At 40.1% G+C, this 72,089-nt stretch overlaps 2 protein-coding genes across 6 annotated transcripts in view; both read right to left on the reverse strand.

Annotated features, from left to right (window-relative positions):
- Nucleotides 1–4,833: 4,833 nt before the first annotated feature.
- On the reverse strand, nt 4,834–41,756 carry gcgrb (glucagon receptor b). Of its 4 annotated transcripts, XM_030065420.1 has the most exons (14): nt 41,475–41,756; nt 15,794–15,941; nt 15,185–15,281; nt 14,194–14,301; nt 13,310–13,398; nt 12,882–12,988; nt 11,822–11,987; nt 10,500–10,659; nt 9,618–9,678; nt 9,208–9,277; nt 7,127–7,215; nt 6,614–6,758; nt 5,960–6,001; nt 4,834–5,570 (listed from the first exon to the last, which is right to left on the reverse strand). In XM_030065420.1, exons 2-14 carry the CDS (start codon nt 15,845–15,847, stop codon nt 5,142–5,144), a joined length of 1,617 nt encoding a protein of 538 aa, XP_029921280.1. In that variant the 5' UTR covers nt 15,848–15,941; nt 41,475–41,756; the 3' UTR covers nt 4,834–5,141. The 4 variants fall into 4 exon arrangements, with proteins under 4 accessions (XP_029921280.1, XP_029921262.1, XP_029921272.1 ...); XM_030065402.1 differs by lacking the exon at nt 41,475–41,756 and having other exon boundaries at nt 12,882–12,985; nt 15,794–16,208; XM_030065412.1 differs by lacking the exon at nt 41,475–41,756 and having other exon boundaries at nt 11,834–11,987; nt 15,794–16,208.
- A 23,582-nt stretch (nt 41,757–65,338) lies between these two features.
- The window catches only part of slc25a10b (solute carrier family 25 member 10b), an 18,706-nt gene continuing 11,955 nt past the window's right edge, over nt 65,339–72,089 (reverse strand). The window contains exons 11-12 of one of the 2 annotated variants that reach the window (XR_003928838.1): nt 68,619–68,975; nt 65,339–67,068 (exon numbers count right to left, since the gene is read on the reverse strand). Coding sequence is in view for 1 of the 2 variants with exons in the window: in XM_030061996.1 (XP_029917856.1) it covers nt 68,874–68,975 (102 nt within the window). In the remaining variant the exon portion in view is untranslated. Of the gene's footprint in view, nt 67,069–68,034; nt 68,976–72,089 lie in introns of those variants that run through there. The other variant, XM_030061996.1, reaches the window with a different exon arrangement.

Here is a 72,089-nt window from a genome sequence, read left to right on the forward strand (position 1 = left end):
GTTTATGCACCGCTCCCAAAATAGTTCCTCCTGGCTTTGTGTGGTGTGCATATTCGAATTCCTGTCCTTTTTTAACACGAAAGAAGTCAGGAGCTACGACTACAAACACTCTCTCTCTCTCTCTCTCTCTCTCTCTCTCTCTCTCTCTCTCTCTCTCTCTCTCTCTCTCTCACACACACACACACACACACACACAGGTTAACACTGTCCTCATCAAAAGTTCATGATATCAAATTTAATTCCAGCTGCTGAGGGTCTGGGAGTCATTGTGGGAAATCGCATTTAACCTACAGAGGAGAAGCATTCGGAATTAATGGAATAATAATAGAGCCATTATTGTTTAAAGATGGCATTCAGCTATGATGATCTTTCAGATCTGATGTTCACCTTCCATGGTTTCATACCACGTACTGTACCAAATATCAAAGCCTTTTGTTCAGTAGTTTTTGTTCATGCATCTTCATGCAAAAGTGAGTGTTTTTTTTTTTTTTTTTTCATTTCATTTTAGTCATTTTAGCCCTTGGTAATTTTGAATAATTCTCTTTTAAAATTGTCCTGAAATGGATGTTACATTCCTACCTGTTCTTTCTCTATCCACCATGAAGTGAGTCATAAAACATACCTGCCATCGACATAATGAGAATTTCTTTTGTACAGTTTCTACAGTTTGTGAGTTTGTACAGTGTCATGCAGACAATGTACATTTCTGACATAATATTGTACTGCAGTTGTATCTAAAACTAACAGACTTAAAATGCTGATGATGCTGATGATAATGTTGATGATAATGCTGCTGCTGCTGATGGTGATGATGATGCTGATGATGATGATGATGGTGATGATGATGGTGTTGGTGATGATGATGATGATGATGATGATGATGGTGATGATGGTAGTGGCTGGCATGCAATGACAATTGCCCAGGGGTGCCGAAGAATCTGCTTTTTCCATATTATAATTTTTCCTCTCACTTGATAAACTTAATAAATTCCCTGTTATAAACTTCATTTTATTACATGTAGAATTGTACAATAAAGTTCATAAGTGAATAAAACAGAGATACTCAGATTTAGTGTTAGTGTTTAGCTGTGTGTGAGATGAATTGAAAAAAGTTTGGGAACCACTGATGTACATTTGAACATAATATTATGCTGCAGTTGTGTCTAAAAGTAACAGATTGAAAATGAAATACAAAAAGAAACCACGTTGAAATATCAAATCATATCTTCCCAAAATAGTTTTTTCTCCCCCTTTAGTCTCTGAAGTATTCGTTTTCATTTTCTAAAAATTGAGGAATATTATCTGAATTTCTGAATTACATTGCTCACTTTACCCAAATGGCTAGTGCTGGTATTGAGCAATTTAAAAATCCAATTTCAAAGGCAGCTTTCACTATTTTATTTGTCAATGAACACTTTTTTCCCCTCAGTAATAGGTGATCACAACGCTGAAGTGAGGAGGCATTTCCAGAATAATTCATTTTAAAAATATGCCCAATGCACTGCAATGGTATGAGAATGAGATGGGATAAATAGATGCAGTTCTAGGGGTAAAGGTGTGTGGCCCTATGGTTACTAAAGTTACTTGCGATTATGACAGCAAAAAAAAATGTTTCTGCACAAATAATAGAAAGAGGTGAGAGTCTGTTTTCACAAAGACACTGAAAACATTCAAGTGGCCCAACATGCTCACTACTGACCAGGGCAGGCTAGTGAAGAGAGGTCAGTCTGCTTTGAGTAGCCTATAAATATAATGGAAATGTTGCAGTATAAATTGCTCATATACACTCCTGATCAAAATTTTAAGACCAGTTGAGAAATTGCAAGAATTTACATTTTGCACTGTTGGGTCTTCAGAAGGTTCTAAGTAGAGCTTCAAAATGCAAAAAGAAGAAATGGGAGTGAGACAAAAAAAAAAAAAAAAAAAAAAAAAATTGAGTAAGCAATTTATTGCAAACAACCACTAAAATGAAATAGGCTGCTCATCAGCTGATCAAAAGTTTAAGACCACAGCCTTTAAAAGCCCAAATCTTCGCCAAAATGTGGATTCAGTGTCATTTTCTGTCAGGTATCCACACTGTCAGCAAAGATTTGGGCTTTTAAAGGCTGTGGTCTTAAACTTTTGATCAGCTGATGAACAGCCTATTTCAGTTTAGTGGTTGTTTGCAATAAATTGCTTACTCAATTTTTTTTTTTTTTTGTCTCACTCCCATTTCTTCTTTTTGCATTTTGAAGCTCTACTTAGAACCTTCTGAAGATCCAACAGTGCAAAATGTCAATTCTTGCAATTTCTCAACTGGAGTGTATCTGAATCTTATAATACACAACAATACTAAAACCATATCCAGGTATGTCTAATTCCTATTCCCTCCCCCTTTTTAGGATCAGTCTGCCGGTCCTGCTCTGCTGGGTTTATCCAGACATGAATCTGAGCAGGAGTGTGTTTCTCAGATTTTCTTGATCAGTCTCTCTATCTCTCTCACACACACATGCATATGCAAGCACAGACACACACTCCTTGCATGTGTGCATGACCAATATATTATTCATCCGCTGAGAATTGATTACCCTCTCACAACAACATGCTCATGATTCATTATCATTGCATGGTGCAGCAATCTTCAAATGACACATGAGCGCTGACTGTTAATAGTGAGATTGATTGGCTTGTTGTCAAACATGATGCTGAATACCCCTGTAATAATATGCATACACACACACACACACACACTCACTCACACAGATATGAGGCAATTAGATGTAACAGTAAATTTTCTCAAAAGGGACTGGTCAGCACTGTCAATTATGTGGAAAAAGTCTAAATGTATCAAAAATTTCAAGCATATGTCATCTGCTGATCAATACATCGCCTACATAACTGAGGAGAGATGACAACTAGGTTAGGAGTCAGTGTCTTGTTCCCAAGCGGTGACACATTATATACTGACACTTTTGTATGCTGACAGAATTAGGTTTAATTGGATCCACACAGACATGATAAGACACAACAATTTGGCAATTATATAAAACTTTTTGCTCTCTCTTGTGATATGGCAACATTATAAATAATGAAACAGGATTTCATAGATAGGATGAGATGTTCCACGAGACCATTTTTTCCCTCAGGATAATTAGGATTGTTCACTTTTAATCTTTTGAATCATCTAGACATCAAACAAAAGCACAAAACAACATTACCCCCACCCGCCTTTGACTTAATAATATGCATGTTTTTTTTTTTTTCCAATATTTACAATGTTCAATCCATTCTTCCTTACACTCCAAAGGCTGCATAAGACTGCTCTCCATTCTTGATCAGAAAATCCATTATGAATAGAAGGGATTATATGGAAAATATGAAAATGACTCAGATCTAATTGGAATATATCATAATTTGGAAACAGTCTATTGGACAATGCAAGATCTTAGTTTTTTTTTCTGAATCTTATATCTCAATCTTGCTGAATTGTTTTTAATTTGCATCAAATATTTTCATGTAAAAATGATTTGTGGATTCTCTGAATCCAGGTAGCACCCCCTGCTGCTTTTCTTTTTCATATAGCAATAGTGTTAACTCTCTGAACCAAAATAGCATACATCAAATGACAAGCGTAGTTCTATGCAGCGCTATTTTCCAGGCACAGCAGACACTTAGCAGTGGAAGTGAAGCCCTGATCCAATTATAAGAAAAAAAGAGCAAAAAGCAAAATGGGTTCCTCCATTATTAATGTCATGCTTCTTTTCAACAAAAAATATCCCCACTAATGTTGTATTATGAATTACACCATCTTGTCTTTATGAGTTACAACTCCTCTGGCTTATAAAAGAGCTTATATACTTTTGTACTTTGTATACACTGAGTATAAAACAAACCTGTCTTTAGTGTTGGCCTCCATTCTTTCAGAATAACAATTCAGGGTAACTTAAGTGCTGCAGGGACAATGATTACAGCAGATTTTTGTTTGCACAAAGTGTGACAATGGTGGTTCTGTTCTGCAATTAATAAATTTTAAGAAAAAAACACCAAAGAAGACATTTGCTGATATTGTGTTCATTCAATACACTTTCACAAGTCTACATGAGGGCAGAGAACTTTACTCTCCTCACTGGATAAAACAAGGTGATTCTCACCTATACAGTATATCACTATTGTCCACATACATTCATATTGGCATGTCCCTTTGTAAAGGACAGATGGTGATAGTGCAGAAAAACAGGGAGGAAAGGGTTGTACAGGGAAGAATGGATTCAACTCCTGCAGTGCCCAGTTGAGGTAAAACCTAGCATGATACATTGTTATGTTCCTGTCTGGCTTTGGTCATTTAAAATCAGAATAGCTTAAACATTATAAACACAGTGTGTCCATGTCCATTGGGTATGTGGTCTTTCTGAAGGTCACAACACCAATCCTACACAGCTTCCAATACACAAGTACGGCTGTGGAACCTTGTGTGGGAATGCCTTCACATTGCAAACATTGTGTGATAAGAGTCAGTGATCTCCAGTGAGTTGTCCGATCCTGGCCTCCTCCTCGTCTCCGCAGACAGGAGAGGGATTATCCTTGTTTTCAGAAAGCATGTGAATGATGGGAACTTTAGTCATAGTTTCCTATATTCCACAGTATTGTTTGTTGCAAGGTACAGTGACTGGCAGGTAATATGCAAACCACAGCTGAACCTCCACTGTAGCGCACAGACACACAACAGCAAGCATGGCTCACGACTGCAAGAGCTATACAGATGGAAATCCCTGTGCAAGATCAGCGTCAGAATGGTAGGCATCCATGCACACACATGCACTCATACATACACACACACACACACACACACACACACACAAACACACATACACAGAAACACCACTAGAATTTCAATGTAATTTATTTAATCGTTCCTGATGGCTGAAGTCGACAAGTGCTTCTCGCTCAAGGTCCCAAAACCGATATCTTTTGCAGCTGGGCAGTTTAAAACATTATTGTTGCCGAGTTAAAAATGCCGCTCAGTAGGTTGCGCCTCCTCACTGTCTTCCCGCTTCGACTCACCAGCCACTTTGGCGCATGATAAACATCATTCTGACGTAATGCTAATTACAATCAGAGTTTATGTGGTGGAGGCTCAATGCAGGTCGTCCTTTGGCCTCGACTCACACATTAGTCTTCTCTCCTTCCAGAGGGCATGCATGACACTGCACCCTCTCCTCCAGACAGATGTCCTCTGTGGTAGCGCTAGCGTGACTGACAGCGCCCTGGTGTGGCAAAGAAGGGAAATGCAAGGTGTGTCTGCTCTTTGCAGCCTTGCCCTTCCCCGTCCCATTGCTGTAGGAGACGACTAGTTGCTGGTTCTCTTCCAGCACTGCGGAGGGGGAAAGGCCTGAGTCAACTTTGATGCGCAGTGTCTCTTGGGAGTCACCACTGGGGTCGCTGGCATTGTCGTCATGGAGATCGGGCAGATTGCCGGTGGCGATGCTGCCGCTCTTGGCTGTGGGTGGGTGGCTGTGGGTGTGGCGGTACTCCTCGTCAATGTCCTTACCCAGCTTCCACCTCTTCCACTTCTTCAGCATCTCTGACTGGACCTGCAGGGTCGATAGACAGAGAGCGAGTGAGAGAGACAGAGAGAGGGAGAGAGTAATGTGGAGGCATATGAAGATGTGGATGAAAATTAAATAAGACACAGAGCACTGCATTAGATGGACTTCTCTTGCCAAAGACTTCATTTAAAGGTTTAGTGATTGGCAAACGGATGATGTTGTGTCTGTCCCACCTCACAGACAAAAGAGTGGAGTCGAACTTGAACAAAGCTTTTACAGATACAAAAGAACAGGACACAGACTGGGAAAAAGAACATGCTGCTTATGAAAAATGCGTTATTATCTTCTCCACAAAGGGAAAGGAAGGAACTGCAGCAAAGATGAGCCGAGATGAAATGAAGGCCCTACTTGACATGAAAGCATATCTGTCTCACCTCTTTGTTAACGAAGCAGTACAGGATGGCAACCAGCAGCCCCTGAAGAGCAAGACACACTTCCATCATTTCATTCATGCCACGTCAGATTGTGCAGGAGTTTTTATACATTAAATCTGTCTCAAGAACTTGTAGTGCATTCAACACTTAAGATTCAGGACTTTACTGCCATTATGAGTGTTGAGTGAATTTTCCTCACTTTCAGGCAGGAGATGTTATCACTGTACATATTCTGACACACACACACGCACGCACACACACACACGCACACACACACACGCACACATACACACACACACACACACACACACACACACACACACACACAAATACATTGTGCATCAGGTAATAAACTGTGAATTGCTCATCCATTAATCAATTTATACATCAGTTCATGCATTCCTCCCAATAGAAAAGAGCTGAAACATTTTATTTTAAGATAACAACTAACACAATTGATAGTGCAATTGCTATTCAGTCCTTGTAATATTTATGTACTGGCATCTGATGATATTAACTACCGCACCGATGTAATAAACTGACTGTTAATGCTCTAAATCTTCAGTCATATCAAATCAGTGGATTCAGAACTCAGAAACGGAGAAAGAAAAAAGAGATAAAAAAGAGATAAAAAGCACTGACCGACTGACTGACCTGGAAGGAGTTGAAGAGGAGGTCACAGAAGAGGCGTATGAGGCGCAGCATGGAGCCTTTTGGGACCGACTCGTCGATGACAAAGGTGAAGAGGATGGCGTGAATCCCCAGCAGCGGGATGAGAGTCAGTGTGGACTTGGCTAGTCTGCACAGGAAGAGAAAAATAGAGAAGAAGGTAAAGGTTTCTAAATTTATCTTCAACAAAAATACTGTTAGGCTATCTATACACATGCATAAAAATAACTTGAACATAATCCTCAGAGGAGGGGATGGGAGGGGGAAGTAGTAATGGAAAATTCAAGGATAACTTCCAACATTTTAAGTTTTCATTTCAGCCATTTAACCAATTTTCTCTTCCAAAGAGATGAACAGGGCTTCCAGCTAAAGAATAAGCACAAATCCTTGAACAACCAAAATGACACTTAACAGAAAGAAGAAGGATCAAAACTGCAGTAGTCAGACAATAGCTTTTTTTTTTTTTTTTTTTAATAAACTGCAACTGCTTTTTCTCACCTGAACTTGTAGTCAGTGTATCTCATCTGATGAGCCTTGAGTTTAGACATCAGGATTTTGATAATCCGGATGAAGATGAAGAAATTAATCTGAATGAGGGAGGGGAAATTAGGGGAGTTTACAGAAAGTGAAAGCAATATATTATGTACTACAGAGTATCAGTGAGATAACAAGAAAAAAGGAGAGAGAGAGAGAGAGAGAGAGAGAGAGAGAGAGACTGACTCACCAGATAAGCAAACAATATAGGGGAATGGAGAGAGAAAGACAACCAAAAAGGGGCAAAGCTGGATTATCATCTTTTAACTTTTTATCTAGTTTTTGCTTTCTCGTCTTTCTGTGTTTCGTGGGAACTGACCTGGCCACACACACACTCACTCACACACACACACACACATCTTATGATCCACTGCAGAACCCGCTCAGATGACAGAGAGCATTAATTATTACAGCACTCCAGTTATTAGCTTTCCAAGTTTGGTAACATCTGCATGTTGTCTTTACAAAGCGCGCGCGTGTGTGTGTGTGTGTGTGTGTGTGTGTGTGAGTGAGTGCATGTGTGTGCGTATGTGCATGTGTGTGTGTGTGTGTTTGTGTGTAGAAAATCTGCTTATTTTGTTGTGAATGTAAACGATAGCTTACCAAGCTGTGGGATCATGTTATAGGCTTATGTAAGGTTTTATGCCAGTTATAGAACAATATGGAACAATCTTATTTTAGATTGAAATGGCATTTATAAAACAATATTTTTCTCTCTTTACCCAACCGGTTGAGTCAGATGGCCACAAAGAACTCCAAAAATGGACTTGGCAAAAATATTGGCATCCTCAACTTAATATCTGGTAGCACACCCTTTGGAAAAAATGAGTGAAATCACTCGCCTCCTATAACCATGAATGGGTTTATGAGTTTAGGTCTCTAGTGGAAGTTTGGACCACTCTTCTTTTGCCACCTGCTCTCAGATTTGAAGGGTGCCTTCTCCCAGCAGCTGTTTTGAGATCTCTCCACAGGTGTTTCATAGGATTTACATCTGGACATATTGCTGGCCACTTCAGAGCTCTCCAGCACTTTGTCTTAAATTATTTCCGGGTGCTTTTTGAAGTATGCTTTGGGTCGTTGTCCGGCTGGAAGACCCATGACCTGTGACGGAGACCCAGCTTTAAGACACTAGGCCCTACATTGCGCTCCAAAATTCTTTGATACTCTTGAGATTTCATGATGCCCTGCACACAGTGAAGGCATCCGGTGCCAGAAAGCAGCAAAGCAACCCCAAAATATCTGTGAACCTCCACCATGTTTGACCATAGGGACCGTGTTCTTTTCTTTGAAGGCCTCATTTGGTTTTCTGTAAACTCAACAATCATGTGCTTTACGAAAAAGCTCTATTTGGGTCTCATCTGTCCACAGGACATTCTTCCAGAAGGATGTTGGCTTCGTCAGGTAAGTTTTGGCAAACGCTTGGTCCCATTTCAGACAGATGCGAGGTGCAAGCTGACACTGTTGAATCCTGTGTATGCAGATCAGCTTGAATTTGTTTGGAAGCTGATCGAGGTTCTTTATCCACCTTTCAAACAATCTTTTGCTGCAATCTTTCACAAATTTTTCTCTTCCGTCCACGTCCAGGGAGGTCAGCTACAGTGCCATGGGCTGTAAACTTCTCGATGATGTTGCACAGAGTGGACACAGGAACATTAACATCTCTGGACATGGACTTGTAGCCTTGAGATTGTCCATGCTTTTCAGCAATTTTGGCTCTCAAATTCTCGGGCAATTCTTTGCTCTTCTTTCGTCCCCCCATGCTCAGTGTGGTACACACAGGCACACAACTCAAAGGTTGACTCCTAATTACTTTGTTTACAGTATATTATCCAGACAGGTTATATTTATTGTATAACAGAAAGTGTATTGTATATACTGTTTGTACTTGTTGTGTTGTGTGTGATGAATAAATAAAAATACTAGTACTACTACTACTACTACTACTGTGTGTGTGTGTGTGTGTGTGTGTGTGTGTGTGTGTGTGTGTGTGTGCATCTGCAGAGAGAGAGAGAGAGAGAGAGAGAGAGAGAGAGAGACTGACTCACCAGATAAGCAAACAATATAGGGGAACGGATGATCCACCAGTATCCCATGTTAGTATTCCTCTCCCAACACCTACACACACACACACACACACACACACACACACAGTAGCAGTTCAGTATAATTTATTTAATCATTCCTTTTCACTCAAGGTCCCAAAACCAATAACTTTTGCAGCTGGGCAGTTTGGGCACGAGAATTTAACTGTCTGTGATTTATTGCCCTTATCACTGATTCTTATCCTTTCAGCTGAATAGCCCAGTGCTTTCACCAAAGACTCATCAAATTTCCATTAACTTATATCTGAATGTGGCTTTAAAGAAATTAAATGGGAAAGGCCATGAAATTCAGACTATGGCCATTTTCCCTTCAGGAGGCATAAATATGAGCTATAGCAAGAGATCAAACTTACTCCTCGTTCTCGTAAAGATATTTCACTGTAACCCATGGCAACACGAATATCAGTGGTGCACCTGAGAATGAGAGAGTGAAAATATGACACTGACATTTGATGAGTCTACAAACAAAGTAAACCTTTCCAACACGTACAGTTACAGGAATGGCTTTTGGGAGATTGGTCAACTTACCTATTAACTTTTGGTTTCTTTGAGAACATTGAGACCCAAAACTGTGTTTCCCTGGTAAATCATTCTCTTGGTGCACCATACTCCTTCTTTCACTCAGACCATGTTCTGAATAATGGCTATCACCATGATAGCAGGCGACAGCCATTATCCAAAACAATTAGTCTAACTTTTTAGTCACAGACAGCCTTGATATACTAGAAAGGTTTGTAGTGGTTTTTATCATATGGCCTGTACATTTCCATATTTAAGAAATATGGAAATGTATCTTTCACTCAGTATAGCTGCAGTAGCCAGGCTGTAGTGGTCAGTGTGCAGCTTCAAACAGAATGTTGATTGTGAAGAATATTTTGTGTAAAATTTGTCTCCTAAAATGCTATGCCGGACATCATTTAAAATCATTATTCCACAAATTTAAAAAAAAAAAAAAAAAAAAGATATATAATTAGCAGTCTTGAAAAGCTCATGCTGAAAAGCCATTCTAATTTAACAATTCCATCACACCAAGATAACCCAGGATTTTTTTTTAATGAGACAATGCTCATCACCTACTGTCACTCAGCATAGTGAAAAGACAAAGAGACAACCTACTGAGGAAAACAGATGATTTTGATGTGTCTGTGCTCTAATTAGCAGTGTATGCCTATAATGATGCTTGTATAATACTTGGCCATTGTCAGTCACTGTGCAATAGTTAATGTGACAGTTACCCCAGCCGATGGCCAAGTAAATGTAGAAGTACTTCTTCTCGCTGAATACGGTGATAACTAGCAGGCTGTGCAGGTAGATGCCCTCCACCAGCAGCCAGTAATTGTTGGCCATTACACTGTACTGCATCATCACCACGGCGCCACGACACCAAATCACAGCCTGAGATGAAACACAGGAGGAGGCGGATAGAGGAGCAATCAAAGAGAGTAACACACTATCCAATCATACAAAAGTCTGTGATACAGGTCTGTCTTCTCCTCTGACACACACAGACACACACACACAAACGCACACACAAAGAGAGATATGTGCATTCATACACACCCCCACACACAAGGTTAATTAAGGGTCAGATACAGCATGTCAGCTCGCACACACTGAGCCAAAGTTCAACTCGTTGCCCTTTGACCTTTTTCCTCATCTCTGCCCTGCTGTCAACCTCACAGTCAGCAGCAAACCAGTGCCAGCTTATTAGTTCCCAAGTGCTAAGATTTGTTCACACACACACACACACACACACACACACACACACACAGACATACATATATACTTTTCTTTTCACTTCCCTTGACCACTCATTTTTGATCACAGTACAACGGGAGTGCGTGTGCTGCCATTCTCCTCTAAGCAAACGTGACTGTGATTGACACAGGAAATGTTGGGATGTTCTCTGTTAGATGATAGTGATGTCAATCACAGTCAGCTCACACAGGTACAGCACAGTAAGTTCCGTGGTTCTTCTGGTGACAAGGAGTGTTAGCTGTGAGTCACCTTCTAGTCACAACCAAGGATATAACATAGAAAAGATCCATTGTGTGTGAAACTGAACAACAGAAGCTTGTGGAAGACATCCTATCATTTAAAACAACAGCTAGCTTTTCGATTGCACTTGATATTTTTTGCTGGAAATGTATCAAATAATCATTAAACAATAATCAAATAATTAAATAAATATTAAAAACATGCTTGTATTTTTGACAGAAATAAATGATACTACACTCTTCTTCTGTTTGACATCATTGGGACATAATTTATGGTTGTGTGATGCAAAAGATTAAAGTGTCAAGCCTTGAACACAGCCATTGGTGAAACAGAGGGAAACATGACAAAAATAACCCCTGCTTGAACAAGTTAGAACTGTTACTTTATATATTTTGAATTTAAATATCATATCCATCCATGTATAAATAGTTGTGGACTCAAGCTTCAGCTCAACTGCAATTAAGCATGGTAAATTAATTGGTTAATATTTTTAATTGGTTCACAAGCCTGATATATGCTGTATATGTAACTCTGTGTGTGTGTGTTTGTGTGCTCTGACCGGCATGTTAACCCATGTTTCTGTGTGGTGGTCAGCGCTGCTCCGGGGGTCCAGGGCGAGGGCCAGCATGTCCAGCAGGGCGTCTTTCACCAGAATCGACACGGCTCTCAGGATGAAGGATGCAAACAGGTTCATGTGGATGTTGTTCCTCATGCAGTGGAGCTTCCTGCAGGAGGAGGAGGAGGAGGAGAAGGAGAAGGAGGAGAAGGAGGAGAAGGAGGAGAAGGAGGAGGAGGAGGGGAGCATCAGGGACTCGGTGTCTCTATACTACCTGCATTAACTGGAGCCACACTACATCACTGCAGTATAGCGCCTCTATTGTCCTGTGTTATTGTGGTGTATTTACTGAATGTACCAAGGACATGACTGGAAAGGAGTGTATTATCCCTGTGAAAAAAGCTTATGATGACGATCCCTTTCTTTCTTTCTTTCCCATATTCCTCTATCTTTTTTCTTTCCTCTTCTCCTTCCTTCTTTCCTTGCTTCCTACCTCCTTCCACCCTTCTTTCCTTCTTTCCCTCCCCCCTTCTCTCTTCATGCCTTCCTTCCATCTTTCTTTCCTTCTTTCCTCCTACCTCCTTGATTCATACCCTCCCCCTTCCTTTCTTCCTTCCCTCTTTTCTTGTTGGTTCCCTCCCTTCCTTTCTTCCTTTCTTCTTTCCTTGTTGCTCCCACTCTCTACCCCCTTCCTTTCTTCCTTTGCCCCCCTTCCCTCCTCCTTCCCCTCCTTCCTCCATGCGTTCCTGCTTTTCTGCTTTCCTTCCTTCCTTCCTTCCTTCCCTCTCTCCCCTCTTCCTTCCTCTTCTTTTGTCCTCATGCCTTCCTTCCATCCTTTTTTCCTTCTTTCCTCCTACTTCCTTGCTTCATACCCTCCGTTCTTCCTTTCTTCCTCCCTTCTTTTCTTGTTAGTTCTCTCCCTTACTTTTTCCTTCCTTCTTTCCTTGTTCCTCCCACACTCCACCCCCCGTCCTTTCTTCCTTTGCCCCCCTCCTTCCTCCCTCCCCACCATCCTTCATGCTTTCCTTCCTTCCCCCCTCCTTCCTTCCTGTGCATGTTCTACCTGAAGCTGATGAGTATTCCCAGGGCCAGGATGAGAGCTCCCAGGGAGAGTGAGTAGCCCACGGTGTACATGGCCCGGAACTGACTGAGGATGCGGCCATACTGCTGCTGCAGGGACAGCACGAGAGAGAGAAAGACAATTTATTTCTTGCTGTTTCTTAGGTAAGACTGCAGACAAATACATAAATCACACCTGTCTGAAACTGTGCAAATAATTTCAAAGATCATTTAAACAGATGGTAGATTCTGATATGTTTGACACAATTCTGATAATCTCTATGGCTAATTTATTGTGGGTTGTGTAGTGTAGATCGGCAGAGCTCCCGTCACAAAATTGAAAAGAAATTTCTACTTATGCTTAACCCACACATGCAAGCGCACGCAGAGTCTTATACACACCCATGCACACACAGTGTACACACACCTCACCTGGCCAGGGTCATCCTCACATTCGCTGGTATTCTTCTGTGCCCAGCGGCCATCTGTACCACAGAACCTGTACACCACACCCTGCTGGACTGTGCACATCAGCACAAACACACATACAAAGATGTGCACATATAATACAACACAGACACACAAGACGCACAAACTGTAAAATTTCATATCAAGACTTCATATCAGAGTTGAACAGGTGTGGACAGGTCACTGGTCCATCACAGGGCTAACACCAACATGCTCACATTCACACTTGTGGGCATTTTAGAGTCTCCTACTCAACCTGGCTTGCATGTATGTAAGGTTTGACAGAAAACTGCACGTAGAAAGAGATCAAACCCTGGTCCTTCTCTCTGCAAAGTGACAGTGCTAAATACTGAGGCACCATGCCTGCACAGTAGGCAAATGACTCTAAAGTGTTAATATTCACTATTAATTAATGATATGGCAGGTGCTTTATTCCTGGAGATGCAAAATGGGATCTTGACATCGCTTCTTGTGTGGCAGTAGAGTAACAGCTCACTAATCTTTGACCTTCACACCCTATTAATCCCACACACTTCAGTGAACGTTGTGTGCACAGAGGGTGATTACCGTACTGTAAATGCTATTCATAAATTTTACTCAACAGTGCGTTCATTCTGCAGATTGCAAGGTGTTTTCAAGCCACTGAGCAGCAAGGACATATGATGGAGTATGATGCTTCATTGCTTCATTTTTCTATTCACTGACTCTCACTCCATAGGATGGTAGCTTTCAGTAAAAACAGGGTTTTCTTTTTCTCTGCAATACCTCCAGCTCTCTCTCTCTCTCTCTCTCGCTCTCTCTCTCTCTCTCTCTCTCTCTCTCTCTCTCTCTCGCTCTCTCAGACAGACCTTTACGGTACCATGGTAGGAACCACGGGCAGGAGACATTGACAGTGGTTCCTGGGAGTCCATCAGGCCAGCAGGCATACTGGTCAAAGGTCCGGTTGCACACCAGCCCTGCAGGGAAAAATCCTGTGTTCAGGGCTTAGGCCAGACTTGGTTCATTCTATCACAGGCACCCTATTTAGATGCTGAACATGTGGCTTCCTATTGCTGATCTCATATTTACCCCTTTTCCACCACTGGGTTTGTCCCAGGAGCACAGGAACCCTTACCCCCCTGTTTCCACTGGAGGAACCAGTTCTATTTTCTGGGGCTTGAGTTCCTGGCTCCCAAAGCAGTCCCTACAACCACAGTAGCACTCTCCTGCTTGGCTACAAGTACCATTTAAAAAAAAAAAAAAAAAAAAAAAAAGCTGCCACAGACAAATTTTAAAGAGATCTTTCTGTCAAAAGATCTTTTAACTATAGTAATTTAGAGAGAAAAAAAAACACAATCTTCACAACCGTTTGGGACTGCAAATCATGTCACACCTTGTCCTAACTGCATCCGTGTGACAGGGCAGTGCGTTGTGATGGCTGAAGCTGTCTGCACTGCAGTGTCAAGTCGGTGCATCAAGTCAAAATGTATACAAACCATGGTTTCCTGTTGCCAGCTCTTCCTTTTCTAGCATTTCTAACCTCATTTTTCACCTTTCGTCCCTTCTCCAAAAACCAAATGCAACATCACAGCGACACAGTGGTAACTAATCATGAACATAATGGCTTCAACATCGTCCATGTTTACTGTTTTGCTAGTGTCAGCCACACTCAGAATGAATAGACATCTGTCCATTATTTGCATATAATTTGCATTTCTCCAGGCATGGTGGAAACACAAACACACAAAAGCCTGGTGTAATCGCTTTGCTCTCAGAGCCCTCTTCCAGGAGCAAGACCCTGGAACCTTAACCCTTGAGTTTTTCAGTGGAAAAGGGGCATTTGAGAAGAGGAAGGATCACCAGCGGCGGGGGGTGTGGTGCTGAGGTGGTCCAGGCACTGGTTCTTGTAGCTGCCCCACTGTTCCTTCACAAGCTCCAGGGAGTTAGTCGAGGAGACCTGGAGAAAGACAGAACTCCTTGGCTTCAGTCTCTGGCTTGAGTGAATGGGAAAACTCATAACACATAGCACACCCATTTATTTAATTAACGTCACCACCACCACCTCCCACTTCTCACAATCGACACCCTCATCATAATTACCATCATTTTCACCACCATTATCATCATCATCATCATCATCATCATCATCATTATCATCATCATGCATATTTATGAACACAAATATAAACAAATAATGTTTTTGATTTATAGATAGCAATTAACGATACAGCAGTATTTAAGAGAGAGGTTATTGGATGAAAGATGTGGAGAGAATAATGTCAATAGACAATCCTCCTCTTATTGTCATGGTATAATAAGCCAGGTGGCAGGTCCTAAATGGTCATTAGAACTAATCATGAGTCAGCTGGCATTTGGTTGGGAAATGAGAGACATAGGTAACTGTTTATTGCCTACCAATCAGTGTCTGTGCGCGACAGATAGAGACAGAGAGAGGAAGCCTTACTGTACCTGTGTGTAGCCGCAGAGCATGAGCAAGGCCAAGAGGAGAAACACCTGGGACATCCCACTGATGCTGGGAGGATGGGGGTCGGTGGGGATGGGAGTGCAGAAGGGGTCCAACTCATGAGGGGGACTTGGCCCTATCTCACCCTGTGGCCTACGTGCAATATGGAGATGCTTGTTAGTGGAGAAACAGACGGTGGGTGTGGTGGGCTTAAAGAGAGTCAAGAAAAAAGAAAAAAAAAAGCTGACAATATGTTTTAAGTTTGTCCGGTTGGTTCTGAATGATTTCATAAACTGAAGAGTTGGAGAGAAAGTTTTCTCTCTTGTTTGGGGTAGTGCAGGGGAAACTCAAAAAGTTTCTAAAATGTGGTTACTGTTTATATACTGCATATGGTTACAAACATCTTGGCTGCCATGTTTTTAACTGTTTTGTTGTGAGTGAGTTTTGATTTTGAAAATCAAACAAATGAAGATCAGGAAAAATAAAAGGTTGAAACGTAAAAGTGAAGACAATGAAAACAGAGGAAAATCATTAAAAATGAAAGCAAAGCCAGAGACACCAATACGTCCTCAGCATAAACTGAAATATGTTTTGATGGGATTTACAGAGCATATGTGTTTTCTTGCTGTGTTGGGGATTTATGAGCCCAAGCAAAGAAAAAAAAAATCTGTCATGAGATGGACTGATGGATCTGCATTATTTATTTTCATTTACTTTTGTTTATCCTCACCAAAAGGCTTCTTGTCAGTGAAGTGGGTGCTGTAAATATCTCTGGGTTTGAGAACTACTGCCATGCAGGACAATTTTTCCTTCATTTGTTTATTTAAACACTGCAGGTATGGGGTATTCAAATGTTGTCATTTCTAAAAACAAACTACGGACATAAATGATGCAGACTCGTAGTCACCATGCAAAATACAACCACAATATGAGTCCTTCTCTGTGTTCATGAGGGTTGGCGTGGTGTAGGAAAAGCAGATGGGAACTGCAGCACTGTAGCATTGGTCTTAGTAAACCAGATAAGGGAGTGTCAGAGCTGGATAAAGAGGAATTGGGTCTGGGAAGAGAATATAATGATGCCTTTGGGGAGAAAGAGTAAGCAGTTTAGTGAAAAGTGATGTTGACATAGACAGGAACTTAGGAGATTTCCTCACAGTAACAAGAGTCTCACTTCCCAAGCACCACAGGTGTGTGCTTGCCTATGTGTCTGCATCTTCCCTCACACGGAGTACCTCATTGGAGTCTGTCGTAAAAATTCCTGATGAGAAATTCCCTTGAGTACCTACATTTGTGTGTATGTGGGTGCCTGTGTGTGTGATAGCAGCTGTCATTCACTGACTATGTCAGCAGATGTTGTGAGTAGAAATATCGCGTGCCCTTGTATGCTGTGTGTGTTTGTGTGTGTTTTCATGGCAAATGCACTTCCTGGAGTGTCAGCTGATATCAATCATCTTCGGCAGCGAAGTCGGAGAACGGAACGAAATCTGAAACGTTTCTGCAAAAAACACCTTGACCATGGAAACATTTTTGGCTAAAACGTTTCAAATTCCATTCTGTTCCAGTATCTTCTGCTGAGGAGCATCTCCAGTTGTGTGTATGTGGGGTGTGTGTGTGTGTGTGTGTGTGTGTGTGTGTGTGTGTTGTGTGCAATTACCGGAGATGTAAGCCAAACACTGATAGGCTGATGTGTTATCAAGGAAATGAATCACCCCGTTTCATCTGACTGCAGTGCAAACCGTAGCGAGGTGAACTGCTCCTGTTACAATAATTGTCTTACTCTTACAACGCCAACAGACATTTTATCTTGTGGTGTTACAGTAATAATGCTTCCTCTTTATGATCAAACCAGCTCTTATCTACTGAGCTGCAGGCAGAGGAGAGAGAGAGAGAGAGGGAGAGAGAGAGAGAATCACAGGTTTGGACAGATTTCCATGTAATCTGCTTCATGTTTAGTACACACTCAGAGAGATGAACCTGTGCTGCTGTTATGATAATAAACAATGCTGAGTTCATTGGTAAAAGATATAAATATCAATCTCATGTTGAGCTTTAAAGGGTATTTAGTTAGGCTGTATTTCTGACTTCTCTACCATATGTTAGTATCGAGAAACTTACCTCTTGAAAAATGTCAGGCTCCAGTTGAACTACATCAGGCAGATGTCTACATTCCAGTTTTTGAAATTGATGAGAACTATTTTGATTTTTTGACTGACCTCATGCAGGCTACATACAATACAATGGATATGGAGCACGGAGCAAAGAGCGGGAAGCAAAAGAGACACAACAGCAAGACTAATGGCTTAAAGACTTCATGTTATGAATCCAAATTGGACATTTATGGGAGTGTTTCAGTGTAACTTTGCGGCCCCATATACTGTAGTTTAACTGGAGTCCCATTTTTTTGTAGTGAGCATCTCAACCAGTTCTCAAAAACAATACCATGCTCCAAACTAACAGAGTCAGTTTCCTGTAGAGTTATCAATAGAAATGTGTTTCTTTTCACACTATGCAATCATTCTGGAGGAAAATGCCACTAGAAATTCATCAGACTTTACCTCAAAAACATAAGAAATTTTGTCCTAAAACTGAAAAAAAAAAACAACAAAAAACAAAAATATGAGATGTGTCTTCAGATGTCTCCTAACCTCAACACAAACTCATGACAAGCTAAACTTTAATGCAGCTGTCAGTATGAGAGAATGGGAGTCATGTTTTTACATAGTGGATATCTCACAGTCAGTGACATTCATGTTTCACCTCTCTTTGATCTGAGCCTGTTTAATGTAGTGTGCCCGTGCATGTGTGTGTGTGTGTGTGTGTGTGTGCACGCGCACGTGCATGCACGTGCAACTAGGCTGCCTGCGTCTCTGTGTCTGTTGTTATTTAACCACGGTATTGACCAGAGGACAGGGCGTAATCACAGTAGTATCTCAAACTGATAGTCTTATTGATTTTATGCAGACACTGATACATAGACAGACACGCACACACACACACACACACACACACACACACTGTGTGCCAGCATGCAGTGGAATGAGGATACTCTATTGTATTTTCAGAAGTGGAAGAAGGCAGGATAATGAAAGGGAAGATATTCATGGCAGTGAGAGTCCAGGTACATTTGGCAATAGATCACAAATTGAATCCTCTTTCAGACATGCCGTCCAACTTCAGTTTTGGTTGTAAGTTAAAGAATAAGGATGCGAACAAAAAAGCTTCTCATTGTCTAACAGCCACCATCTTTTTTTTTTTTTTTTTTTAAACATGGAATCCGATGGGAAGTGGCTGCTTTGTGGCTGCACAGCGACCACTACTTCACAGTGCCAGTCCTTTTAGAATCTGAAAACTGAAAGTGGAATTTTTCCAGAAAAAGATTCCAACCACTTTTTTTCTTATCAACCAGCCACTCACTGCAAAGACTGTCATAGGAGAGCCGACATGACACCGTCACTGTAAACAAACAAGGTGGAGATGGAGAAGAAAATGCCAATAGAGAGACTTTATTCATTAGTGAGTGAATACCAACTTGTACAATATCCAATAAAAGCCACCTGCTACATGAAAACACAAAGAGGCAAACTGGGAGACTTTTGGTAATCTCCAGTAAGAATTTCACAATATAACTACCTAGAAATGCCAGTTAATGATAATTAAGCCTTCAGTGTCTCCCTCTAAAGCCTGTGTTGCCAACTTAGCAACTTCATTGCTGGATTTAAGCTCTCAGACCCCCTTGGCGACTTTATTCTTCAAAAGCAACTAGCGACAAATCTAGTGACGTTTTCTGATTTTTGGCAGAATATCTGCTCCCACATTAATGCAATTTAGCGATAATGTGATATTAGAACACCTAACAATACATTTGTTAATAATGCAGTTCAACCTGGTGTGCAAATTAGATGATGTCATCTAGCAACTTATGGCACAGCCAATAGTGACTTTCCTCACACAGGAACTGTCAGCCTGGAAACCTCCTCCCTTTTTTTTATTCTTTAAAAAAAAAAAAATCCTTTATTCACACATTAATGGTATTTTTTTTTAAGAAACTACAGTACGGCTGGCAATATCACTGTTGCAAATAGCCAGTGCTGGATTTACTTAACACTCAGTATTGAAGCTCCCTAATTCCTTACTGGTAGCATGATGAATTCAGACCTATATGTGTGTTTCTATGTGTGTGTGTGTGTGTGTGTGTGTGTGTAAACATTATGCATCCTGAGGGAGATGATTTGCTTAAACAGACAGTGATTAAACACTGATATCCTTTAATGTCCCCGCCCTTTGGCCTTTTCCTCTCTCTCTCTGGATAAAGGCAATGAAGATACAATACAGGCTAAAATAATTACTTCCTCTAACTGGCTTACTGCTTAATACATGGAGCATTCATAAGAGAGGCCATAGCAGCCTCTGGGTGGCCTTGATTTTCATATCTGTGAATGTTTAACCATAAATGTGCCACATATTGCATAAGAAATGCTTTCTCTGTTTCTCAGCTGAGTTCAGTTCAATTCAATTTAAAGGTGCTTCATTGGCATAAAAAGTAAAAATGTCATATTGTCAAAGCAAGGTTCATGAACATACTTTTGGAACAATAAATAAATTAAGGAATAACATCAGTATGAAAAAAGTGAAAAATATCTCATCAGAACTACAGGCGTTAACCAGTTGTTTCTTCTTGCTGTTCCTTTATAGACTTTATCAGTGTTGCAAAACATGATATCATGCCTCTCTCCCCTTGCATGTTTTCAATATAATGCACAATATTTGTGCCCGTCCTGGAGAAAGAGAGCCAGACCAAGAGAAAGAGAGCGGGAAATAGAGAGAGGCAGTGAGGGCAGGTCATTAGAAGATCTCCAGCTACTTATCACCCTACAGCCACATCGATCTCAACTGATCAAATGAGCAGTCATGAAGTCTTTCAAGGAAACACTCCATCCCCCCACTGTCATTAAGGTTAAATAGCTGAATTCATTGTAGTTGCTTCACTAATGGTGTTTGTGCATTTGCACTTGTTAGTAACATTGCTTGTACCTCCTCCCCCTCACCCAACCCTTCATTAAGCTGTTTTAATCAATAAACCTTCTCTCACTCTCTATGTGATGTGAGCATTAATTAGGTGGAGTATAACAGTATGTGGGTGGTAACGGAGAGATGTGTGTGGCATTAGCTCCAGCAGTGTGTGGTGGAGCTACTGCCATCAAGAAACAGAGCCGTAATTATGCTGTCTCTGCCTCAGTGAGCCACTCAGCCCCACATGGAGACAGGAATCGAACTGCTGCTGTCCCTTAGCTCTCTTTCTTTCTTTCTTTCTTTCTTTCTTTCTTTCTTTCTTTCTTTCTTTCTTTCTTTCTTTCTTTCTTTCTTTCCATGCCAATCACGTCCATTTGCTGTCCTCTCCTTGCAGTGACAGGGGTTTACATAGATCAGGTGTGCTTAGGTAGTAGCTTACGATCAAAATGACGTGTGTGTGTGTGTGTGTGTGTGTGTGTGTGTATGAGTGCACGCATGTCCACGTGCATGTGTAGGCATGTTTGCCTGTTATGATTAACTCAGCTGGGTGCTTTGGGCGACCCAGAACCTGCTCCCGCTGCAGACGATACGCTTCATAAACCAAGTAACGGCCATCTTTCTTTCTCCTTGTTTCATATTTTTCCCATTGCAGGTCTTGCTCTCTCTCTCTCTCTCTCTCTGATGATACACTTCCTGTCTCTCTACATTTCTCATCAGATACTCTTCTTGTGATCCCTAACATCACCCTTCTCTACTACTGTCTAACTGTCTGGTCACACAAAGCTTCCTGCTGATGTCTTGTCAGCACAAAAAAAAAATCCCATCATCTAACCCTTAATAATCCTAGTCTGTTCACTTCTCTTTATTATTTCCTTTGCCAGACTTATTTCTGCGTCATTTGCGTCTCACAGGATGATGGGGCACTGAGGAACTGAAACGCACAGGTTTCTATCATGTCACCTGTATGCATGTCAGATCAACAGGTTTAAACCCCTACCCTGGCTAATCAAAACACTGTAATATAGTTTACACATGAAACAGCGGCCTCCTAAACACGTAGCCTTCAGTTCTTTACCCTGTAAACACATTCGTCGTTGGTACTTTAGCCCCTCATCTGAGCCTGAGAACTCCCTGACCTGCACTGCCGTGTGTGACAGCCTATAAGCTTCCATAGTATATTGCCCATTAGTAGGACAAAGTTCTTTATCCGTCACTGCATGCTGACAACATTACAGCAGAATCAGCTCCGTTCTGCAAGTTTTACATATGACACTGAAGCAGGGGAGATAGTTTGACACCCAGCACTGAAGCAAATATCATTTTCAAATCACTTCCACTTAGCCAAATGGGAGACATCTGGGTTGGAGAGAAGTTGGGTTATGGCTGTGACACTGACAGATGGTATGAGCAGCTTTCCGTTGATGACAGTACTCACTAGAAAGTGGCATTTCTGTTCGGTAATGTCCTGTGTGTTCTGGTCCCGGTAAGGTGACTGTGTTGGATTGGAGGGCATGTGTCCAGCGATGTCCAGATGAGAGCCATAAAAGTTGTGTGCCTATGTGTGTGTGTGTGTGTGTGTGTGTGTGTGTGTGAATGAGAGAGAGAGAGAGAGAAAGGGAGAGAGAAAGAGAACACATGGGGAGAAGGCTTGGCCAGTACATACCATTCTCACTCTCCCATGGAAAATGCCAAGACCCGGACCCTAAATCCTCAGCCAGCCTCTGCTCCCTGGACTACTCCATAAAAATTCTTGACTTACACCTCAGCGTGTATGCTACCAACTATATATTCTCCTTCTCTGGTTCCATTCATGCACTCTCTCCTATAGAAACAACCTAGAGTGACTACATACACACAGACACACACACTGATAATACAAACAAACAAAAAAACACTACAAATGTTAAAAAATGTGTACCAAAAGTGGCACTCATGCTCACCAAGACTGGCCAGAATTTAGATCTGTAAGTAGAAATGTCACAAGAGAATGTGTTGTGAGTGTGTATCATATCCAAACTAACCCACCAACAGCCCTGTCATGCTTACACTAAGGGCGCATAGGCTAAACACTTTGTGATACACACCGTCAAACTTATGACAGCCACCAACATAGGGGACAGAAACTGCATGGTCACTGGATGGAGGATGAAGGATGATATTCACTGACACACACTGGCTTTAATGGAAAATTGGAAAGTATCTGATAAAAAAAGGAAGCAATTGCATCTAAAGAAAAAAGGAGAAATCTATACAATCCTAAGCACCTGAGCATTTATTTTACTGTTTAGTAGAGGTGACTGATAATTCAATATTATCATTTATTGTCCATCAGTAGAATCACATGGTGATATTGAGATATTGTGACACTGAACTCATGATGATGAACAAAATGTTAAAAACTGACCAAATTAGTGCAGGCATGACAAAAAAGAAATACTTGAAATTTTTAGAGTTGTGTTTGAAACCTGTTTTCACCATTCAGTTAAATGGGAAGGCCATTAATTTTTTTTAATCATGTCATTTTGCATAAAAAAAAAATCACTATAAATACCATAATATTGTTTTCAATCATATAAGTTTAATGTCCATGTGTTGTCTGTGCTTGTTTGTGTGTGTTCACATGCATGTGACTGCGTGTGTGTACAAGTGTTGCACGGAAGCAGGGATAAACACAATAATGGCACCCGCATAACATTCATGTCAAAACACAGAGGACATGATGGGAAAGTAGAACAAAGACACTGTCTGGGTCTGGCCCACAGACGGAGACTGAGGCATGATGGGTAACATTTGGAAAAGGTGGACAGTTTCATGGTTCATTATTACTACAGTGGAATCTGTAACTACAGCCATAATGAACACATTTTGCTTGAAAGGTTCATATCACAGGTTCTTGCTCATTCTGGGAAACAATATTTTAAAGGCAGAGACTCAGTTTGTGCCTTCTCAGTTTTGATTTTGAGAACTGATCATGGTTTCTCTGAGTTCTGCAAAGATAAGAGATGCGAAAACTTCTATTAGATACAAGAATCAGTGAATTTGAGGCTGCTTTATGACGCTTCAGCAGCTACAAGTTTAAAAAAAAAAATCAATATACTTCAGTCATAAACCTCAGTCTGCAATCTACATCCTTGAATCAACCACCACAAAATGCACTGGACCGTAAAATACAATAAACAGCCTTACATGGCTCAGGCTTTATAAGGGAATGCTTGTGATAAAACTGGGCGTCATAACCAGCACTTCCATTCCTCAACAACTGATAAAACCCAAAGGCTAATAAAAATTCAAAATTTGGTAAAAGCCAAACATTGTGGTTTCTAAACCCATTTTAACAACCTTCTCTGTGCTTCAGAGCTCCATATCTCATCCTTCGCAACCATGGCTATTATTACCAGGGAGATTTTGACAAACTGTGTCAAAACAGATGGTGTGAGAGAAATTAAAACAACTCTTGATTATCATGCATTTAAAACACATGAATTTAAAAACTCTATTTATAACCCCATTTAACCTAATAACCTTGTTAGACATTACTATTTACCTTAGTAACAGTTACCATGACATAGATGGCATGAGATCCCACCATGTAACCAGATGTCTCAGGCTTAAACTCCTCAATTAGTGATTTTATATGCATATCAATGTTCAGAAACCATTTAATATACTAAAGTGTTATGTTTAAAATTGTATATGTTTGATCCTAGAAAAAGTTTATATCACAACATTCTGAGGCATATTAACACCTTATCCCTTGGCTTTGCTTTGCAGTTTGAGTTTGATTTATTTTCATTATTACCTACATGTTATCGTGATGATTCTTATTTTCCGGGGTATTTGGTTTCAGAATATGAAGATAGACATCTTAAACTTTCAGAGCTACTCTCTGAATCACATTTCACTGATGGAATTTGCAGTGTTCTAGCACTGGATGTGAGAGCGAGCTACGGTGTAATGAGACCTGAACCATTTGAAACCATCACTGGGGAACCTGCTACTTCTTCTCACTTCCATGAACATGTGGCAACATCAGCCACAAAGGCTATTATCCAGCACATCACTGCCCAGAGCACCACTCTGTGTCAGGTGTTAGTAGTCTGACTCACTCAATATAGACTGTGGGTATGAGCCTGCCATTGGGTGACTATTTCAGTCAGCATCCTCCTCCACTTCCACTATCTACATGTTACCGTTTTCAAAATCCCTGTTGCTATGTGAAGCAGTAACAACACCAACCTCTGAGCTAGTGTGTATGTACAAATGTACTGATCCACTCCACTTCACACAGGCTTCTCTGATATCAGTTTAATGTCATTCTGCAAGAGCTACATACAGCATTTTTGCACTGTTTATGGTTTTAAAGAGTCCACTGAGCTCCAAGTTCCCCATGAGCACTGTTTTTCAAGGGCGCCATCACTGCGTCCAGTGCTTAGAGCCACCGATGAAGACTGATTGGTTGACAGAAATACATACAGACCAGTGTTATTTTCCTAATAGCAGAATAATAGTGAGTTGAGCTAGACCTTTCTTTAGCACTGACACAACACTAAGATAGGTCTGGCTATGTGATCTTTGGCTGTATCTGGGAAGTTAGACACAGATTACATAGCACTATCACAGCAAAATCATACGTCATGATAATGTGCCTTTAAGAAAATATAAATTAATATCTTTCTGCCCTGCTGGGAAGCAAGAGCCTACAGGCCTACATCACCGTGTTAGTTGGTTTGTTAGTGGTTTGGTGCAGAGGGGTATACCTCCAAATCTATTTTATGGACCGCCATCAAATATAGTGACAACATTCATGCTGCCGAGAGGAAGAAACCTGGCAATTTGGGTGACCCTATGACCTTCCCTCTAGTACCACCAGCATGCCCAGTAGGGCTTGTGCATTAACTAACATGCTTGTTTACATACATAATCCCTTGACTTGACAGGGAGTTTTCTCTTAAGAACTGATATATAGCTCATGATGGTGATTTCATTTGCAGTGCACATCCACCAGTGACAGCTGATTTCCTGTAGCTGTATCGGTGACAGACTTGCAAGGAACACTTTGTTTTCAACATATTTTTGAATGGAAGAATCTAATTTACCAGCTTCTTTTTATGAAAGTTGCACTTTTGTGAACATTCATTACAGCAGAGCTGTTGGTTTCCATTTAAATAAGTTTGTCCCTGTTGTGCACAGTTGATCTTTAAAGTGCAAAACTGCTGATCCAAGCATTCTACTCTGGTTCAGATTGAATAAATCCACTCAATATGTTGAGGTTCATTTGCACTGTTTGCAATTAATCCTGAGCTCATTAAAATTGTTAAAGCAAACAGCTTTTTCTCTTCTCATTTCTCTTTTTCATTTCAGTAAGTAAGAAAATATAAAAGTGTGAAAGAGTAGAGAATTTGGGTCTATTTTTTGTCAGATGAACTATGTTTGAGATATTGTAAAGGAATTAGATTATTCTGTTAATTATAGATTTATAGATTTAAAAAGTGGTATATACATGTTTGTGAGTGCTGACAGCTTGATATGCAATTTTGAACTTTTTGGGTCAGTGCTTATTACATAAATGAGAATTTCTGAGCTGAGGTCTCCTGTTTGTGTTGAGAAATTCAGGTTAGTGCCAGTTGTTTAAAGATTCTCCTGCACTGGTGCAAAGTATCTTGTCAGATTTTATGCCACGGCTGAATACCACGTAGTCTAGATTCAATGATTCTGGAAATGGAAACAGATAAATATTTTGTCCGTGTCTTTCTGCCTAAGTGGTTCCTCAGTTCACCCTTTGGCCAGATTGTGCGACGTACAGTATGTCAAGGCTCTTGGTGCTGTCATCGCGAGGCGTTCAGGGCAATGTTGTCATCAAAGAGAGTCAGGAGGAGCATCTGCTGCAGCCAACTGTTCACATTCATCCCATATCTTTCATTTCATTTCATTTCATTTCATATTTATTTGATAAGGACAGATACAGTACACAAAGAGAATTTCAGTACACAAACAGAATTTTCCAACGCAATGCATCATAGCATTTACAGCTACTGCTAATTTCCAACTCCCATCCCTCGAAAGGCCTTTAAATTGATAGATCGTTTCCATTTCTCTCTTTCTCTCATTTTTCTCATAGTCTACATGAACATTTCATAAACCACATGATGCAGCCACACTCACATATCTGTGCAGACGCATCATTTTCCTACAACAAACACGTGTGACTGTGCATGCAACATGTCAGTTATAAAATACTTGTAGTAAAACACACTGTACACACAAAGTGTGTATATCTGTCAAAAAGAAATAATGGAGAACATGGCTTTAACAGCACTCAAAGAAAATTTAGGCAAAAAAGATTGGAAGATTGGAAGTCCTGAAGTCCTGAAACCGTTTACGACATGTGTTGTATTGCAGTTTACAAAGGAGTGAATACACTGTAGTATGTTCTGGGTCTTCATTCATTTGTTAACTGCAACACAACACGTTATATACAGGCTGGAGTGTGAATGTGGTTATTTTCATGTAGGTTGAACCCAATGTGGGCTGAGGGACAGGGTGTCAGAGCATTTTTATACCATCAGGACTTCCAGTGACAAATACCCCGTGGCCTAACACCACAGACAGGCTGGCCAGCCCCAGTTCACTGTAGTCACAGCCATTGAGGCCTAGTCTTCAGAGTGTGGGGGGTGGGTCGTCTTAAATATCTCTTATAACGGGAAACCTTTTGGATTTTCCAACTTAATGCTATGGTGTTTCCAGGTCTCCAGATATTGATTTTTCTCCTTTCTTATAATTTGATTTGTTTTGTTTGTCTTTGGGGGACATGAGCTCATGAGTTTACATTTACATTTTTTTCCCATTTTCATGAGTTATGTGTTTTTCTTTTTCACTAACTGTCTTTCATAGATTGTAGAGTATATTTTGGGATATGTGGATTTTTAGGTTTGTTTTTTTTTTTCCTTTCCATTTGAGTCATCTGCTTTATTATGGTAATGAGTATATGTTGTTATTTCTCCTACACTATATATGTCTTGTTTGTTTCTCATTACTGGTCACCCTGATGAAGGCCTGTGAAATAAAAAAACAAAAACAAACAAAAAAATGAAAAACAAAACAGTTAAACTGAGGCTGAACTCCTGAGTTTTCTGAACAGTATCCCATGTTCCACATGGGCTCTTTGTGACTGATTTTGTGGCAGAGCACCGAGCTAGAAAGTGCACCCCCCGTTCACTACCTCGCTTTCAGGATCTGTGCAGCGGCTTATAAGTCAGTGTGTTGAAATACAATTAAGAGTGTGACAGCACACACACGTCATTTAGTTTCATATTCAGCGTGGAAATTGTCCGGTCCAAAATCTGCCAGTGGGATGAGATCATCCCACTTGTTTCCAATGCAGTTTCTCACATCTCAGAATTTTTCCTGGGAACAAGTAAAAATATTGTTAAGACAAGATAGAATAAGGCAGAAAAAAGTATCAAGAAAATGACACTTGATTCAAGAAAATTCTGGAGAAAAAAAAATTTATCAGCCCACTGGCAGATTTTTTTTTCACTTATTTTTAAAAAAAGAAGACTTTAACACTGAATATGAAACTAAATGATTCATTGAAATGGATATTTCTGCAGTCCACACACACACACACACACACACTCACACACACACACACACACACACACACACACACACACACACACACTGAGACGCAGAGAGATGAGGGTACATGCAGGGGGATTTGAAGCAGAGCAGAACTGCACCTTTCTCCACTACATGACAACTCAAAGGGACGGCCAGGTGGGTTACAGAAGCTGCTCAGAGGCTGTGATGTCAGCTCTGTGGTGAGGTTCAGGCCTGTCAAGTAAACCTACGCTCACACTGCACATTTTCATCTATACAAATGGAGTGAGAGTGGAGAACAGTCTCTCTCTCTCTCTCTCTCTCTCTCTCTCTCTCTCTCTCTCTCTCTCTCTCTCTCTCTCTGGTGTCAACGAGTATCTGAATTTGCAGTGCAATTCCCAATCCCTTTCCTTACACAGCCATGGTCTATGTCACCTGAACGTGTACAATCCTGACATTCCCTCCTTAATCCCCCCTGTCTTCCCCCTTCTGCACTGTCTCCCTTGTTGTTCACGTTTCCCATCGTCCATTAGGGCCAAGCCTGCTCTGGAGAGAGTCAGCCACTGTGACAAACCTGCTGCTACACACAAATATTTACACTGAACAGGCCTACAGTGTGTGTGTGTGTGTGTGTGTGCGTGTCAAGACACAGCAGAAGTATTGCCTTGTCAACAACACCAATCAGACTGGATCAAGCAACAGTCCTCGCACCTGAAAAATCACAAAAATGTTATCAAATGTGTGTGTGTGTGTGTGTGTGTGTGTGTGACAACAGAGAGCCAAAGGGAGGAGGAGATGGGGGTGTTACTGATGTAGAATCATAATTGGCAAATCAAAGGAATAGTACACACTTTGTCTCTCAGACACAGGGAAAGAAGATGAGAAAACCTAAAGCAAAAAAGAAAAATGTGTTTGGGTCTTACGGGAACCTGATGGCATCCTGTGAGTAATGTCAATCAGAGCAGCGGAGCCTAATATCAGTGTGAAAAACACCGCTGAGAAAAGCGGCTTCATTAAGATCTCAACACGAAAGTTTGCCTCGGGTCGTTTCTGTGACAAGCAGCAAGAATAAATCACTATGGAGTGAAGGAGGAAATTGATTGTAGTGAGACGCAGGCGGTAGATGTACGTAAATGAGACATGATTTCTGAATATCACACATAAACACGTACATAAACCAATAAAATCAAGGGATTAAAATAGCTCAAATTGGAAAGACTGATAATAATGGGTTTTATTTATATGGCACACTCCAAAATAGAGTGAAATATTAAGGTGGAATTTCACCTTGTGTGATATTATTGAGATTAATGAGGATGAAGGGCCTTTGCTCCTTTGTCCTCTGAACAGTATAATTCTGCTGTTAGCTCCAATACATCTTTTTATTCTGGTATCCATGACTAAATAAATCAAAACTAAACAGTTTGGAAGGGTTTCATAGGCCTAGGGCCATTTATTTTGCCCATAGAGGAAAATAAGATTTTTCAATGCAAGAGCAAACGTGAAGTGTAAAATATCTGAGGAGGAATATTTACCTGAAAAGAGTGACAAGGTTTGAGTCTCTTAAACAGCAGAGAAGTAAGGTCAGTTTAGTCAGCATACCAAGGCAATACACAGCCACACACACACACACACACACACACACACACACACATGCAAACACAGAGGGAGTTATCTATTAACATCAGTTGTACGAGTGTATGAGGCCAGACAAACAGACACAACAAAAAGTCCTGTTTCTAAGAATCCTGGGCAACAGGAGACCCTCAGCCCACAGACCAGATTTCTTTTATTCTTTGCCTGGAAAGATTCTATATCAGTCGACCTGTTTTGTACCGTTTTGCACCGCTGGAAACATGTAATGCATCTACGAGCCAACTGCATGCATGTGACTCTGGGGAATACTCAATTCTTGCCACTGCTGCAGACGGTCACTACGAGAAGGTTTGATAATGTCACTCCCTGCTGAAAGCTTGATTTATTTACTAGCATCAAACATGCAATTTAAAGGACCACATCAGTGCTTTTGAATGTTTGGCCTATTTACTACAGTTTACACACATTTAACATTGCAGCAAACCATTTTGCAAATCATGCGAACATACTGAAGATTTCACAACATATAATAAAAATCCCTTAATTTTTGAAATTTGAATTTTTGGTTCAAACAGCCAACTTATAATGTTCTGCTTCTGTGACTAACAAAGGCATCACCATTCATAAACCTCAGAATTGATAATTCACTGTAAAGATTTTCCCCAGGGACTATTTTCCAGCAGAGAGACTGTTTCACTCCGCCCAGTTTCAAGTCATTAAAACACAACAGTGCTGCTGCCTTTAGGAAAAATAATGTTTATTATGTAATAATAAAGTCGTCCACATTATTTCTGGAATACTAGTGTGAGGAAAGTTTGAAGTCTCTGAAAGTTCACTTTCATATTTTAAGTGAAACCATTGGGAAACCAATGATTGGATAAAAGGTAGGGAAAATGATATCGGAGTTATAAAATATGACTGCTTGCTCGGGGAGAAGACTAGCAGAAATGTAGATACATTTTGTAGATTTTAAACTAAACATTCCAAAATCACTAAAATAGTCTGTTAACACCTGCTGCAGCCAAAAAGTTAGGAAAACATCACTTTGATTTGGGAAACATCAAACTTTGTTTGAACCTTGTTTCATGAACCTTGTTTGAAAACTTGTTTCTTGAACTTCAACTTGTTTCCTTCTGGCTGTAAATTACCCCTCACTTGATTCTCAGTGATGTCTGATCACAGTCACATCCCATCAAATACTGAGGAGTTAACTGTTGTTGTGGATCAATGACTGGTTCATTACCACAGGAAAAACTATCAATCTATCAATCTGTATAGCTGCCTTTACCCACTAAAGAGGAAAGACACATGAGAAAGAGAGAGAGTGAGACAGAGAGAGAGATTAAACCCGACGGACGACCTGGGTTAATTGAGGAGCTCACAGAGAAATGTCACAGGCCTGTTTGTGATCTACATCAAGCCTTCAGGTAGCCTGGGAACCAGATGGATCTGTGCGCTGGTGTTATTTGCTCTTGCAGGCCGGTCTGGTCCCCCTCCCGGTCAGACAGATTCCCAGCTGACCTGGCCCAGGTAAGGCCAGTCACAACCATTTATCAGATTTTGGGTGAGTTTGATATGATGACTGACAGAGGAGCATTCTTGCTCAGTGCTACATCACACATTTCACTGATCTGATTGGTTGTATGGCTATCAAATTGCATCCAGTGGCATTTTGGTCTGGGACCGTTGATAACAATCCTTAGAATTGAACTGACAGGTTCCAGACTAATTTACATTTATGAATTAGTCTGGTGATGTCTGGCTAGCCTTCAGGCACAGTAATCCGGGCTTGGCAGGCACTGATGCTGATTGTTATGGTAATCAGTCTGGGATTACTCTTAAAAACGTGACTGAGGGGGCAAATTGATGTTGGTAAATCATAGGAGACTTAAAGTTTGGTTTTTGTTCATGATTGAATGAGATGGAAATCAATATCCTCTTTGCTCCAAGTGACGCTGTCAACCAGGATCCGTCCATCCGTAGTGGTTTTTGGGTCACCAGGGGTCAAGGGTGAATGGTTCAACCTCCTGAGAAGGGATTACAGGGTGGTGTTATAAGGCAGCGATAGATGGTGTCTCAGACCTCTTCCTCTGTTGAGAGATGGTTTCTCTATCTTGACATAGATTGCTTCCTGCACTCCTCTTTCGAACCATCTGTCCTCTTGATCCAAGATGCAGATGTTGTGGTCCTCAAACAAGTGTACCTTTTCTTTCAGGTGCAGGTCGACTGCTGAGTCCTGACCGGAGGAGTTGGACCTCCTGTGTTGAGTCACACATTTGTTTTGTTGAACCAAACAAATTGATGTTGTATCTGAATTCACATAAATCTGGACGTGGGCGGAGCATAAACTGTTTGTGGTGTAGACTAAAACACTGCAAATCCATTTAATTCTATCTAATGGATTTCACTATTGCTGAGGTATTAAAACTTATTAAACTGTTACAGTGACCTGTTAAAATTAATGACATAAAAAACTTTTTTGGAGCTGTATTCAACAACCTAAAGTGAATGTAGCCACATGCAGAGATTTAGGGCCATGAACATCAACAGCCAAGACATAGACAAACAAGAAAAACCTCCACCATTTCCTCTCATTCTGAGCAATTCCATGGAAGTCAATTTTTAACATCTTCATTTCAACCCCCAGTGCCCTTCCTCTGGGACATTTGTGGACTGGGGAAACATTTCTTGCCCTATTGGCTGGCTGTCCAGTCCACACTTATCTCCAAGGCTTCAAGGCAACATGCCTCAACATCTAGCGGGCGGATCATCCACTCTAATCCCTAAACACCAGTGCTCCACAGGGACTTGTGCTCAGTCCACCACTGCACAGCCTCTTTACACACGACTGTCCCCCTCACCTATTCTTCTAATACCATCATTAAATTTACAAATAATATCACAGTGCTTGGGCAGATTCATAGAATGATGATGAATCTGCGTATAGGAGGGAAGTACAAAAGCTGGCAACATGGTGTAACAGTCACAACCCGGCTCTGAATATCAAGAGGAACAAGGAAGTGATTGTGGACTTTCACAAGTCAGGACAACACAGCCACACCTCGCTCAACCTAAATGGCAGGGGAGCAGGTCACCACCTTTAAGTACCTTGGCCTGACAGTAACTGGGAATCTGTCATGGAGCAACAACACCACCTCTGATGAATGTGAAATTTCAGAACTACATCCACACACCCACAAAGAGAACTCCTAACACACTCGCATGCATTTTATTCATCTTGTCAATTTTGGTAGCTCTACAGCATTTCCTCTAGCACCACCCTGTCCACACCCCCATCATGCACCACACCAGTGGCAAAACCCGTGCAGGTTTATTATTACTAAGTGCTAATGAAATTAGTTGTTGTGTGTTATGTTTTCTTACTTTTTTTTTTTTTTGGAAACTTTTTGATTTTTACCACAACTTTGTGATATGAATGAAAATAAAGCTAAATAAATACAGACAAAAGCTTCCTGAGAGGAATGGCCTTCATCTTTAACTACTGTGCCTCCTCTCATATTTGGTGGTATTTGGTGAGGATCAGTTGTGTGAAGCGATGCAGAGATGCAGCATCCCTGCTGTACTGAGTGGACTCTCTCTGGTCAAAACAGCTGCTGTGTCTCGGCAGAGCAGCAGACCCACTGGGACAAGAAAACTGGGCTCAGCAACGCAAAATTGCAAAATCATTAGACTATTCCCACAGCAAACCATATGAAAAACCAACAAGCAAAAACAAGCAACTCTCTTTGTCTGTGTTGGGTCCTTTGTGTGTGTGTGTGTGTGTGTGTGTGAGAGAGAGAGAGAGAGAGAGAGAGAGAGAGAGAGAGAGAGAGAGAGACCCTTGATTGACACTTGGCTGTGTGTGGCTGTCTTGCTGACTATCTCCACGCACATTGGAGCCATTTCCATGACAACAGCATACGCAAAGAAGCTGAGGAGTGACTTTTGTGGCTTGTTGACAAATGCAGTAACAAATAAGGTTCAGAAATAAAAACAAATATCATCCAAAACTATGCAGAAGGAAAAATGGATGATTATTATTATTGTTTTTTTTTTCTAACTTTGCTATTATACTCCACCACAGTGGATTTGAATATTCAAGACGTGTCTGAAGTGCAGACTTTCAGCTTTAATGTGAGGGCTTGAACAAAAACATGGCATTAGCTGTCAGCCAGTTTTATACATTGTCACCCCATTTTCAGAGGCTCAAAAGTAATTGGACAAACTATACAAAACGTACATAACTGTAATTATAAGGATTATATTCAGTGTTTGGAGGAAAATCCTTCGCAGACTATGGCTGCCTGAACAACATCACCAAATTCTGAGTTTCCTCCCTTGAGACGCACTGCCAAGCCCGCTGACTGTGGTACTCCCTACATCCCTATGGAAACCCAAAGCTGACCACAGATCAGCAGCTGCAGTGAGGACGGCTTTCTTTCACCAACATTCTTTGTTAAATAAGATTTTACAGTTGAAGTATTTAGCAGACATCCTGATAATCCTTCTTGAAGATGTAGTTGTTTTGCTCTGAGCTCTCACACAATTAATGCTGAGATTTAAACATGTGTTAACCACTTATTGCACACTGTGCCACCATGTCACCCTGTCGCAAACTTCTTACTCCTCATCCTCAAATGGACACCAAATATAGTCCACTTCCTCTCCTTTATTCTGCCTCTTCCTGTTTCCAATTCCCTGTTCCTATTTGGCCACGGGTGACAGAGAGCCTCAAAACCTAAAATATTTCCTTCTTTTCTGATATTTTAAAGAGGAATATACAGCATTATTGCAATCCCAAGGCCACACAGAGGATGTTCTTTCTAATGAAGTGGAGTTGATGACTGAAACTCTGCCATCTTGATGCTTAGGGAAAAAGTGTGACATCTGATTTCCGATTGTACTGTATCCATAGAAACTGAATGGAACTGAATTCAATTTCTATGACTGTATCTCATAACCTACACTATACTTCTGTTACACCTCTTTTTCAACATTTGCCTTTATATCCTGCATCCATTATAAACAGCGACTTCAGTCAAATGCAGTTTATGTTGTTGTCTATGTTGTTATGTTGTTTATGTTTGAAGTTCATATTAACAGTTGGGAGTGAGAGCTTTTAATATTCTAACGATTTACTTTCCAATCTGCTGCGCACTCTTTTACACACAACTCTCTATCTTTTTCTCCCATTTGCCTGCTACATCTACTGATCACACTCCCTATTCAGGTAGATCACATGTCCTTCCCACTTCATTTGCATTTCACATCCCCATTCTTCTCCCAAAGAGGTTCCATCATCACCTTCCTACTCTCCTCCCTGAAAGAAGTTGACTCAGTTGACGCTCTCTTATTCTAGTCTCAAGATGACAATAAAAAAAACAAAAAAAACAAAAAAAAAAAACCACCCCACACTGTCAGTGTTAACCTCCTGGAGGGGTTGAACATTGTTCTGATGTGCCAGAATATTGGTATTTAAACAACACTTCTCTTGTTGACTTCTAAATCCATCAATTTGAAGTAGAATAGTGTTAAAAAATCCAAGTATGAACGATTTGGGCTGTTTGGGTTATTAATTTCTTGGTACAACCAAAGTCGCAGAACTAATCCTGCTGTAACGTCTTTGCAGGAAGTGTTTCAGATCTTATTCCTGACTTGGTACATCCCTGATTGTTTTCCCAGCTCACTTGCAAATGAAACTGGATACCATTCAGAGTCTGCTAAAAGTGAGCTCAGTGACGGCTCTTTAATTGACTGTAAATTCAACATTTATTTGTTGCTGTTAACATCAGTTTGCTATGGTGGGGGTGGATAGGCTGTCTGCTGTGACATGATGAAGTTTACACCACGGGGAACCGTAGTCAGAATAACATTCGGCTGTCCCGCAGAGAATGGGGAAAATGGTTGTCACCACAACAGGAGTCATGACGACAGACAGGTGGCATGACTGAAACATTAGCACAGAGACAGGGAAAGACATGGAAGGGTAAGTGATATCCCTCAGGGTGAATGTTCACCTGTGTAATTGTAAATGCAGTCCGATGCAAACACTCCGGTCCCTGACACACACATACTGTACTTACACTCATGCATCCTCACAAGCACAGTGGACAGAATGCATAGAGGGGTCAGATTGTCTCATTTATTAAGCATCAAATACAGCAGAGTTAAAACTTGCCATTCACTCACTCTCACTTTTCCTCCCTCCACCCTGCACCCCTCCCCGGCTGTGTAGATTATGTTACATATTAGATCTTCATGTATAATGGATCAGCTGGAAGGCAGCTTATCACTCGCTTTACTCTGCTCTGCTCCCTGCACATCTTGCTGCACTTCGCAAATCTATGAGGGACATCCCAAAATTCAACACTCATCTCATTGTTTTAGCAGCTAAATTTGAAATATAACTAAATGATATTTGGTTTATAGTTGGTGGGATAGCAAAACTTGATATCCACCACCAAAATTTATCAGCATTTTACTGGTGGGATGGAAATTTTCATTTTCAAAGAAAGAATGCATTGATTTATTTCAGGGATTTAGTTTAGGCTTTCTCAAGACATACCATCTACACAGTGACACAGTGCTTAAGAGTAAGATCCATAATACATTGCAGTTGTGTTGGAATAAAAAGAAAAAGAAAAAGAAAAACAAGCATTTTTGATGTTGCTAAAAAGCATTCATTGCATGTTAGTAGTAAATATGTCAGATATGGGTCAAGTCTATACAAATGCACAAATGTCCCATGGAGTCCTAGCCTATAACCATCCATGTACAAATACACACACACACACAAAGACACACACAAAAATTTATATAATTATATTAATTCTCTCTCTCTCTCTCTCTCTCTCTCTCTCTCTCTCTCAACACTTTGGATGGTAATTTCCTGACTTTCTCACAGAAAGTCAAACCTTTCTTTCTTTTCTCTCACCCATGCACACATTTTTAATTCTTGAGCTTATCAGACACAGTCATCTTTGAGTGCAGGGAATGCTAACACAACATGTGCATACCACAGCACTGCAGTTTGACGCAAAGGCAGAGCAGAGAGTGCTAGAATTGGGTTTATTTAAGTTAAAATGTTGAGATACCTCACATGATGTGGGGTAACTGAGTCAAAGCACTTGTCATAGAAAAGCTTAAAAAAGCCACTGGCTTCTTGAAAGAACAGGTTACGCATTGAGCATTGCCCTTCATCAGGGGTCAAGGGTCAGAGCTGGGACTCTAAGAGCCTACTCACATTAGCCCATTCGTACCGTGCCCAAGCCATAATCCGGATTATTTGACTAGTGTGAGCTCTCCGCTCCGTGCTGAAGCACAGCGTACTCCCCTGCTCTGGCGCGGTTTGAGGGGGTGTACTTCAGTATGGTACAGGCGCTCATGCACGGTCATGCAAGCAGTGCGCAAATGTGGATATGACGTAAATCATGTGACCGTCCCTCCCGCGTTTCCTCCTGCCTCCGCAAAATCGTTTTATGCACGCAGCGCAAGTGACTGCGAATCACCGCCTCGCGCAATCAATAATCAACCATGTTGTCTGTGCCGTTGTCCATTGTGTTGCTGCAACCGTGTAAAAACAAAAGTCGATTTATGGTGACGTCGAGCCATGCGTGTGCCGTATTTCAACGTGATGACATGCGTACCAGAGGCAATCGCGCTTAAGTACGGTTGGGGTTCGGGTAATGTGAGTGCAGGCCAGCAGGGGACTGGGGATGGGGGGCATTCGTGCTTCAGCACGATACAGAGCAACTGGGCCAAACGTGAGTGTGTCCTGAGAAAAGATGAGCAGATCTCACAAACACACATACTCTACACTATATGGCATGTGTTGGCACAGAAGGAGCTCAATTTTATGCTTCAAGAAAGAAAGTGAAAAAATGTAGAGAGATTAGGAATGAGGCGATATGAGTGAGAGCATTGTGGAGAAGAGCAGGACGGCAGGAGGATGTGATGAGGATACAGAGATGGTTACTGTCGAATGTGAGGGACTGGCAATAGGAGGAGATGAAGAGACGGGAGCAAAGGAGAGAAACAGATTCAGCAGCACATAAAGGTGTGAGTTTAGCTGCCACCTTTGTTAGAGAGGGGTGCAAGAGGGATGGCCAAAGTAAAGTGGTACCAGGGAGAGATAAGGGACTGAAATACTGCAGGATGACAGAGAGAGAACGACTTCATTGATGAGAGTGATGGAGCGATCCATGGTTTTCAATTTCACGCTCAGCCAGAAAGCCACTGAAAAGATCTGATTCAGATACTCTTATCAATTATATATCATGCCCAGCAACTTTTAACTACTTGCAAGTACAGACACACTTGGTGACAAACACTGTCTTTGGCAACAGTGGGCATTGGCATTCAGGTGATACACCAAACAAACAAACAAACAAACAAACATACAAACAAACAAAAAAACCCCGCAACTTCACTCTCATGCAGTGCTTTTCTTTAAACAAGTGAAAATAAAAATCCTCCAGTAAGGTGAGATAATTCCACTTATTTCCAAAGCAGTTTCACTTGTTTTGGGATTTTTTTTTTTTTTCTGGGAACAAGTTTAAAAAGCATTATTTAAAACAGAAACAGAAATTACATGTAGTCATTAGGAGCAAACTGATTGAGAAAGTCGTGAAAAATTGGAATGACAGAATAAAGCACCTATGAGACACGATGAAAAGTATATCTCTCGGAGGAGTCGGAGGATTATGGATAAATAAGTCAAAACAAGGCAGAAAAAGGCACAGCAGCGTACTTGTATTAAGAAAATTACATCCTCTGGAAACAAGTTGATTAACACTAGAAACAAGGAGGTCTATCTCATCCTATTGGCAGAGTTTTTCACTTATTCTAATAAAAACAAGATTTTAACACTGAATATGACATCAAATGACTTGATAAGATGGAAAAATTTGCTGCACAGCTACAGAATTGGTTCTGGTTATTTTGCTTCAACAAATGCCATGTGCACAACACTCTCTCTCACACACACACACACACACACACACACACACACACACACAACCTCTGACTACCTGGGCTCAACGTGTTCATGCACTCACACAGTAAATCACTATGGCCTCATCAGATGTGTGCGTTTTTCCTGGTGTGCGCTGTGTGTCACCAATCACAGCGCTGAAGAAACCCGAGAACGTGTTCTGCTCTCCTCTGGGCTGCTGGAATGAGAGTGTGATGATGGAAGCTGGAGGATTGTGGCCACACGGAGTAAAACATCTGCAAGGCATCAAGTCTCACGCCTGCTCTGCTCCATGGTCATTTCCTGGAGCGATTAGCCACTGGGGCGTCTCACGTTGATGACATCAGCAACTGAATTAATGCGATTTTCCCTGACAGATAAAATGTCTCTGTTTAACCAGGCAAAGGCAATCTGCTCCTAATGTGCTGTGCTGTGTGTGTATGTGTGTGTGTGTGTGTGTGTGTGTGTGTGTGTGTGTGTGTGTGTGTGTGTGTGTGTGAACATGGCATGCGTCACAAACCAGTCTGGGTCAATGTTGATTAAATAAACGACTGTGTATGGGCCAGACCTGCTTCTCTCAACACACATGTGCATGTATAAGCACAAACACTCTCTCTCTCTCACACACACATGCACAAACAGACACAGACACAGACACAGACACACACACACACACACACACACACACACACACACGCACACACACACACACACTCTCACACACAGACTAATTTATTTGAAAGGAAAGCTAATCGTGTTTCATGATGACTGACAATTAACATTAATTGACCCTAACAACTGTGTGTGCAGGTCCATGCATCTATATATATGTGTGTGTGTGTGTGTGTGTGTGTGTGTGTGTGTGCGCGCGTGTGATAGAGCTGAAAATGTGAATGTGTGAGAGACTTAATGTATAAACACTTAATCCCTGCGTCACTCCAGCCTAATGAATAAATAACAGTGAGATCAAATAGATTACCCTACAAAAGAAAAAAAAAAACATGAAATATGCAAGGAATCAACACATTCATACACACTTTGATCACACACTTCTAACCCTCCAGAAAACACACAAACCTAGTATGACATCATCAATACTTTTCTCTTTTTCTCACTTTCATATCTACAGGAAAAATGTGTGCATTCACGCAAGAATGTGTGTGTGTGTGTGTGTGTGTGTGTGTGTGTGTGTGTGTGTGTGTGCGTGTGTTTGTGTTTGTGTTTGTGTAGGCTTTACAAAAACCTTTCAAATTCCCATGGCAACAATCTCTTTTTGGCTATTTACTGGCTGGAAAGTTTTAGGCAGAGAGGGGTGACGAGTGACAGAAGAAGGGCACAGTATAGGGCCGATGGCTCTGAATCAGTATGTGTCCTCTGTGAAGGTTCTTTATGTACGCAAGCCCATCCTGACCAGACAAATCAAATCTCTGGCCATCACACCATTACAAAAGACTGGTCTGATGTCTGGGGATACGACTGCACCCTGAGGCAGGGCAACTTAGCCGATTGCTTTTCGCAAAGTACATGGAAAAGAGAAAGGATGGAGGCAGAGGGAGGGAGGGAGGGAGGGAGAGAGAGAGAGAGGCACCCAGAAACAGATGTAGCCTACCATATCCAACCCTTTTCATGAGACCGCTTTTCAAATTCAAATTCAAAGTCAAATTCTCCTGAGTCTCTCTTATTCAGCCTTCAGTAAACAAGCAAACAGCCGCTCATGGATTCAGTGAGGACAAAGACTGAGGCTCTGCACTCTGCCTTATGTCTTCCTCTCCCTCTTATCTCATCCAGTGTCTGAACTTAGTTTGCATCACCAGAGCAAAATGCAGCTGCTTTTGTGTTCTTGCACATCCACACCCATTACTCTCAAACTTACAGATAAGCGGCCCAGCCAGGCGATATGCATGCATCTGATCACTTACAAACACACCGGATTTGGGTAAACAGCTGAATAAAGCAGATCAAGATATGGGAGACCAGTTCACTGTAAAGATAGTGGCTAACGCAGTTTTTAAACTGAGTTGGCTGATTCCTCCACCGTGATAAGAGGAGCAGCGCTCTGATAACGGGGAGCTGCACTGGCAACACGCACTGTCTGCAGTCTCATACACGAACGAAACAAAAGTCGCAAAAGGCGCTGAGAGGGTTTAAGCAACAGACACAAGTGAGTTCTGTTTGACCATGGGCTTATGGAAGAGCCAAGAACACATCCAGACTCTGTAATATATCAATGTGTTTTTCCACGCACATGATGGGGTCAGTATTTCATTTGGAAGCTCCAAAAAGCTGCATAAAGTTAAGTCTGCACGCTGAGATGTGACTAAAACTGTGTTCATGTCAGAGTTGCTTAGAGACCACAAACACCGAAAAGAAAAGAAAAGAAAAAAAGAGTTAACTCATATTTGAATGTTGCACCCAGCTTCCAGCCCTAACAATTTGGGCAGCATTAAAAAGACAAAGAAGAGATAAGTTGATTAGAATAAACAGGTACATACAATTAACAGAGTCTTTACCTAAGCGTCCGGACCTCCTCTGGCGCCCCTGACACCCCCACACCGCCCGCTGCTCATCTCCCGGCCCGGCCCATCGCTGCAGGTACAATCCACAGATCACAAGGGAAGACACAACCTGGTTTAACAATCGAAAAAACTCCGAGGACAAAAAGTCATAAAGTATTTGGGAAAAAAAAAAAAAAAGTAAAACGTGACTGTTCGATATTTGACTTTCCCCCAGTCTCCAAAGTCAAACTGGATGTTTGTTTCTCTTCTTTAGAATTTCGATTTCCCCCCAGATTAAATCTCGCCTCTGTTGCAGAATGGACTCAAGTGCGTCGCACTGGACAGGCTGAATGATCAACTCAGTGCGCTCCGAGCTGCCAACCACTGTCAAGACAACCAGAATGAACACCACGGTTTCCGGTCAGCTATTAAAAAAATAAAAGTCTCACCGGTGACCTTGCAAAATATTTTGTAGGTTATCCTTAAGTAAAAATAATAAGTAATATTAAGTGTTTTTTTTTTTTTTGTTTGTTTTTTTTTTTACTCAGAAATAATATAGTAAAGAATGCATGAAAAATATTGAACAAACATTTCTGTATATACATAGCATATATAAAGAGATGACAATAAGAAGACAGCCAATATGAAAATATATTATGTAAAATATATTCAAAACTGTGCTCATGCACACAAGAGTGAACACATCTAAGAGAGTGATGCATGTACAGAACGGGTCAGCAGAACAGTGTAGAGGGGCAATGCAAGAACTGCATATCCGATCAAATATTTGAAGGTACAACTGTAGATAAGGTACAGAGCCTGTAAATTTGGATATGAACAAGTCTGAAGAAGAAAACAAAAAGTTTCAGAGAGCTGTAGCGATTCATAGGAATGTGCAGATGAACAATCCGGACACGGTGGAGGCAGTTAACTCGTACTGTACTAGAATACAGACATGTTAAACATAGGCCGGCATATAGTTCCTATAGACAGTGCAGTATCTGTGTAGAGTGGAACAGTAAATTCTGATTGGTGTCAGCATAAATAGTGCTTAAAAGGCTTTTTGTTGTATGTTGGAGAGATGATGTCCGGGTTGAATCACATTACTTTACTATTCCCTGAAGGGAATTTGTGCAAGTTCTTGTAAAATTCATGAAAAGCAGAGTACAGTATAAAACGTAGTGTACAAATACATTAAATAGAATAAATTCAGGAAGACAAGGACAAGGAGGCAGAGCCAAAGTCAAAGATCAGGAGTCAGGACACCATCAGCAACTGTTAACAAGGTGCAAATACCAGTGTGACTTACTCCAGACCATAATGTATGTAGTAGGTGTTGTCCTGGATGGAGTTCACTGTAAGGTCATTGTCCTTTTTTGGAGCTGTCATGACCTGGATGGTGCCTGATCTCAGTGTGGCAGAGAAACCTGAGGGATAACAGTGTAATTCTCCCCGAGGTGATCCTGTGCAGCAGCTTTACGCTGTCAGGAAACCATGTGACTCTCAGCATATCTCACCGCAAGATGGGCTGCATAGTGCCAAGGTTATTGTCAGTAACAAAAACTAACAAAACAATGAAAACTTGATGTGAAAAAACATTTTCATTGACTGAAATGAGAATGAGGCTTTCCAAAAGAATAAAAAACACAACAAATGCTTTTCATTTTTGTTGTTGTTAATATGTCAGTGAATACATTTTTTTTTAAAATTGTATGATGTTTGGTTGAGTTTTTATTTTGGTTGATATTTTTTGAGTCTTACCCCCCACATTACAAAAAAGTGTAAAACTAACACTGAAATCAATAAATACAAATTAAAAGTAAGCATTTAAAAAAAAAAAAAAAAAAACTAAACTAAACAAACAAACAAACAAACCCACTTTAAGAACAAACTAAAACTAAACTGAAATTGAAAACGAAAAGTCAAAACAAAATAAAAATAAAAACGAATGAAAAATGCATAACTATGATAACCTTTGCTAGTGCTGCTGAATAATTCAAACTGCATTTTGTTTTTTTTTATTCTCCAGGTGCATGAATGAACCCAGAGGAGCAGGAATATTTCGTGCACGCCCACTGGGACCTGACCAGCACTTCTTTTCAGGATTCAGCCCATTCAGACAACTGGCCGTCCAGCTGCCCGGTGGCATGAGGCCAAACAAATTTTATGGCAACAAGGATTATCCACATTATAGAAACTTGCCAGGATAAAGTGTAATCGTTTTACTTTTTAATTTCCCCTGAAGATTCATCCCGAATTTAATTTGATGTTTCAGTTGATTATTTCGATATTAATTGATTTTTAAGTGAGTTATGTCATGCTGTTATGTTGAAGGTAGAGCTGTCTAACTTCCGCTGTAATTCCACCAGACTCTGGTGCACTTGATCAGCTGGGTGTCCCGCGCGTCAAACTGTAACCTCACTGAATATTTCCACCCTGACTCACTGGCTGCAAGTGCACTGCAGGGCTTCCTCCCCATACACAGCTGACCAACAACACACACAGCGGTATTTATCTGTCCTCATCACTAATTTATTGATTAACCGACTCCACGGAGGCACTGATTCGTTAACTTATTCGCTCATAGATTCATTTAAACCTTTATTTACAGCCTTCTCGAAGGAATCATTGAGATTGCACTCATTTTCAATTATGTAGACTTGCAAAGAAAGAAAGAAAGAAAGAAAGAAAGAAAGAAAGAAAGAAAGAAAAAGATAAACAGAAAAAGAAAAATCAGTTTAAAAATTATCTGAAATGGGTGCACACTGAAGCAGAGACGTTTTTAAAATTTCCATTAGAGTTCAGCATGTGTTGACGATCATTCCAAGTATAAGCCATAAGTCATTTGAGCGGGTTAGATAGGAACCAAAGCTCCACTGTGGCATAATTGAGATGTAAGGTGTAAGGGCTTCATAAATGAATAAATACCCATATACACAGTGTCCACTTTATCCAATGCAGTTCAATGCAGCAGCTCTGCCATAAATTCTAAATTTTAGGAAAGTCTATAATGTTCAGTTTTGTTGACGTGGAGAATGTGTAAATTTAATTATATGTTTAATTATATGACTGTCAATGGGACAGCTGACAGTCTCCTCAGAGTTTCTTGCTCTCGTACACATCGTACATCGTACACATTCTGTGCCTTTCCAGCTGCCATTTATGTTTACATTTCATGTTTTGGTAGTCTCTATCTCTGTATTCTCTGCACCTAGAAAATGAATGTATTCATGTTATACCGGCTTTATTACCTCCCACCTGTATTTATAGATGTATTTTTAATACACAACCAAATACATTGTGCTGTGTTGTTGCCAGCCACTGGAAGAGGTAGAACTTGTCAGCATGAGAGCCAATACCTTCATCACTTGGTTGGGTCAGGATTCTGGTTAGGGTGTTTGTTATGCAGAGTAGAGAGACTATTCTGTTCATGAGACCTGTGAATTTGTTAACCTCACACAGTACAAACTTTTCTTCAGGCTGCAATCAATATGGTTGAAAGCTCCATATGGATGCAGGACCGGGGTTTGCCTTTTGGACTCATATTCAGCAGGTAAAACACAGCAGAACCCTGATAGGTGCATCAGTTAAAAGGCACACACACTTCCTTCACACACCAGCTGACAATGTGGCATGTTAGCTCAATGTTTCTTAGTTAAAGCTTGATGATACCTCCAGTTTCAGCCCCCCTGCGCCCACCCCACAATTTTGAAAATATAATGAGTCAGAGGCGTAAGGCAGGGACAGACTACCAAATCAATTTAAGATCCTTTAAATAAAGAACAACCGTGTTACAAGTATTTAATAACAACTATTTAATTAAAGGATGAAGGATGGAAATGACAGTAAACATTAACAATATCTATATCTATATCTATATCTATATATCTATCTATATCTATCTATCTATAAATATATATCTATATCTATCTATCTATCTATCTATCTATATCTATATCTATATCTATATCTATATATATATATATATATATACACACATATATAGATATAGATATAGATATAGATATAGATATATCTATATACACTATATTACCAAAAGTATTCGCTCACCTGCCTTTACTCATACTATGAACTGAAGTGCCATCCCATTCCTAACCCATAGAGTTCAATATGATGTCGGTCCACCTTTTGCAGCTATTACAGCTTCAACTCTTCTGGGAAGACTGTCCACAAGGTTGAGGAGAGTGTTTATAGGAATTTTTGACCATTCTTCCAAAAGCGCATTGGTGAGGTCACACACTGATGTTGGTCGAGAAGGCCTGGCTCTCAGTCTCCGCTCTAATTCATCTCAAAGGTGTTCTATCGGGTTCAGGTCAGGACTCTGTGCAGGCCAGTCAAGTTCATCCACACCAGACTCTGTCATCCATGTCTTTATGGACCTTGCTTTGTGCACTGGTGCACAGTCATGTTGGAAGAGAAAGGGGCCCGCTCCAAACTGTTCCCACAAGGTTGGGAGCATGGAATTGTCCAAAATGTTTTGGTATCCTGAAGCATTCAAAGTTCCTTTCACTGGAACTAAGGGGCCAAGCCCAGCTCCTGAAAAACAACCCCACACCATAATTCCTCCTCCACCAAATTTCACAGTCGGCACAATGCAGTCTGAAATGTACCGTTCTCCTGGCAACCTCCAAACCCAGACTCGTCCATCAGATTGCCAGATGGAAAAGCGTGATTCATCACTCCAGAGAACGCGTCTCCACTGCTCTAGAGGCCAGTGGCAGCGTGCTTTACACCATTGCATCCGATGCTTTGCATTGCACTTGGCGATGTGTGGCTTGGCTGCAGCTGCTCGGCCATGGAAACCCATTCCATGAAGCTCTCTGCGTACTGTACTTGGGCTAATCTGAAGGTCACATGAAGTTTGTAGCTCTGTAGCAATTGACTGTGCAGAAAGTCGGCGACCTCTTTGCACTATGCGCTTCAGCATCCGCTGACCCCTCTCCGTCACTTTACGTGGCCTACCACTTTGTGGCTGAGTTGCTGTTGTTCCCAAACGCTTCCATTTTGTTATAATAGAGCAGACAGTTGACTGTGCAATATTTAGGAGCGAGGAAATTTCACGACTGGATTTGTTGCACAGATGGCATCCTATGACAGTTCCACGCTGGAATTCACTGAGCTCCTGAGAGCGGCCCATTCTTTCACAAATGTCTTGTTTCACAGTCTGCATGCCTGAGTGCTTGATTTTATACACCTGTGGCCAGGCCAAGTGATTAGGACACCTGATTCTGATCATTTGAATGGGTGAGCGAATACTTTTGGTAATATAGTGCATATATAGATATATATATATATGTATGTATGTATAGATATAGATATAGATATATATAAATCCACTATTATTGTTGCAAATTGCAATTGCAACAATTGCTGGCTGCAACTTTGCCCTCCACTGCAAGAGCAGCCACACTGGTGACACACAATCATCAATATTACATAATCAATATACATTAAAATATACATAAAGGAGTGGGGAAAGACAACTGGACATGACAAAAGGCACTCCACTTAGATAATTACAAACTGTGGACATGTTAGGTTTCCCCTGTGACCTCTCTGTTGTGTAAACAGTTAGCCTACTCTCACTCTCTCTACTCTTTTTTTGACCAGATTTTAATAAACAATACAAACTGAAGCGGGGTGATAAATCCAGTCTTTAGCTGAAATCAAATTAAAGTGCTTTCAGTAACACTGTAATCATCATTCAGGAAACTGTATGAATTCTGCATGAATGATATCTGTGAAAGTTTTTTTTCACACACACAGGCCCTTTTGCAGACACTCAACGCCCAGTTAATAAAGCTTGTGGATTTTTCCAGCTAATTCTGAATTCCCCTTTTTTTTTTTGCCAGGACCAGAGATGTAGATGAGTCGCAGTTAATATGACTGGCCCACCACTGTCAAATAAATCTGATTGTAGATTAGACACCAAAGGGCCTTCTAATACGTTATTTTCTCTTTGCCCTCTAAAACTCTCTTCTTTCTTCTCTCCCTCATCTTGCTGGAGTTCTTTATGAAAAATGCAATTCAATATGCTTGTGGCCTCTGACCCGGAGCTCAACATGGACTGCAGCTCCAGTAAAGGTGCATGCTCTCACTAATACATACGGCATGGAAACACACACACACACACACACACACACACACACACACACACACAGTCTGGTTGCCTGAGTCAATTAGTTGAGTAACTGTTTGTTAGAGTCGTTATAATCAGTCATTCAAGTCATGTGGGGGACACACTGTGATTTTAACTGCGATGTCAGTTTTAGTCTGGGAGGCCACAGACATTTACAAGTTGAAAGCAAGTCCAAGCCAGTAGAGCACGATTGCACTGATGTGTAGACCGAAGATTGTCTTGTAATTTTCCTCCAGCATTAGCCAGCTGAGGCTATTTTATGATTAAACAAAGACTTCTTTTAGCCCCCTCTCTCTTCTTTCTCCCTCTTTCTCTCTCACACACAGATGTGCTCGCGGCTGTTGTAATAACATGAGGAGGCCGAGTATTTTAAATGTTGGGTACATAACTTTTCAGTTTACACTCAAGTTATCTTTCAGGCACCGACATGTTGCTTGTTCTATCCATTTATTTATGTAATGGATGCATCTGAAATATTTTTTCTTCTTTCCCTGCAGTATATTCAAATGTGTATGCTTCCAAGATACACTTTTTTGACATGAGAGCAACCATCTTCACATGTGCTATTAAGACGAGAATACATTTTTATATATATCTTAAATTTACACAGTATATTGAATTAACTGTTCAAAAGCTTCATATTTGTACAATACTTCTGTAGACAGACAATCTAGACAGTAACTTTGAATTAACTTTGCGGTTAAAGTAATTTTCCCATATTATTTTGTAGTGTAAAACATTTGCTACTTAGTTATTCTCATTAAAGTTATTTATCACCATATAACCTTGTTTAATAGCATTTTTTTTTACCTTGTTTTATCTGTGAGCAGATTCATTGCCCTGACAAATCTTCAGTAGCTTGTGATGTTCTCAGCACATAAAGATGCATCTGGCCAGTGAACCTGTGACTGGTACAGATGGAGGCTGCAGATCTTCATTACATTTGTGCTCCACTCTGTGTGACTGTCTGCTCCATTCTGCAACAGAACATCGGCCTGTCTTCCACTCTGCTGCTCTTCCTTTATTTTTAATCTCTATGTGCAAATGACCAAATCTCCTTACCCTTCATCTCTGAGTGTGTGTGTGTGTGTGTTTAGGTGGGTGTGTGGGATGGTGGGTGGCAGAACAAAGAATCTTGCATGAGTTGAATTTTTGATCCCCTCACTCTCCTCCACAGGAAGTGTCAACTTTGTGAATTATTTCTAAGATATCAAATAACCTGTCATTTAAAAGGAAGTAAAAACTGCCTGTGGTGGGTGGCAGCAGATTTCCATCCACAAGCCACCCGGAGGGAAGGAGCTACAGTTTAGGACCACCATAATATATTACAGAGCAACCGGCTGGAGGCAGCACAGGCAACGCTGTTTAGTGAAACTCAGTTTATTATGTGAAAAAAGCTTCCAGTCAGCCTATTTCCAAAGACACAAAAGCACTGGCTCATTTCACCAAAAAAAAAAAAAAAAAAAAATGGAACAACCGAGACTAGATGTTGTACCATGTTAGCGATCTATCTGTGGAATCATTATGCCTGTCCCATACTTAGCAATTTCAGCCCATTCCCTCTGCTGTTTCAGCATTTTCTCCTTGGACATTAATCCAACTAAATTTCCTAAAAGATGTTTTTGGTACAGTTTGCCCACACATTTTTACATATCATAAGTAGCTCACAGTCCTGTGATTCCACCCCCAACCTCTTTAAACATGTCATGGCATAGCCTCTCTTAATGAAACCAAAACTCAGTCTCCTGAACTTAAAAAAAATAAATCTATTTACAAATGACACTTCTTGTCCAAGGTCTTAGAAGCTTATGTCAAACATAAAGTCCAGAGTGATTACAGTGCAGAGACTTGGCTGTCCAGGATGACTAATGAGCTCCTCATAGCAGCTGACAGAGGTAACTCCTCAGTCCTAATTCTTTGACCTTCATGCTACATTTCATCTGTACTTTTCATTTGTTTTGATATTGCTGATCAAAGCACTCTGATCAATCATTTTGAGAACTGGGTTGAGCTCACTCTTAATCTCTTTAAATCATATCTTAATGATAGAAATCTGTTGTGATTTGTGTTGTTTCCTCTGTCCTTGTGCATGTCAATTACGGTGTTCCCCAAGGCTCAGTCCTAAGCCCCTCATCGTTCTCAATCTACATGCTCTTTCTGGATGATATCTATCATAAATACAGCCTAAATGTAATGTAATGTAAGCAGCCTAAACTGCCTTGATGATTGCTAGTCAGATAGTAATATACATGTGTTGTTTTAGAGAGAGGACGGTCATACTAAATTTTACCTCTACATTTTATATTTTGAACTGTCAGCATATAAGGCCCAATACTTATGATTCTAATTTTCCTAAGGTTAAAAATCTAAAGTATGTGAATGTCACTGAATGTTTTGCAGTGTCTTACTGGGGTTTGACGCTATATACACATTGATACAGCGTTAAGGCTCATTGAGATGTAGCACCAAATTACATTTTGGAACGTTTGCCCATGTAGGAGCCTGAAGGCAGTCTGTGATCCTCAGGTGATGGTCTAGCTGTCCCTACATTCAGGAACAAACATAAAAATTATCAGGCTTTCACAGTCACAGCCCTGAAGCTTCAGGACAGCCTGCCTCAAGGAAGTGAAATCTGTTTCTTTTTAAATCCTGCTTAAAACCATCTTTTCCAACTATGTTTAATTTCATGCTCCTGTTAAGTTTTTACTGCCATTATTACTCTTCTGCCAGTTTTTGGCTCTACTTTGAATAATCTGTGCTTGAATTATTTTTGGGTTTTATTTGATTATTTAGTTTTCCTCTCCAAGGATTTTGCCTAATATTCCTTGTCTCTTTTTGGGGTGTAGTCGGGGGTATTTTGCAACCATTTTGATAAAATGTTACATTGGAAAAAAAAAAAAAAAAAACAAACTCTGTGCTTGAGGCAGAGCAGATAAATCAACTCATATTTATCTACACTGCATTGTGTGTGTGTGTGTGTGTGTGTGTGTGTGTGTGTGTGTGTGTGTGTGTGTGTGTGTGTGTGTGTGAGTGAGTGAGTGAGTGAGTGAGTGAGTGAGTTTGTGATGGCACATGCATACGTCTGCAAAAATGTATGCATGTGTGGATGCCTTTTTCATTGTAACTCAGCTTTGTATTTTTGATCAGTCAGGAAAAAAGTCAGACAGTACGCTGGACGACTGTGACTGGAGGCAGGGACTGGGTCCACGAGGGAAAATTTTCCCTCATAATCAATAAGCCTGGTGCCTGGTGTACAGCTGCCTCCTGGTTACTGCATGTGTAGACTCACTCTCTGCCTGCTGTCTGTACCCATGACTGAGTATGTCTGCTCTGAGCACGTGGATGATGTTTCACAAGCCTGTGTGTGTGTGTGTATGTGTGTGTGTGTGTGTGTGTGTCTTTCCTCTTTCTCCGACACCAGTGCTGTGATTCATCCCAGCAGGTTGGACCTAGGTGCTACCCTGGCTTCTGTGCAGGTACAGGTGCACCCCCCTTGTTTCATGTATCATTATTGTCCATGTGAGCATTGATTTGATTCTGGACTTTGTTGCCTGTCCTGGTGGGGTATCCTTCCTCTACATTTTTTTCCTAATAAGGTTTTTGAGGGAGTTCTTGCTTGTAGGCACTAAGGCTGGTGGACTCAGGCAGGCATGGCTTAGAACTTGATAATTTGTGTGCGTTGTGCTCTTGCCTCCTTGTGTTTGTGTTAGATCTTTCTGTTCTATAATTTAATTGCTGATTAGTTAGATATAGGTAGGCTCATTCATGAAAAAAATCCTTTGAGACATGCTTGTGATTGCAGGGCTTCATAAATAGTTGACTTGAAAAGGAATTTGTAAGAAGAATCATGCCTTATAGGCTATATCTGAACGCCTCCGCAGGGAGAATTACATGATGTTTTCAAAGCCTTTGGGTTGTGCAGTTGCCAGTAACAGCTGCGTGTTTAATCGAGTTCCAATGAATTTGGCTTGTCTTGCTTGTAAACTGATTGAAGCCAAGGCTAAACAAAACTCAGTGGGATTCACCATATGCAGATCATGCAAACGGCTCTGTGTCTGTCCTTCTTTTCAGAGGACATATTTCCTGCTCCTCTCCACAAAAACATGGTTTAATACTGTATCGCTCCCGTCTGTCGCTTTAAGGACCTATGAGAGAGTGGGACAACAATGTGGACCCCCTCCGCAACTCAATCAGACACACACACACACACACTCTCTCTCTCTCTCTCTCTCTCTTTCTCTCTCTCTCTCTCTCTCTCTCACACACACACACACTTTTTCTTGCACAGACTATCAAAAAAAAAAAAAAAAAAAATCACCATGGGGATGGATCACACAGAGAAATAGTGAGAAGTATAAAGACAGTGGAGAAAGATACAAGTGATGGAACGATGTCTGTGCCAACATATAAGGTTAGCGATGGAGGCCCCAACAGACACAAATCACTTAAATTACATGTTACGAGGTAAGCCCAGTGGACGTCAGGTAGTATTTATAGGCCAGACCTCAATGTCCTTTCACACATAACGACAGACACGTATGCACAGCCATATACGCACACCCACAATGAGAAATACACTCCTTTTCCTTCCTACCAATCCTTCAAATGCCTCCTCATTCACTCACCCCCACCTATGCACACACACTGTAATTCATTCCCCCCACTCCCCTTGCACACACATACACACACATCACATGGTCAGTGTGTGAGAGGACAGCTAATTACAGCACACAGGAATGTGCTAATGTGTCTATGAGCCCGTGGTATTTATTTTGCTTTTGTGACAGGACGACCATCAGTGTGCAAGTCTGGGTCAAGAGGGACCGGGCCCTAAACCACAAAGCCAGATAATTACTTTGACACTTCTGATCAGAGAAAGAGGTGTACACAAACACACATGCACACACACTTCGACCCTCCAACCTGCCTACGCACCCGTGCACACACACACACACACACACACGCACAATATCAGTATCCCAGCTCCCCCCACTTGTCCCAAAGTCCTGCAGGCAGAGGGTGAGTTATAACAGTCACATATTACTCAGAGTAGAAATGTAATCATGGTGCAAATATGTGCATACTCTGTGCGCGTGTTTTTATTTGTGCTTGTGTGTGTGTGTGTGGCACCAAAACAGATTTTTCTGCCTGTGGTAGATTAAATTTATGACACTGCTGGCACATGAATTCTCGCTAGCTGTTGACAGGCTGATCAGTGTGTAATGGAGTTTGTGAGTATGTGTGTGTGTGTGTGTGGTGTGTGTGTGTGTGTGTGTGTACTTCTCTGTATTGACCGTCCTCCCTGATCAGCCATTTCTATGTCCACTACAATGGCAAGGACACTTTGCTGTGTTTTCTGTCTTTTTTTAGGACATTAATGCTCCTCTGAGTAAATAGCTCTCTATAGATAGAAGACAAGATAGATTCATGAATGAAAAAGTCCTGTTGTCTATAAAGATGGATGGATGAAGGCTGGATGGATGCCTGAGTTGAAAAATAAATAAATAAGATAAGAGATAAGACGCATTGTACAAGTGCCATCAAACCTTAGTTTAATGGCACTGCTCATTTTAGGTATTTCTAAAGGAAGCTAGCATATATAGGCTACCCAATGACAGGAGACTAATGGTTAGCATCCAACCCAGTAAGAGCAGTGAGAGGAGGATAGCATCACTACTGCCCTACATACCACTTGGGGGGGTAAGTAAAATAATATCAAATATTTAAAAATGGGTGAACTATGCCTTTAAATCTCAAGGGGTTTGGAGGCTGCAAGCGCTCTGTAGCTGCATCAGCTCAACACAGAGGTAGTGGGAGGTACTGACTTAGAGGGAGTTCAGTTTGGTTGTCATCCTCCCGTCCACTGCTGCCTCCAGGGTGTCCAGGCTCAGTTTTACAGCACAGCCGACTCTTTCATTTCATCAGTTTGTTTATTCAGCCTCTGTCCTCCACCTTGATGCTGCCTCCCCAGCACACCTCTGCAGTGCGTTGGCTACAACATGTACAGTAGTGGGTTTCATACATCGAAAGACCTGGGCCTCAGGGCTGCAGTGGTAAATGAAAGGGTGGGTAAAGACTAGCTCATCTCAACTACTTTTTTTTTTTTTTTCATTTTGTTTTTTTGAATGTTATAGTGTTACCACCATAGAAATTGAATGGGAGAAAAATTCCCATTCAAATCAACATCGCAGGAAAGTCAGAGCAGCAGCCATATTTGTTTGAATCTCTGCCATTGCAAAGAGCTGTGACTGTTGCAGCAGGCTGACTTCAGTATAAACCTCCAGAAACCTACCAAACAAGCATTAAAAGTTTTGAGCATGTCACCTGCTGCAAAAACGTCTCCCATACTAAAGTTATGACAGATGCAAAGAATTTAATTTTACATGTAGGTACTTCAACAACAATTTGATGGGGTTGCATCGATATCAGTATATCCATCATATCGCTACAACTAAAGCTAATGTTCTTACCTTGTGTTTAAATTATGATAGAACTTTTTGCTGTCAAAACAGTAAAATGCTGAATAAAATGACTTTGTCAACCTGCCTCATTTCAGATGATGATGCCATTAACAAAGGTGGAATCTGCAAGCCTTGTAGCCTGTCCACTGTTGTTGTTGTTTTTTTATCCAAACTTTAAACAGCCAGTAGACACCGGCTTAAACAATAGACACCTTTCCAAAGTTCTGTTCCTTGATGTAAAACCTCTCACCTCTGCAACATGCCCGAAATTGATTATGTGGAAGGCAGCCTGACTCTATGGCAACAAAACACATAAAAACACACCGACCATGCTGGCACATTGGTCGTTCTACTCCACTCAGGGTCCAAAGGTGAACCAAATTAAACTTAGACCATTGTGAGACGTTTTCAGCTCTGTGGTGGGACATTGGCCTGATCAGCTGCAGCACTCTGAAACCATAAGAAACAATGGGAATTAGGCTGATACCACTGCCTCCATCACTTCCCAGTGTGATCACTGCCTTACTCCTTTTTACCAACGATGACCTGCTGATGGTTCTCTTCGCACCACCAGAGAAACTACTCTGAGTCCTTGACTTTGCCTCCCTGATGCATCTCAAAATAGACAAGTCATCTGAGAACAACTGGAGGTGGTAATAACTCCAAGATTAACCTGAAATCAGAAGTGAAGAAAGTGAACAGGGAAGGTCACATTTCAGTCCCTTGGGTTGTTACTCTGCAGGATTTCTGTCACACTGCAGGCAAACTGCTACCTCTCCACTGTCGGTAATCCAGGAAAAAACATGGTGCTGTTCTGCCAACTGTTTTCCTCCAGGCTTCTCCTTTAACAGGAGAGGCTGGATTAAAATGGATGATTCTTGTCATGTTTCCCATCCTCTCCAGCTGAAACTCAGTCCTGTGGAGCAGGTACTGTATCAGTGTCATCCATGTTTTAACAGCTGGATATACAAACTGAAGGAGTCAGAGATTTGTTCCCCAGAGGTATCAAAAGCTGCAAGATCAGCCTCTGAAAGGTCACTTTGCTCATTACAGAGGAGGTCTGTATCATTGGCCTAGGGGCAGCACAGGAGGTTTGCACAGTGGAGGCATCCTCCTCAGGCTGAGCGGGTGCTGGAGAACCTCTGTTAGTTAGCTGATGACTGGTGCATGCGTGCTCTGAGCACCCCCAGGCTGCTGCTCTCCAGGTCCTCTGCTCTCCCAGTGCGGATGTGTGTGTGTGTGTGTGTGTGTGCTCTTCAACTGCCTTCTCACTGACGTGAAAGAACATCTGATCAAAGAGTTTTATTGTCTCTCTCATGTAGTCTGTGAGAGTGGAGGTCATTGCCTTGTAGGGAGAGTAACTTGCAAAAAATGAATTACTGTGTGTGTGTGCATGTGTGTAACACAGAAAGAGACAGAAAATTCCCTTACATAAAAAAACATAAAAAATAACAAAATAAATGTGCTTAGCATATTTATATTTCTGTGTAATCTAGCACAGCCCCAGTGTTCACCTGTAATATCAAGAGAGCAGGTAGGAGGTTCAGGAGAAAGGACCACAGCTGATCGTCAACAGCTTCCCTTCACCCCACTGTCCGACTTCCCTCTAACCCTGAACATCTCTCTTCAATACATTTCACTACAAATCAAGTTGTGGTCCTTGTCTTGTGAAATTAATCTATATTACCAACAACATTACACATCTTAAAATGTGCATTCTAGCTGTGACATTGTGGCACAAGATATTCCACTCCACATAACAGTTATACCTCTTCCTCCATTTGGATACACACTCATTGTAGAATAAGCTGAACTGTGTTTCTTGCTGATTTAAAACACACATCTCCGTGGAACAACGGTCTGATTTTTTAATAAACTGAATCTCCAAAGAGCAATCGAATACAATGAATACAACACAAAACAATAAAGAACTGATTAGAATCATTTTGGTAAATATGTACAATATACACATGTGCAAGGAAAATTCTGCAAGCATTTAACACATTATTATCAATGTGAATAATCCTGAATTACAGCATATTACATACAAAAAGAATAAGGAATAACTGTTACTTCTACACATCTTGTCTAAATTAAACATATATCGGCATAACTGAAGCAACAATGAATATAATATGAACATAACATCACCTGCAAAGGTAAGGAACTAAAAAAAACAAACATTTGTTGTCACAAACATACACAAACATATTTAGTTTTGGGAGGCAGTTTCATTAAGTTCTGGGGCTTCGAATGTAACTCTCTTCAACACTGATAATAATACTTTTTTTTTTTGGAACTCTAGACAAATTAGCCATGCAACCAATGCTAAGCTGAGTTTCAATCACACTGAAACCTACACCATGTATTCACTGCATTCAGCAGCACTGATGACTCTAAGATGACGAGACCAAAAAATAGTTCTGAGAGTCGGAGGCTTGACATCAGCTAATCATATTTTAAACATAAATTATTGTCCAGTGGGATTGTGTCCGATGGGCGCCAGTGATTCATGAGAAATAATGGAGTCATGTAAGACTTAAAGAGATTTAGATTGATCAGTACAGTGTATCGCTGGGGAGGATCTCTGTATGGACTGAAATGAGCAGATCTCCACTGCCACTCACCGATAAACTGTGTCCCTCTTTGACATTATATCAGTGTTTAACTCTGATCTTTAACCTTTGATCTTCCTTTCACCTTTCATCTTTTTTTCCCAGTTCTATTGTTTTTCTCTCACTCTCTCTTTTCATCTCTCTCATATCTCAACTCTTTTTTTTTCTGCCAGACTCACTTTACTGTTAACCAACTTGACCTAACCACATCAGAGGGAATTATTTCACATTGTTTTGTATGAAATAATCCTAATAAAAAACTTTGCAATACAAATTTCACAACATTCACAATGATTTTTTTTTTTTTTTTTTTTTTTTTTTTACAACTGTATATGCCTCACACATTATTAGATGATTCATTGTTATTTAGATTCTAGGTATCTAGAAGGAATCATATCTAGCCCTGTTTTCACCCTTTTTAATTCCAATTTCTTTTACAAATTTTGTTTCATTTGTGTTTCTTATATAAATCTGTGTGTTATCCTGAACTCACTTGAACTTCACCTGATTGCCTCAATGACAAATAATATCTGTGCATTTCAGCAGAGTGTGACAGTAAGCGTGAAAAGTGGCGAATCAGGAGAAAATCAGGATTAGGTTTAGGGCAACGGGTTCATAAGGGGATTCATACTTTTTAACAAGAAGAAATAATAATTTATACTGTTTGTTAGGGGATTTCTGATGAAAGAAACTGTGAAATTGCTGTGGAAAGAGAATCACAGCAAACAAATGTCAAAAAACTGTTGTGCTTTTTTGTTCTTAACGTCAGCAGGTTGTAAATTCACCAACCCTCTTCCATCTTTCAAACAGTGAGCACATTAAAATAACAAACTGTGTCAGAGCGGACTTTTTGCCTCTTCAAACAATGTCCACAGATTATTTTCCAAGCCAGTTTTATATGAACAGCTGCATAACCTGTGTTTGAGTCCTAGGCAGGATGCAAAAATAAATTGACACTACCTGCTTGTTTACTTGCTTGTGTGTGTGTGTGTGTGTGTGTGTGTACAGTGTAAAAACTGTAGTAACAGTGAAATTGCAAAAACAGAAAATGCCATTCTTTAAAATACATAAGTGAACAACAACAACAACAGTAATAATAGTAATTAACAGTCGTATGTAAGGCTTCTGACTCCAAAATCCAAAATGTATTGCAAAAGTCCATATCATCTATGAATTAGCCTACTAGTATGATATTTTAAACTTTATCTGGGAGGAAAAACAGGGTTACAAAAATAACCACATCTGCAAATTAACTCATTATTTTTAACCTAAACTCATAGGGATGGCTTAACATATGTGAGTAGCAACTGTACACACCAATTACAAACAATATTAGCCCTGAAACAATGCAAATCACCGAGACATAAACCTAAAAATGGTGTTGTATCGCCTCACACACCTTGAAGTGCTCTATAGCCCTACGCTTTTCCATTCATTCAAATTCTGTGTGATACTGGCCTATCACAAACACACACACACACACACACACACACTTACACATGCATGCAGGGTGAGCATGACATCAGCAGGGGAATGTGAAGTGACATCTCTTGTGGAAACCTCTCGTGCTCTGTCCTTATATTTCCCATCTGTCTTTAGTATTCATCAGTTAGCACACATAGAGCTGGACAAAACACGCATATACAGAAATGCATCATAGCGAGGATGGAAGAAGCCCTTCAAGAGGCCAAGAGAATATACATGAGTACATTTGTATTCACTGCACGCCTATACAAACAAAGCAATTGAGGGACAAAATGTTCCCACGATATGTTTCTGTCAACATTCATGACATGTTAGGTCACTGTTGTCCTGTGTTTAAATTATCTCTGATGCTGTTTCTGGTGTATTCTAATATTCAGTTCTGTGGTCTCTGTCACTCATCTCAGACTCAAGATGGTTTTGTGGCCTTGACAACCGCTGAGTATTGATGTGCCGCATTTATTTATAAATCATCAGGCTGTGGATGCTGTTTGTGCAGCAGCGCTCTTCTCAGGTGCAGCATAGGACCGGAGTCCCCACAACAAAGAAAATAGTCCACATCACTTTGAACACATTCAATTTTTTTTTCTCTTCACAATATGAAAGACAAACATATCAAAACAGTAACAACAAAACTCCTAGGAGTATTACGTAAATGATCTTGTACATACATTTCCCCCCCACACACAAAATCAACACATTTATTTACATTTATTTACAACAACTTCCATATAATAGATGAATTTCCCAGTTCTATTTGGACTGCTGATGGCTGGTTTATGAACTGGATCAAATATACAGTGTTTGGCACAACTGGATGCATATGTAGATTTTGTTTGGTTTGCATTTGTCTATTCATGTGCTTAGGTTGGCTGTGTGTTTATGTTTATGTTTGCATATTTGTTGTTGTTCCATTGTGGTATTTCTCCTAGAACACTATCTATAGGAGGTATATGTATATGTTTACGTTTGGATGGTGTGGGATGATATCGGATATATTGTACTGTGAACTGAAGGTGGATTAACACACCAGAATGTGATGTTTCCATATTATTTAATGTGCCATACATTAATTTAGTCATTTATTCATTCAGTAACTTAGCCATGTGTTCTTTCCTCATCATCCACTGTATTAGGCTGGAGCTAAGGTAACTGGAATACAGTCACATAATAATCAGTCACCAAGTGCCAAAATCTAGGAAAAGACTGACTTTATTCTTCTGATTCTGATTTGGATTCACCTGGCCCTAACTTGAAGGTGACTCCAGCACTGATGCACTCTGTGCTGGTACTGGGCTCAGTAAGGTCGTGGAACCAGCAGAGGATAGCATGACTCTTTTGCATGGAAAATAACAGCATAGTGTAAAACAGCTGTATATAAATAAAATACAGTTGTTGTTTTTTTCAAACGCTTTACCTCCTCTGTCAACTCAGTAACCATGGTATCAAAATAGTTCATACATAGGTCACTGATTCTTGGGAATTTGGATAAATCATGTCCCACTAAGAAAAATGCTATTTCTGTTGGAAATTTACAACATTTAATGAATAAAAAGAATCAAGGGCATAATCAGGGGGTCCTTTGCACATTTGTAAGGTTCTTTTATAGGTTTATTTTTAATTTTTATTAATTTAATGATTATATGTTGGCCCATGGCCTACAAAACCAGTTGTCCTCAGATAGGATATAATCATTTCAACTTGATTAAAACAACAAAAAAGTAATTTCATTGAATAATATATTTACCACATGAAAGAGTACATCATAATATGTATTAAAAACTACAAACGATGAGTTTTGAACAATATTTACTATTATTTTGTGGTTGCTCAAAATGTGTCCCACATATTCGTCACCACCGTCAGATATTTATTTAAAAAATAATAATAAAAAAACTACAAGGTCAATTACATTCCTGAGGACCCCTTTTCAAACCTTCAGCTCTGCATGCTTCAAGACCACTCAGGCTCCTGTAAGTTTTCTATTTTCTCTTAAATCTCTTCATATTTTTGGACACTGCTACTGTCACGACCATAACATGTCAACACCGTCACTTTTGTACAAAAAAATATTCGATTAGATTATGGAATAAATGTATATTTTTTAAGAAGAGGTCTGATGCAGGTAGCAACAGGGCGAAAACAAGCTGGCTAATGTGAACAGCTCATGCTGATCATGTGAAAGAGCAGGTTTTTGTCACCACCGTCAGGTTTTCTGTCTGACAGTGATGACTGAAGTCTGAAAAATGCTTATAACAGTGTTCAGGATTGTTATTTTTTGTACCAAATAGTTAAATAAAGTTGTTAAGCAAGAAGCCATTGACTTGAGAGGTATAAATTTTGGAATTCTATGTTGTAATGAGGCGACTGTCACCACCGTCAGAGGCAGTTATATTGGTTTTAAATGAATATGCTTACAATATGTTTCTTCGGTGCTGTTGAATTATTAAAGTATTAGTCTCTTTTAATACAAAAATATGTTTTTCAAATTAAAAAAAAAACATTATGGTGACAGTGTTGACAAAAACAAAGTAGCCCAATAACTGGAAAAACGCCTATTTTATGAAAAAAAAAAAAAAAAAATGCAAAATAAGGAGGTTGCACCGGTACATTGCTGAACAGCCAAGACCTTGGCCTATAACAATATACCTTAAGATTTTGTAATTTAACTCACTTTTTTTTTTTTTTTCCTAAATTAAAACCTGTTTTTTCCAAATTCCCAAGAATCAGTGAGGCCTAATGAGAGGCAGTCTTCACAAAATAACACATTTTGTTTGTAACAGACTCTTACCATGACAAAACATTTCAAACATGCAGCAAAAGCACATTTTGTCACCGCCCAATACAACTAACCCAGCCACTCACTCACTTCATACTCAACACAAAAATGCAACATACCCTTTTCAGTCTGACCGGGTTCAACCTTACTTTTTTCCTGTGTGTATTGCAGTCATATTTTTTGACAATTTACATAGTTACATATTGTAAAGCAAGTAGCAAAAGCCAATATTTCCCTCAAACAACTCAACTTCTGCCCAAATGAGTAGATTCCTTCAATCAGCTCTACTGTACTGTAACACAGCTGACAGCAGAATACAAAATACAGACATCAGTTTGAACAAGGTTCTCCTGTGAGCTGCACATTCAAATGTGAACTTACAGTAAAGAACTGCATCCAAACTCAGAGAGACTTTGAAGTGAAATTGTACTGTGTTGATGGCAAAAACTGAAATACGGTAAGTCACATACAGTATTACACAGAAAAACTCAAAGGAGTTGAGAAAAAAAAATACAATTTATAGGCCCCTTTTTTGTAGGTGCATCCTGATTGATTGGTGAATGGTGATTTGTGGAAAGGGTAGTGATGCAGGTGCACTAGTGATTTCACAGTGATGCAGCTCATTTCTATCAGCTGTGAGCAGATGTTTTGCTTTTGACTACCACAGTGAAGTCAATGGAGTCAGGGCCATGTAAATGACACATGTGAGAAGTGTTGTGCAAAAGAGCCTGAAAAATGTGTGAATCCAATGAAAAGGTATGAACACATTTGCAAAAGAAAACTTCTGCTGTGGTTTGGAGGTGAAGATGACGACAAAGTGGATCCCAGTTTCACTATACTGGAAAAAGCAATTGGGAAAAAAAAAAAAAAACTGTAACTTTAAAATGACATTCCTGTGGAGTCTCTCACAACCTTTGCTGAAGCCTTGTACCCACTACAAATTCACAACCTCTCTCTCCATCTCTGTCATTCACGCAAGCGCACACACAAACTCACCAACATGCCTGTCAGAACCTTGAGGCAATAATGCATTTGACTCCCTGTCAATCGCTTGGCTCTTCTTTCTCTGTCAATGACGCGAATGGAGTGTTTACGTGGGAAGCCACTGAATGATAAGGTCTATAGAAACAGGAGCCCAACCACTTGTCAAGGAAGCCAATCAATCATTTGTTAAAGCCTCTTTATTTGCACTCTTTCTTGTTAGAGAGATGAAAAGTGAAGGCTGATGTGATGTAATGTCCCACACATCCTACACTTTCAAGAAGACGCTCAGTACAACATGACACAAGCAGAACTGGATGTTATTTTGGATAAGAAGCACATGTATCTGTGTCACTGTACTATGTGCTGAACTGCTTTGCACCGGCTCCATGCTTGGGTGCTCAGTTTCTTTTCAAAGAGTCATTCATTCATCAGTTTATTCATTCGTTTGTTCCAAGTCTCATCACTGTCAGGATATTGTATATATGCAGTCTGACTTTTATATAGTATTGTATATATAAAGAGGATTGTAAATGGAAGTCACCTGAAGTGCTTTTATATACTCTGTCTGATGCGCCACTCTACATTTCTCCATGCATGTCACATATGAGAATGAGACACTCAGAGGATGCCAGGATGGCGGATGTTAGAAAAATAACGATGGTTCCTTATTGCTTGGTCTGGTGTGACTGAGATTATCCCTCAGGAGAAAGTCTAAATGTGATGTCTGACCACAGCCTATCAGCTACATTCTACTGCGTCTTTACTTGATTTTCAGCAAAAGGGTGATGGATATTAGGCAGAAAGCTATCCAATTTGCTTTTAACATTCTTTCTTATGAGTATTGTGTTAAATTCTATTCAGGATTTCCTTTAAAAGAACATCTTACTGCATCACTCAAATCCAGGATGTAAGTTTTTTTCTCTGTCATTACACAAAACTGCCTCTTTGTTACTGAAATGTCCAACCCCCACATTATTCCATTGTCATTCCATGAAATAAGAATTGCTTCATGCATAAGACTTTCTCATCTCTGCGCATGCAACAGAAGATGCCATCGCCTTTCATAAATAACACTCTTGAAAACTGGCAAAAATGTGCTAAGTGCATAGAAAGATATGAGGATAACCAAGGCCGCCCTTACCTCCCATCCAGAAACACCTGGTAATAGAGGTGAATGGTCACGGTCATTAAACAGTTTCATATTGCATGTGATGGATGACATTAATAAAGCAATAGGCAGAAACTTCCATCTGGGCAGAGGAACAGAGTCACAGTGCACTCATTCATCAGCAGCGCTGAATATCACCACTTAACTCGTGTCATGCCACACAGGGCATTCCTGCACGCTGTAATTCTGCTAAATAAGTACATGGGTTATCTGACCTTAGCTTGGTGCTGAAGTTATGTGTGTGGGTTAGTGTGAAGGACTGGCTGGACACACTCTATACTGTGTGTCCTTGCTCTGGTGGGGTCAAACGGTGATGCTTGATTCATAGGGACCTGACATCAGACATTAATGCACAGCAGGCCTTGACCAGTAGGGGGCGGAAGAAGTTCAAAACACAAAGGTCATCTAGTGCCTGCATGTATGATGTACTAAAAAAGTTGGAATCAGTACAGCTTGCATTTTGTCTTTTAGTTTTCCTTTGCACACAGTCACACATCTGTTACCTCTCCTCAGTGACCCTGAGGAGAGAGCACTCTCAGGTGCAGCTGTTGCCAAGATGAAGATGCCACTGTCTCACCAAATGCGTGAGATGTTTGGCCTTCTGTATGCCAGGAACACTGAATATCCACAGCAGATGAGGTATATGTTTGAAGAAATTCAGACTTGTCTCTTTTCAAGCTCGCCTCTTGATTCTCAAAGCGCACAAGGTCTCTGAAAACAGTGTTTGCCATGACTGATGATGTGGCAGATAGGCATGACTTTTAATCCATGTTTTTGCCCGTTGTAGTTCTAGTGCAACTTCATTGTATATGCACAGATATCTTTGTGAAAGAAAAAAAACAACAAAATTGAATGAATGCTAGAGAGCTTGTTTATGTTGGGAAAATATTTATTTCATACTTTTATACAGATTCAAGTGAAAGAGTTAATTGAAATAAATAGCCCAAAACAATACCATATTATTGACATTATAGCCACTATGAATAAATATTATCAAAAGGAACAGTAATACATCACCTGGATGTTACAATATCTTTTAACCTAATTAGGTGACTAAAATTAAAAATGTTCATTATTCAAAAGTGAAGCAGCTGATCTGGAGCGCAACAAAGGTAAGTTTAACAAAGGTACGTTAACAAAGGTAACAAAGGTAAGTTTTTTCAGTTCCTTCTGACAATGAATTATTTTCTGCTGCGAAGTAATTCAGTTCATTGAAGCCTAAGGTTGATTCCCACTCCTCTCCTGCCCACCTGGCAGGGATTATTGGCCAAATATCAACATTCTGAGAAGCTTTTCCCGGCCTGTCCTTTACAGCAGACATGTTGATGTATTGCAGCAACAGGCTGCTCTTTAGCAGTCATGCTCCCCCTGCTGTCCATAAAGCGCCTCTGCGCCCCACACACCCTCCCTGCCTTTCAGGGTTAAAAATACTTTATTGATCCCTGAGGGGACAATGGGTCAGTTCGGCTACAGTTGCTCAATTATGCAATTTTGCTCAAATTATGAGAAAATGGAAAGAAATATGAAATATTAAAATCTGTGCCTTATAAATTTTAAAAGTATGTACATTTTGTATAAGTTGTATCCAAAGTAAACTATTGGGCCACTCCTCCTCATTTACATACAGTTTGAACATGAAACATAAAATTTAGAATGCCAAATGACTTTTTTTTTTCCATTTAAGCTTTTTAATTTCCTACTTGAGTTTCATAATTGATGTTTGCCCTGTCTTATTCCCTTTGCCATTTTCAATTTCATCTTTACAATTTAAGCCTTCAATTTGAGCATTTTCAATTGTTTTGCATTTTAAATTTCACTTTTTCAGCGTCAATTTCAGTTTTCAAATGATCATTTCACATTTCAAATTTGCTTTTTCACTTTCCCTTTTCTTTTAACCATTTAACTATAACCTAATTATTCCTTTTAGTGGAGTGACCAGAAGGTGACCAAATATATCCCTCTATAGGTCAGTGATTCAACCTGGGAATCAGGACATCCTAGAATAAGTAGAATAATAGATAAATTAATACAAATAATAAAACACACAAATTATTAATAATACTTCAGTGCATTTATTTATAATGTATTTAATACTTTGATAAACACCCTTTTGTTGTAAAATCAAGAGAACTGATTTGTTGTGTAAAAGTCATGACTATGCATCATTTAATCTTTGGTGGCTGTGAGTCAAAAATGTTGAGAAACACTGTTGGGGGCAACTGTTGCATATACGAGTGCAGCAGGTGTATGTATACACAAAACATATAAATATACACAAAAAGTGAGACATATTTCATTAGTATTTTAATTCCACAATTATTAGTTAATGATTTACAAAATACAAATTCACAGTCTCTCATAATTGAGCTACTCTTGAAATGAAGAGCATGCACGCATGTTCAAACAGACAAACACATGCACACACACAGTCATTCTCAAGTGGAATGAGAGCTCGTGGCTATCTCATTCACATTCAGTCTTGCTGATTGATCCTATCCTCTCTTCTCATTTAATCTGGGTAAAAGGTACAGGGTAAAAGGCTATGTGAATAGGAGGCTATGGGAGAGGAATCTATTACTAATCAATCAGATCCAGTTAGAGGTATGATGTCACATACTGCCCCCTGGGGGCACACACTATAAGGCAAGATGACTTGACAGGACTCCATAAACAGATCAGGCATGGCACAGAGGTAGCGATTTGTTATTCCTCTATCACAAGGCTGAATCAAGATTAAATCTCTGTCCTCAGAAAACAACACACTAGAATCACGACAAAAAGTTTGAATCCCCTCTGCTGGAATTACATGTCATTAACACGGCTGTGGATTCTTTCAGAATGTAAATAGTTTGCAACATAATACATTTGTGCATTGAGCATGTGCGCATTATGGATTTCTATGCAGCAATGTGTATTTGTGTGAATCCAGGGTTTTAATAAAGTGCCTTTTAAAACAGATTAGCATCCTGAGCCATGGAGACTGGCATATATTCATCTAGATAGAATGGTAAAATTAGTTAGAAATGCTTTTTCATTGTACAAGCAATTATCTGTCGGTGCAAGGGTTCATACAGTATTCCTAATGGACAGACACTGAACCAGAATGTCACTGAGAGATGAGATGAGAAATTTATCTTCAGCAGGATTTTGATCAAAGCCTATACAGAGATATTTAGATTGTTTAGACCATCTCTGATTTTGTCACTGCCTCACCATTCCCCCAACCTCTCCCTCCTTGTCTTGAAAACACTAGAGGAACAGGCTTTGTCCTCTAGGTTCAAGAATTAAATGATGAAAGAGGTTTGGAATGAAACAAAGAGGAATCAAGAAAAAAAAAACTACTGAAACGTAGCCCAAAGTATTATTATTCATATTTCTATGTTATTTACTCTACTGTTATTATTACTAAGGAGAAAGTGCAGAAGACACTGCAAACAGTGGGAGGCAGAGCAGACAACAGCAGACACCACAGATAGGGGAGAGAGAAGGCAGTGTGAGGCAGCCCTGAGAGAACACTGAAGCACATATAAAGAAAGTGTGTAACATGCATGTTTGATGACATGTTTGATATGTGAAGAGATTTAGGCTCCTTAAATTTGGCAACTTAATATTTTGTGTCTTGGTGCTTGACTTGATATATCATGCTGCTCTTTTAAACATTTCTAATTTTATGTGCTAACATGAGTTACGTTGTGGTATAAAAATACTGCTTCCATGGTAAATGAAGCTTGTCACTGAGCCTGTGTACAGCAGCTATCTATTGTGTCTGTGTGTTTTACAATGTTTTAGTGCTCTACATATACTACATTCGTACCTCTCTTATAAAACCTTGTCTGTGGTCATAGGGAATGCCTGTTCCTCTGTTGCCCGTTTCAGCTGTGGTGTTCTGCAAGGCTCTATCCTTGGTCCAGCTTCCTCTCATCTAGATCATTCAGAACCATGGTATCTCCCACCACTTTTCTGCAGATGGCACACAGTTATATGTCCGTTTTCAAACCAACAACCCCAGCAGTCTTGATAATCCCACCCTATCTCCTAAAAATTACATTCCCATGATACTAAACTGTATTCTTAATTATATTTAGAAAGAAAGATATTTTGTTGTGGATTGTTTGTTTCTGACTTATCACAAATACACTTGTAATCAACATATCTTGTTGCCTTACAGCTAAACTGCATTCTCAATTACATTTCAAGGGAAACATTTTTGCCACGGAATATGTTTGTTTCTGACATATCACAAACATGCTTCTAATCAACATATCTTGTATATCATGTTGGGAAAAATCTTCACCAGTTTTGTTACCTTTAGCCAACAATACCACTTGGTTAAGGTTAAAGAAAGGTTAAGGTTTAAAACACACTTGGTTAAGGTTAGGTCAAGTTTACGTTTAAGTATATTAAAAAACAAACAAACACTTGGTTAAGGTTAGGGTAAGGTTAGGTTTAGGCATAAAAACCACTTATGGTTATGGAAACGCAAAATATATTTCCCTTGAATGTAGTTTAGCTGCATGATAATTTAATATTTGGGAGACAGGGTGCTATAATCTGTTTGCCTGTCTCAGTGACGTTAAATGTTGGCTGTCCCAACTTTTTAAAATTCAGTGACAATAAGTCTGAAGTTATAGTCGTTGTCCCAATTTGACCAGCCTGCTTTATAGTAAGCTTGGTTCCCTGACTAAAAACATTAAGCAATCTGCTAGAAACCTTGGATTTATTTTGGTGCAGATCTGTTTTGACACTCAAGTTAAAAATGTTGTCCAGTCATGCTTTTTTCAATTTTTAAAAAAAAAAAATCTCCAAAATTAGATCATTCCTGTCTACTGATTTATTTTTTCCTGCCTCAACTACTGCAATGCACTTTATGTCAGCATCAGTCAGAACTCCCTTCACTGGCTCCAACTTAAACTGGCTGCCTGTTAAATTCGGTATTGAATTTAAATTCTACTTATCACTTTTAAAAAATGAAATGGCCTTTTTTTTTTTCAAATTACATCAAGTACTTATTAAACACCTGTGTGCCTGGGTGTTCACTTAGATTGGTGGATGGGGCTCTGCTGGTTATTCCTAGGTTTCGGCTAGTGATGACAGGGGATATGACAGACAACATATTTAGTGTGTTTTAAATCTCCTCTCAAAACATTCTTTTAACGGAAAGCTTTTATGAATGTTTGATATGTTGCTGTGTTTTATTAAGCTACTTCTGTCAGTTTCTATATTTGTGTAACTTAATTTCATCCTCCTCTGTTTTATGATCTGTTTCTTTTTTCTTTTGTTTTTAGTTGTTTTTATTTTTTCCATTAAGCACTTTGTAACTTTGTTAAAAAAAATTACTATATAAATAAAGCTTATAATAATTATTATTATTACTATTATTATTACTATCATCTAGCAGCATAAAATTACATAATGTGCCATTAAATTCAGTCTCAGTATGTGTTAGTGACATTATCAAATTGATGACATTGCTGATGAAGGGATGAAGGAGCATTGCTGTTCACTCTTACCAGAAGGTGCGGCTGCTGTGAATGTCCATGATTCTTAAGCTTCCAGTTTCCAAAACAAATGAGACAGAGGTACAGCAAAAAGAGAAGGGGAACATACAAATGCCCGTACAAATTTACTTTACTTCCTTTCCTCCCTTCTTTCCTTGTGACTAAGCAATAATCAAGAGTTGCAAATGGCAGTGCCAGCCAGTGACTTGTTGGCAGGTGGGGTGGCGGATGCTGAAGGGTTAAAGGGTGGCAGGTCACAGAGCATGCTCAGGAGATGATGAGGATGCCAAAGTTCTTCTTGAGCTGTTCCAGGAAGATGAACGTGAGCACTGTGTGAGGAATCAACCGAATCCCTGCTGGGACGAGACCCTGCAAAAATATTTGACCTCTGGTTACGATTTGTAGTGAGCTTGTTGTTCAGATAGATCTGTGGACTTAAAGATGTGCAGTACAAAATCACTGAGGAGCAAGTGAACTGAGGGGGGAAGAATCTTAGGGCTGAGTTTAGTAGGTTCTTATCGCCTGCCTGTCTCACTAATAATTAAACACTTGCTCCGAGGTTTTAGTCAGTTAATTTAGTTAAGGGGCGTGATAACCCGTGGTACTCCTCTGATTTAGCAGAACTTGTTCATGCTCGGAACATAATGTGGGCTAAGGTGAGGACAACAGGCTCTGTTACTGATTGGACCGCCTATAGACAATTAAGAAATAAATGTTCCTCTATAATTAGGAAGGCCAAATCAGAATATTTTCTATCTGTCACCACAAAAAACTTAAACGACCCAAGGAGATTTTGGAAAGCAATAAAAAATCTCTGTCAGCAACACTTCTGCGGTACCCTCTGTTGTCATGAAAGATTCTGTTGCCATACATGACAAAATGGATATTTTGAATTGTTTTAATGAGCATTTTGTGTCTTCTGGCTACCTGTTTGACTCTGCTTGCTCTGCATCTGTGAATTCCAGCGCTGATGTGCCACTGTATTCTGGTCAGGTTTTTAATTTCGTGCCCTTCTCTGTGCAGGAAGTTCACAAGGCTTTATCACAGCTGGATCATACAAAATGTGCGGGACCTGATTTGATTGATCCTTATTTCTTAAAACTTGCAGCTGATTTTGTTGTTGAGCCACTTACACATCTTTTTAATTTAACAGTGGAGACAAACGAAATTCCAATGATCTGGAAATCTGCTTTTGTTCTCCCCTTGTTGAAAGGGGGAGACCCAAGCACCTTGAATAACTACAGACCAATATCTAATTTGTCAGTATTGGCCAAAAGTTTTTATACACCAATGAGATTTTATCAACACATCAATCAGGCTTTAGAAAGAGACATAGCACAATCACTGCTGCAATGAAAGTGGTAAATGATATTTCTGTTGCTCTTGATAGGAGACAACATTGTGCAGGTCTCTTCATTGATTTGTCCAAAGCTTTCGACACAGTCGACCATGATGTTTTAAAACTTAGACTGCTGCAATCCGGACTCTCAGAAGATGCAGTTGCTTGGTTTTCAAATTATCTCTCTAATCGAACTCAGTGCATCAGATTTGACGGTCTAAACTATAAAACTATTTCTGTTCTTAAAGGTGTGCCAGAAGGGTCTGTCTTGGGACTTCTCTTGTTTACGATTTAAGTAAATAATCTGGGTCAAAATGTATCCAATGCTACCTTGCATCTTTATGCTGATGACACTGTCATCTATTCCTGTGCAGCAACTCTTGCACATGCAGTTCATCACTTGCAAAATGCCTTTTCTGTTCTGCAAAATACGTTGTGCGAGCTGAAACTTGTTCTGAATGCTGATAAAACCAAGCTCATGTTGTTTACCAACTCTAAGTGAAGCGCCAATGTACCTGTGGTAACTACAGGTAATGGAAAAGAGATTGAGATTGTCGAGTCTTACAAATACCTGGGTATCTTACTTGATGACTCTCTTAGTTTTAAATCACATGTTCAGTACCTGGTCAGGAAACTAAGGCTGAAATTAGGTTTCTATTTTCGTAACAGGATGTGTTTCTCTTTTGATGCAAAAAAGCGTCTTGTTGCTGCCACCTTCTTACCTGTGTTGGATTATGGTTATGTTTTATATATGCATGCCTCTAGTAAGTGTCTTCATATGGTTGACACAGTGTACCATGCATCCTTAAGATTCATTACAAATTGTAAAGCTCTTACTCACCACTGTGAATTATACGCTCGGGTAGGTTGGCCAGCTCTGGTGACACGTAGGTTCACATATTGGTGCATTTTTATTTATAAGACTATTCTTGAGCTGCTTCTGCCCTATCTATGTGATCTCATTGCACAGAAAAACACCGGACTGTACTCTCTGCGTTCACAGGAATTCTTTCTGCTCTGTGTCCCAAATGTCTGGACTGAAATTGGGAAGAGGGCTTTCAGTTACTCTGCTCCCTCGACATGGAATTTGTTGCAGAGTGAACTGAAACTAAAGGACTTCGTGTCAATGAATGTTTTTAAATGAGTAATGAGAGATCGTGAATTGAGATCCATTGAATGTTGTTGTTTTTAGCACATCAGTGTTTATATTGGTCTCCCCGAAAGCTCTGTCTTATTCATCTTTTGACTTGCTTGTATTGTACTGTTGTGTTGTTGTAATGTTTGTTTGTTTTGTAGTGATTTTCTCTTGTGATTTTAATTCTTTCTGTCGTGTCTCTGTCTGTAACTTTGTGTTTTTGCTGCTGACCATCTTGGCCAGGTTTCTCTTGAAAATGAGATTTTTAATCTCAATGGGATTTACCTGGCTAAATAAAGGTTAATAATAATAATTTGAAATGGTCCTCACTTCAAACGGACCCTCAGTTTCGCATAGTGCACATTTAGAGATAGTACACCATTCTGAAATTTGATGTAATTGCAGAGTTTTTAGTACAAAAATGTTCACTGACCAGCCATTTGAAAGAGATATTTTCTCATTTTAATGGTTTACTCGCTTGTTAACTAAATGTAGGACATTGTCAGTATTGCTAAAAAGGCTCAAAGCCATATCTAAGGCCAAAAAATTACTGATGAAAGATCAAAATCATGAAAGAGGATATACGATATTTAGATTAATATAAATAGTTGTTAAGACCCTTCTATATAAGTTTTTATTGGACTGTATTAGTTGTAACCAACAGAACACAAATGATCCATGACTGACAAATATTTCAATATCCACAAACATGTATTTTTTTCATTTGTGTTGTGTAAAGTCATATCCACAAAAATATGGAACAATGTGCAAATACGCATGACTTAACTGTGCAAACATGTATTTTAATTTCACATAAAAATTTTACAGGTTTTATTTGTAAATTGCTTCACCACAACCAATGCATGTAAAGTCATATTTACACATTTGCTGATGTGCTTACTTGGCTTGCTAATTGAAACTGTACAGCTAACATCAGTGCAGATAATATAGTCCTTGCTGTTTGTATGACAGTACAGTGAAGCATCAGCCAGTTGTTTAGAGGAATGTT

Source organism: Myripristis murdjan, chromosome 1 (genome assembly GCF_902150065.1).
Source record: "Myripristis murdjan chromosome 1, fMyrMur1.1, whole genome shotgun sequence".
Lineage (NCBI taxonomy): Eukaryota > Metazoa > Chordata > Actinopteri > Holocentriformes > Holocentridae > Myripristis > Myripristis murdjan.

What these genes read in the sequence shown, in the direction of transcription:
- gcgrb (XM_030065392.1), bottom strand. Translation starts at nt 16,078, where the DNA reads ATGAAATCATTCAGAACCAACCGGACAAACTTAAAACATATTGTCAGC. An exon ending in TGCTCTGCGGCTACACACAG is followed by an intron (nt 15,282 to 15,793) that starts GTACAGTAAGGC and finishes GTCTTTCTCCAG; the next exon opens with GTCTCCTCGACTAACTCCCT. An exon ending in TACACTGACTACAAGTTCAG is followed by an intron (nt 6,759 to 7,126) that starts GTGAGAAAAAGC and finishes CTTCCTGTGCAG; the next exon opens with ACTAGCCAAGTCCACACTGA.